The following is a 72,089-nucleotide window of genomic DNA, read 5'->3' on the forward strand; positions in this document are numbered from 1 at the left end:
GATAAACTATTTGCTGTATTTTCTCTTTGGACAATGGTTTTGAAACACTTGAGACTCCGATGTCCTTCAAGAATTTCAATTCAACTAATGCAACTCGTAACATTTTTGAGGTTTATTTGATGAAGGGTTATGTTATTTTCTTCATAAATGTGTACTTAAATGTCAGTACTCCAAATGCCTTGTTTATTTAACCAATGGCCCATTATGGGCATGAACTAAACAATGTAAAACTCAGATGAAGCCCCAGCATCACAGAGTCAGCTGTAAACAGCAAACTGAGGGACAAAATTCGAACCCCGCTCCACATACCACTATGCAGGCTCACTCCCTGAACACGCAGGTTGAGGAGATCTCAGAATAGTTCTTTTATGTATTTTTTTAAAATGAAAATAGAAGCAAGTGCTATTAGCACCTTCAATAGCATGAGCCCTTCTGAGCACCTTGAGTAACACTGGCTGGGACATGGGCCTCCTGGGCACCTTGAGTTACACTGGCTGGGACATGGGCCTCCTGGGCACCTTGAGTTACACTGGCTGGGACATGGGCTTTCCTGAGCACCTTGAGTAACACTGGCTGGGACATGGGCCTCCTGGGCACTTTGAGTGACACTGGCTGGGACATGGGCCTCCTGGGCACCTTGAGTAACACTGGCTGGGACATGGGCCTCCTGGGCACTTTGAGTAACACTGGCTGGGACATGGGCCTCCTGGGCACCTTGAGTAACACTGGCTGGGATATGGGCCTCCTGGGCACCTTGAGTAACACTGGCTGGGACATGGGCTCTCCTAAGCACCTTCACTAACAGAGAGGCGAAGCTCTGTGGCTCTTGGTGTGTCAGTGTAGATTTCAGTCTTGACTGCCCGTTAGAATGATTGGGGCAGCTTTTCAAAAACTGATGCCCAGGCCACCCCAGACCATTCAACCAGATCTTCCTGGAAGCTTTGATTGCCGGGACTGAGCTCCCAAAGGGCTCTAATGTGTGACCTGGGTGTAAAACCACAGCCCCAGCCCAAGGGGATAAATCCCACCCTGCTGCAAGCTCAGTGTGGAAGGTGTTTGGGATGTGTGTCTTCAAGGGGGCCGCAGTGGCACAGATTGGCTTAAGGAAACCATGCACACTCCCAGAAAACTTGCCTGCAGGATTTTGGGAACTTACCTGCAAGTTGCTTGCAAGTGCCGGCTCACAGAACCCCACACCTCACCCTTGAGCATCAAGGTTGCTGCCGCTCAGCCCCCCAGCACAGACGTGCCCCTGTCCTATTTCATATAGGAGAACGCAGGGACCCCAGCCCTGCTCGCCCTATCCTGAGAGCTGGCTCTGTGCTGACCACTGAGAGCAGATGAAGACAAGCCGCTGCCCCTGAGGAGTCTCCTTCCAGTTGGAGACAGAGAAGCAAAGCAGGGATTACAGCCTGATGTGCTAAAAGCCTCGATAGGAAGGCGAAGGGAGCCGGTGGATCAGCGTCCAAATCCTGCAGACCCTCACCCCCGACTCCACGCCAAAGGTTACCAGGGGGAAAAGCTGGCACTGAGCAGTTTCTCCTCCACACAGACAGAGACATAGTCTCCCACATGTGCATGTCTTCTGTTGTCTACAGAACAGATAAATAACCACAAAATATTGGATTTAAAACTTCTTTCCACTACAGGTGATGAGCTTGTTTCAAACCATCCCTAAGTGTGTCATCCCTGGAGCAGGGCTGGTGTGAGCATAGGCTGGGTGGGGGTTGGGCGTTAACGGTGGGCAGCTCTGCGTGCCAGGTGGGCATTGTTTAGGAGCATTATTCTGAATATTATGGAGACCTGGTGGGAGTTTGTAAACGTGTGTGGGGGTGTAGGGGTGTGTGTTAGGTGTGTGGTGTGAATGGTGTGGGTGTGCTGTGTGTGTGTTGGTGTGTATGTTTACATGCACATGCACATGTGTGTTCAGGTGTCCTGATGGGTGCCTGGCAGTGGTGTGTAGGAGGTGTTACCGGGACAGTTTTAGTGTGGGGGGGCACTGTAGGGCAGGGAGAGCAGGCTGCAGGCTGTGGACTCTGACAGTACCCACGGACACAGAAAGAGAGGGGCTGGGAGGCAGAGCACGAAAAAGGGCTGGCATCACATTTGGCGCCAACTCAGTGCGGGGACCTGGGAGAGGATGATGGTGGCTGTGAGCTCTGCTCCCACTGTGGCGGCCCCTGTGATAGAGGTGGGAGCACGGGAGGAGGGGGGCCTGGGGAGAGGCCGGTCCGTGGCTCAGCTGAGTGTGAGGTGCTGAACATTTTTGTTTACAGAAACTTGAAACTCAAGACGCTAGTTAAAATATTGTCTAAGAAAGAGGAGTGAAAGGAGGAGATGTTTGGATGGGGCAGGAGGTGGTGTTAGGAGAGCTGACGGTCCTTGGGGTATGTGTGGTGTCCTTACACACGCCCACAACACACATGTGCATGTGCAGACACACATACACACCCAGAGCGGTGTGTCCCCGAGCTCCAGGGCCTGTCACCCTGGCCAGCTCTGCTTCCCAGCCAGGCACACTGTCCTTTGAATGTGGAGAGAGGCTGTGATGAGGGGAGGCTGTGAGGCAGCCCAGGAACTCTAAAGAGAAACGAAGTTGCCAACATGCCCGGAAGACAGCACTGAGATGCGTGTCCGACAGGGGTCCCTGCTGGAGGGTTTTCTCCGGGGTTGGTGCCAGCCACCAGGGAACCTGAGCCTTTGTGTCAAGGTCTCTTCTTGGAGCGAGAAGGCTCTAGGCCTGTCTTCTCAGTGGCATCTGCTTCCCTCCATGCGATGTTTTTGTTTGCTTGTTTGTTTGTATGATTACTCTCACCCCAGGACACTTTTCCCATTGATTTCTTTCTTAGAGTAGAAGCGAGGGGGAGGGAGAGAGAAACATCGATGTGAGAGAAACATCAGCTGGTTGCCTCCACAGGCGCCCTGACTGGGGCAGGGATCAAACCTGCCACCCAGGTACGTGCCCTGGACTGGAATTGAACCTGGGGCTCTTCGGTGCGCGGGTGACTGACCGCCCACTGAGCCCACCGGCCAGGGCTCCATGCTCTGTTTCATTCAACAGCACTGAGCAGGGCGGAGCCTTTTCCGTCAGCTGGTCCCTCCTCTGAACGAGCCGCTGGGCCACTGGCCTCGGCCCCACGGCCTCTCCACCGGGAAGCTGCCCAGGCAGCTGCCCTCGGTTTCTCATCCCCACGAACGTGCAATTTTCATGCAGCAGCTTGAAGCTCCTTCCAAGAAAACAAAACTCGATGAAATCAGCAAGGACGTGTCGCCGCAGCTCTGCCCGCGGGTGCTGACAGGCGGCCTGTGCTGACACGCGCCCCTCCCAAGGCCCCCCTGGGAGGGCAGAAGGGGGCGTGTAAGTGAGCCCAGGGCAGCCTACCGCGAGCTGACGTCAACTTTCATTCTCTTAGAGCTGAAATCCACACCTACTTTTGAAGCCGTGTTTGCACTGATTTATTATTTTTATGCAACATCAAGGCACGAGCCTCCCATAGTCTGTGTCCGTGTGCATGGCGCTCAGGCGTCTAATTCCTCATTCATCCCAGGATACTTTCTCTCTTAGATTTTCCACAGCTATGGTTCCAGGGTCCTGCCCTGTGGAATGAGCTGAGATCTGGGTGATCAACATCCAACCCTGGGTGTGAAGTCATTCCCCTCACCCAGCCGTGGTTCCCAGCCCCCAGTCACCTCTGTAAAAATTAGCATGGAAAGCAACATCACAATATCTGACAAACTGCGCTGATTTGTGTCCTAATTAATCCTGTACCCTACCTTCTCCTTTCTCTGCTTCAAGCCTTGCATGTCCAGACCAGCCTGAAGTTGCTCAGGGTGTCTGCATTGGAGCATGATCTTGGCCGTGATCTCCTTCTCAGAATGCTAACTATGCATCGTTTCTGTGCTGCTGGGAGAAACACTGCCACTTTGCCGTTACGTGCACACACGATGCAGGTGATATACCTGTCTCTCTGCCGGGTCAACTCAGACAGGACTGAGGTCTGCCCCGGGGCCAGGCTGGAGAGCTCCTTTCAGGGCTTGGTGGCTCTGATTCCAGTCAGCAGTCGCTCCTCAGCTGTCCTGGTGGACGCCAGACAGCAAGCTTTCCACAGCTGTGCGTCATTCCCTATCGCCGGGAGCACTTTTGTGCTCGGGAAACTGCCGCCCACTCTTTGCTTCTTGCCGGGCTGTCTCACCCTTTCTCACAGGAACACTTGGGCACCTGAAACTCACCTGCCAGGGGCTCAGGGCTTAGGTGGCAAAAAGGCTCCAGGAGGCTCCAGCCAGCCCAGTCTGAGCCTGAGGATCTCCTGGCAGAAACTATTTTCTCTTCTTCTGCTTGTTCTTCCCTGAAACTAACAATACAAATGGAACTTTTACCACAAAATTTGAGGCATGGGGATCAAAGGGTGGGACTGTTTGATGGGTTCTGTGCCACTGTGCCAGGGGAAAGATGTTGGCTCAGGGATGGATCTGGGGTGATGGCAGAGGGCCAGGTAGGCCAGGGCATAGAGGGGCAGTGGGGCAGGCCCATGGCAGGCTGCCCGCTGTCTGAAAGCATTGCTGTGTGATCTTACGGCCTTACCGGAGAAGAATTTCAGCCCTCCCATTCCCTTGCTCCCTAATCCACAGCCGTTCAAAAGAAGTTTACTGAGCTAGTGGAGCAATCTAGGAGCTCCTCACAGGGGTAGAAGCACAGACAAATAAATGTGTCCTTCCCTGCATGCATAACTAAGCAAGTGTGAGCGCTGACCTCAGGCCAAGGGCAGCAGGTCATGGCCACACCCTGGCAGTGAGGGCAGTGCTGTGGGAAAGGAGACTGACAGGTCCCGGCAGCTGAGCCCGGGTGGGTGACAGGATCAGAGCTTTCTTCGAGTGAGTGTGGGTGAGACCAGCGGGAGAGCAACGAAAAGCAGAGCCTTCCTGAGTGGGTGCATTACCCAGAGCAGGGAGAGCAAACGGCGCCTCACAGAAGGGCTTGTAAACCCATACACTTGGCGCATGAAGTGGGTGGGGAAGAGTGGGAATGAGACTGAGTCGTTGGGTTGGGGGCAACTCTGGGAGGGTTTGCATACCATATTAGGAACTACATTTCCAATTTTTTATTGTGATAAAATACACATAAAATTTTAAGTGTACAGTTCAGTAGTATTAAATATTCATATTGTGCAAACCACCATATCCATCTCCAGAGCTCTGTTCACCCTGCAGAACTGAAATTCCATTCCACTAAACACCGACTTCCCATTCCGCCTCCCCCAGCCCCTGGCAACCCCCATCTACTCTCTGTGTCTATGAATCTGGCACAAAGGTGCCTCATATCAGTGGAAATATACATTTTTGGCCCTTTTGTGGCTGGTCCATCTCACTGAGAACAACTTCCCCGAGGCTCATCCATGTTGTAGCAGGTACCAGAACTTCCTCTCTCGGCTGAACCACAGCTCGCTCACTCATTCATCAATGGGCACGTGGCTGCTTCCTTGTTCTGTTATGAATCGTTCTGCTATGAACGTGGGCCACACATTCTGCTTGAGACTTCGCTTTCACCTTTCGGATATATACCCAGAACTGGAGTTGCGATGGCAATATGGTAATTCTATGATGCTTAGTTTGTTGAGGAACCACTCAACAGTTTTTCACAGCAGCAACACCATTTTATTCCCACTAGCACTGCACAGGGTTCCGATTTCTCCAAATCCTAGCCAACAGTAATGGTTTTCTGTCATTGTGATAGTGGTCATCCTAATGGGTGTGAGGTGGCATCTCATTGTGGCTTTGATTTGCATTTCCCTAATGAATAGTGTAGAGACTTTTTAACTCTATTCCATTTTATTAACTCACAAATAGAGGAGTTAAAGAGCATCATGAAGAACACCTAGATCAACACCGTTGGTATGTTGAGTGTAAGTCACAGCCCCTGAAGACTTCAGTGTGCACCGCCTGAGGGAATGTGGAGCCTGGCTGGTCCGTAAGGAGGACGCGTCAGGCGTCTTCGCTGCTGGGACAGAGGTACAAGGACTACAGTGGAGAAGCATCTGCAGTTAGAGAGCAGCTGAGAGGCTGCCAAGACAGACAGACCAGCAGTTCTGAGGACTGCCTGAGGTCGGACACCCCGAAGCAGACCCTGAGACAGAATTCATAAGCAAGTGGTCTGTTAAGGGAGAGATCTCAGGGGGACCTGCAAGGGAGTGGGGGAGGGAGGCAGGGCCCCCAAGGCCAAGATCTCTGGCAAAAGTTCCAGAGAAGGGAACGCTGGCCGCATCCTGCAGGAGGAATTGGGGTGTAGGTGCTACTCAGTCTTAACTTCAAACAAGGGAGCTGGGCTTTCACACTCTGGCACCAACAGTGAGTGTCGAAGACCCTCAGGTGGGGCCCAAAGCACAGACATCACCTGCTACTGGGGCCTTAGATGGGCAAGGGCTGTGGGTGGAGGCGGAGCAGGGGGCTGCAAGGTGAGACCCAGGAGACTGGGCAATGGTGAGGCAAGGGCAAGGGGAGAGGCGAAGCAGCTTTCAGGCTTCCCGCCAGGGCAGTACCACGTCTGACAGAGAAGGAGATTGGGAACAGAAAATGATTATTTCAGTTTGGCATATGCTGATGTTGAGGTATCTGAGGACATGCAAGGAAGTCTGGATGCAGGGAGCTGGATGCTTGTCTAACTCAGAAGAGACTGGAAGCCCTGGGACACAGAGGCCCCTCCAACAGGGTTCCCATGGGTTCTCGGTCCTCCTGGCCTGTGGGGCTGGGTCCTGGGAGAACAGACTGCAGCCCCAGGAAGGCACGAGGCAGGTCACAGGCACTTGGAGGGATTTATCGTGAGGAGGTAGCCAAATGGTACATAATACTAGCTGACAGTTATCAGGTCCCTGCAGTGTGCCGACAGAGCCCTGTGTGCATCATCTTATTTTCTCTTAAAGAGATGCATATACTATTATTATTCCAACTTTACAAATGAGAAAATTGAAGCTTAGCGAGGTCTGGCATTGTAATCAAGGACATAGAGCAGATAAGTCCTTGTTTTCATTTATGATCCCGGAAAAAATATCTTTGCGGAAGCATTCCCACAGTGGGGCCACCTTGTGCACGTTTCTCCGGTTGTTCTGCTGTGCCTCCTGCTCTTTACCCTGGGAAACACGCCTGCTGGCCAATACTTCTATCTCCAGCTGTTCTGAGGCTCAGCTACCTCGTTTCCCTACAGCAGAGCACACAGTCTAGGAAAGATTATTTGTGAAGGGCATTTACTTAGCAGTTTTCATGATGTGGAGCAATCTGGGCCACGGTATTTTGTAAACACTAACAAAAGGCATTTTTGCACATCTTAGTGGCTTCCCAGGGCACCCACGTCAGGACGAGTCCATCCCGGCAGGCCGGCAGGTCCATGGGAGCCCTGCCTCACCCTCAGGAGAGGGCGGCTTCACCGCAGTGAGCTCTGATGAACCAGCTGTGCAGAAGGAAGGGGAGCGACTTTTGTCTGGCACCACAGATGTGTCAGAATCGGACTGCAGTGGCCTGTGAGAGAAATGCACACGCTCTGAAGGCCTCTGGGTGCTGCAGCACTGGGTCCTGACCCAGCACAGGCTGCTGCAGTCTCAGCACCCTGCCAGGCACTGGGGGGGAGGCAGGAAGCACCCGCCTGTGTTGCCCCCAGCCCCCGGTCAGCCTGCTGTCCCAGCTTGGTCCAGGCAGCCTACTTTTTCTCTCTTTCAGCTCTGACTTGGTTTCCCATGCTAACTGATTTCAGAGGAGGGACAGACTCCTGCCCAAAGCCTCCGAGCCATCCTTGGGAAAGAATGGGCAGGTCAGTCTCCCAAGAGAAGAGCACCCACAGTCACCGGCTGATGGTGCGGCTGTGGCCACACATCCTACGTACAGTTGGCCCTTGAACAACACAGGGGTTAGGGATGCAGACCCCCCCTCACGCAGTCAAAAGTCTGGGTATAACTTTTGACCCCCAAAACGGAACTACCAGCTACCTACTGTTGAGCAGAACCCTGCGGGAGCGCAGGCCGTTGGCTAGCGCACAGTGCGTATGTCGTCCGCATCCTGTGCTGTTTTCTTAAAGTGAGCTAGAAGAAAGGTTTTTAAGAAAGCCATACAGAATTTAAAGAAGTAATCCGCGGGTACACAGACCCGCCCGCTCGAACCCGCGTGGTCGGAGGGGCGGAGGGGCGGCTCCCGCGGCGCGCGTGGGTCTGTCCGCGGGGGGCTGCGCGGGCGCAGAGGCTTCGCGCCCAACCTGCCCCCCCCCCGAGGCGCGCTGGGGGGCTCTGGGCAGGTCCACCCGCGGCGCCGGCGGGCGGGTCTGCGGCTCCCCGGCTCCGCCCGAGATGCGCCCACGCGGGGCCCCCCGCCCCCGAGGGGAGCGCGCCCCGCCCCGCCCCGCGGGTCGCAGGTTCCGTCTGTGCCCTTTCGTGGTCTTTTTTGGGGCGTGGGGTGCAGACGCCCGACTCCACCCCCGCGGGGCCCAGGAGCTCGCGCGGGCTGCGGGGAGCGCGAAGGTCCCGCCGGCCCACGACTCGCACCTGTTTTCTAGCCGAGGTCGGTGGTGGGCCCCGCGGACCCGGGCGCGGCCGCGGGAGCTGCGAGGCCTCCGCACGCCCCCGAAATACCGCGGGCTCGGTCCCCGCGTCCCCGCGCGTGTTGTTTGACAAATAGCGTTGGGCCCTGCCGCCGGGGTGCCGCCCGCGCTCTGGACGCGCGACAGCAGTTTCCTGGGGCTCCAGGCCGGCGTCCTCGCAGCCGGGCGGGGGGAGCCCCCTGGCGTCGCCCCAGAGCCGGGGGAGGGGGGTGGGTGGAAACCCGCGTGGCCGCCGCGCAGAGCTCCCGGCCCCCGAGCCCTGAGGGCGAGTTCGCTCCAACAACCACGGCTGGAGGCGCGCTCCGGGGGCACCCGAGAGTCACCGGGAGCCTCCGAGCACCCCCGCCCGGCCCCGCCTGGGGGCCTCCGAGCACCCCCGCCCGCCCCGCCTGGGGGCCTCCGAGCACCCCCGCCCGCCCCGCCTGGGGGCCTCCGAGCACCCCCCGCCCCGCCCCGCCTGGGGGCCTCCGAGCACCCCCGCCCGGCCCCGCCTGGGGGCCTCCGAGCACCCCCGCCCGGCCCCGCCTGGGGGCCTCCGAGCACCCCCGCCCGCCCCGCCTGGGGGCCTCCGAGCACCCCCGCCCGCCCCGCCTGGGGGCCTCCGAGCACCCCCCGCCCGCCCCGCCTGGGGGCCTCCGAGCACCCCCCGCCCGCCCCGCCTGGGGGCCTCCGAGCACCCCCCGCCCGCCCCGCCTGGGGGCCTCCGAGCACCCCCCGCCCGCCCCGCCTGGGGGCCTCCGAGCACCCCCCGCCCCGCCCCGCCTGGGGGCCTCCGAGCACCCCCTGCCCGCCCCGCCTGGGGGCCTCCGAGCACCCCCCGCCCGCCCCGCCTGGGGGCCTCCGAGCACCCCCTGCCCGCCCCGCCTGGGGGCCTCCGAGCACCCCCGCCCGCCCCGCCTGGGAGCTTCTAATCCGCCCCCCCCACCCCCGTGCCCGGCTCCGCCCCGCGTGAATGCCGCGAGCCCCTGGGATCAGCACCTTTAAACAAACACCTGCCCAGGTGCCTCCAGTGAGCAGCACGCTGGAGAATCGGCCGCTTCTCTCCCTGAGCTGCTCAGACGCCGCGGGACCACGTGAGGGGAGCCGCCCGGCACCTTGCTGAGCACCGATTCCCCATCGCAGGTCTGGGGAGGGCCCGGGACTCTGCATCTCTGAGATGCCGTCACTGGAAAGCGCGCTGCTGGGCCAAGGAACCGCCTGGAGTGAGGAGGGCCCCCAACAGGGCTGGCCAGCCCTGGACCTCAGGCCAGATGCCTATTTTTGTAAACAGAGTTTGATTGGGGCTCAGCCACGTCCAGCTGGGTGGTTCTAACAGACTGTAGGACCCAGGAGCCTAAAATATTTACTATCTGGCTCTATGGAGAGAGAGGGAGCCTGCGGGTTTATGACGTCCTGAGGCTGGCACACCTTTGGGAACTCGAGGCCCAGGTCACAGGCCACGCTCACAGTGAGACAACTGGGATCTGAGGCCGCACAGGATTTTGAAGTCGCAGAAATTATTAGCTCTTCTGAGCTCCTTTTGAAGCTGTCAGATCAGGTTTGTAATATAGGCAGTGAAAACTGTTTCGTTTGTGTTGTGTGATCAGAATGTACTGAGGAAAGAGATAAGCAAGGTATACACTCCTCAGAGTCCTTTGCCTAATGTCAGGCTGTGCAAAAAAAAAAGAATGACTGTCATTTAAAAGTTTTATTTTCATTTAAAAATTATGCAACTAATATATCCTTGTAGAGAAAACATAGGTACATACAGTATTTATAATCTGAACATTCAGAAGTAATCACGGCCACCTCGCAGTGTGTAACTTCTCAGGCCGTTTCTGTGCCTACACATCCACATGCCACAGGGTGAACTGTGTCTCTAGCTCTGGTTTTCTTACCCTAAGGTGGGGACAAGAATAACAATACCCGTGTGAGAAAAGAGAAGATACAGACTGGTCTGTGCCTCTTGCTCCCGACACAGGGCTCCTGACACCCATAAGTTCCTGGGTGAGAGCAGTGTCTTTTGTTCTAATGAGGAAACTCCAGGTGGGCTCCAGGATGAGGGATGCTCACCAGACAAGTCATGGTTAGCAGCTCAGAGTTCTCAGCCTCAATCCCATTCTCTTGAGAAGGGACGAAGGCTGAGAATGGAGTTTATAATGGATCGTGCCTATGGGATGAAGCCTCCGTAATAGCTGCAAGCACAGGGTTCGAAGAGCTTCCAGGTGAGTGAGCACGTGGAGGTGTTTGTTGGGAGAGTGGTGCACCTGGACAAGTCGTTGGAGCCCCGCGCCCCTCCCCACATTCCTTGACTTACCCATCTCTTCTCCTGATTTCTGAAAGGTCTCATTAGCCCCCTTAGCACAGTAACGGCTGTTTTCGTAAAAGCAAAGATTCTCCTTTGGTTTCTGTTGGTCAGGGAAAACAGGTACTAATGTAGGCCTTTCATAAAAGTGAAATGGGCTGACATAAACTTCCAGAGAGCAGGGGAAACTCTTTGCTTCACAGTATTTGGGCTCAGGAAAGATTGCATTGGGGTGCTCCACTTTCAGAGAGCGGGACAACCTGTATGTGTTACGACTTGGATACAGGGTTCAACTGCTTTAATAGCCCTGAAGGTTTAGGGGTGAGGTACAAAATCAGGGCATTCCACCTCCATCTGTCTCTGTTGGAGGGAACCCGTGAGACCACACCTACCTCCAGGGGAGGCTGGGAGGGCAGTGTGACTGCACAGGCCTGCCCTGCATGAAGCCAGGACTGCAGCGGGGTAGGGTGGGTGTTGTTGGAAAGTTAATCTCCACCGCAGCATATTTCACCCATTTTTCTATGTTCATCTTTTGCTTTTTCGTATGTGTGAGTCCTTCGTAGATTAATGATAGTGACTTTGTGACTCATGCAGATTTTTCTTTGACCTCCTGATTCATGGTTAACTTTGTTGATAGGGTTTTCCATCTTAAAACATAACTTTTAGCCCATCTGGCCAGCATGGCTCAGCGGTTGAGCGTCGACCTAGGATCCAGGAGATTGAACTTAGATTCCCGGTCAGGGCACATGCCTGGGTTGTAGGCTCGATCCTCAGTCGGTGCGCTGCATGCAGGATGCAGCTGATCAAAGTGTTTCTCATCACTGGTGTTTCTATTTCTCTCTCCCTCTCCCTTCTTCTCTCTGAAATCAGTAAAGATATATATTTAAAAAAACAACAACCCATAACTTTTAGTAATATATGCATATATACAGATTGCAGAAAATTTTGAAAATAACTGAAAGGGTGAATTGGAAAATAAAAATTGCTCAGAATTCCACAACTATAGCTAACAACCCTGCTAACACCTTAATGTAACTGGTGTGTGTGTTCTTCCTCAGAGACCACTAAGTGTCTACTCTATATTCTGTATATAATTTTATATCCTTTTTAATTTAAAATTATATTGTGAGAATTTTCCCATGCCACTGGAGTTTATTTAAAAACATAATTTTTAACGACTGCTTAATATTCCATTGCATTGATGTTCAATATTTTAATCATTTTTCCAATTTTAGGCATTTAGATTGTTTCTAATATTTTCACTATTGCAAATAATGTCAATAAGCATCTTTCTTTACAAATCCTTGGCTGTTCCTTCACACTGAGCGCTGCCTCCGTACTGGCCGCAGGGCCAGGGTTAGGGACACACCAGTGAAAAAGCAGATGTAACCACTCCCATCATCCTGAGCTCACAAGTCTCACCCACTTGGTTTTTTAGCACGAGCTCCTAGAAGTGGAATTACTTGTGTCGAAGACTCAGCGGGAGAAGCTGAGAGAAGGGAGTAGCTGAGCGTTGGGGTGGGAGGAGCCCTGGAGAGGGATCTGCCAACTCCTGCTTCTGTGGCCTAGGTAACTGTGTCCCTGAGGTGGCGCTGACTGGGACAGGCTTTTGCCATGAGCCACACCCTGGTGTCTCGTGGCCAGCTTGTGCTGTATGCTGCTGTTCCTTTAAGGTTTGGTTCAAACGTCACTTAAAGCAAACATGTTGGTAATGAAGACATATACATGTGCTTCTTGGAAACAGTGGGCTTGTGTACAACATGCTGGAATCTGCAATCTTTGGCAGAGTGGATGTGCGATGGAAACGTAAAGGACCGTAGTTGTCAGTCTGCTCGCAACACTGTGGGGCTCAGGCAAAAGAACAAATGGAGGCCCAGGTACCATAGGTCTCAATACTTCAAAGTTCTCATCAAACTGTTAAACAGAGCGTGTTCTGATCCTCTTGCTTTTACAAATACACCTTTCTAATGACCTGAAGACCAGGTGCAAATGTAAGGTTTCTGAGCACACTGAGGTAATAGCATGCATATGCCCTGTGCTGACGAGCCTGCTTGGGGCCCTCATCCACCCCCTGTCCCTTTCCCCAAAGCTCCAGAGGCCTCCAAGCTCCAGCTTCACCCCACCAGCTGCCCTTCTTTGCCCCTAGGACCGGGGGTATGACCCACTCTAATAGGACAGACCCTGGGGAATAGATCCATGTGGCCCTGAAGGTAGGAACAGGCAGTTTGGGCAGGAAATTCGGGCTCCCAGTGTCCTAGAACATGGTCTAGAAGAAACATGGGCTCCAGGTCGGCACATCCTTACCCCAATGGGAGGGGTTCCTCTGGGGCTCTGTAAGCCTGGGGCCGGGACAGGGACCCCTCCTGCCTGGGTGTAAGGTTGTAGCCAACAGCTACTGTTTAGTGAGCTGTACCACGAGCCAGGTCCTGTTCTTCATGCTTCCCATGCCTGTTATTTCCATGTCCCAGGTGTTCAGGTGCTTGCTCCACCCACAGGTAGATTCCCCTTGGCAGTCTGACTCCAACCTCCACACTCTCAGTGGCAGGGCTTTACTGCTTCCTGAAAAAAGACAGACGCTCTGGGTTAGCTTATCCACAGACCCGCTTCCTACGGGTGATGTGATTCAGCTGTGAGCTGGGCGGCTCCCCCTCTGCCAACCCTGTGATGAGCAGGGTCAGACGTCACTAAGGTGCTAAGTCGATTTCATACCAGCTCACTCGCCTCAGACACTCCCCAGAGAGAAGTTTCATGACTGAATATTCCGAGTCCAGCCTCCGCTGATCGTCTATAAGCACGGGTCATAGCTTCTTCGTCCGAGTTTCTTCAGCTGTCTCCTGAGCGAGTGGGGATGTTGAAATAGTTCTTCCCAGATGGACTTCTCTCTCATCCTCACGGAAGTTATGTGGTTCTCTCCTGCTCCCAGCGAATCACAGTGTGGAGTAAACACATCCCCTTGGAAATGCTCCTAATTCTAGGTTTTTCCAAAATATAAGTATTTTATCAAAACAACAGACTACAGAAGCCTTTTTTCTGTTTCAGCATCTTGGCTGTGTGAAGAATGCTTTGGCCTAGTGTTTGATCCCATTCCTGCATCTCCAGGGATAGGAGCTGTAACTGGATAATTGGATAGTCCTTCACTCCCTCTCTGTGCAGGCCAGCGTGGGAAAGGTGACTCCCCTGTCTCCCACTGTCCCTCAGCAGTCATCTTGGGGGCCCCTCACTGTGCCTTTGGGCTGCAAAGGCACATGGAATGAATATTTTCCCTAAATTAAATCTATAAAATATTTCATATCTCCCTTATTGCCCTCCTTGGACAAAGGCTTAAGAGGAATTGATGCAGAATTCTGGTCAGTCAGATAACCCACTGGCACCATTTTAAAAAGTGCAACAGCAATTTGTATAATTGCACCAGTAGGAGTGATTTCAGTATGTGTGTATTTTTCCCAGGGGCCGTGGCAGGACAGTTCTGTGTTTTACTGTCCTCACTCAACCAGTGATGAGTTTGTTTCATTCTTTTTTGTATGTTAACATCTTCAGCCCTTGCAACTACCCTCTGAATCTAGTCAGAGTTTTGTAGGGGGAGGGGTTGTGTGTTCCTCCTACATGAATATTTTGAGTTTGTGTTCATGGAGTTACAGATCCATTTGGTCATTTTCTAAGTCTCAGTCTCAAGTTTTTTTTGCTCTAGAATACCATTCAGTGGCAATTTAGAGCCCCCACGTGCCTTTAGGAGAATGATCCCGAGTCCCAAGTTCTAATCCCAGCTGTGCTGCTTCCTCACATAGAGATCCAGCTCTGTGTGTGTTTCATTGAGAGTCAGGTACACGTAAAGGAAAGTACCTGCCTCGCCCACCTGGAGAGCTGGGCAGTCATGCATCTGAGGATTATCTCAACAGGTATGAGAGCGTTAACAAAGGAGGCAGGAAGGTGAGTGAGACATGGTCCCTGCTCTCAATGAAAAATCTGCAGGTAAATCGCTGACTATGGCTTGCACGGTATGTGAGTGAGAAAGAGTTGAAACTTTAGAAGTACTTTGTGTGTAGTGTTATTATTGTTAAACATTTGCAGAGTGGCTGTAGCTTGGGAGGTAGCACCAGTCTGGGACTCTCAGTGGCTGAGTTAGTTTGGGTTGTCAGTCCCAGTGGAAAACACTGGCTGTAGGTACCAAGAACAAGCTCCTGGTTCATCTAACGGCAGCTTTTGGAATTGCAGATGAGGGGCCTGGGCAGAAATGGCTTCTAAGGACTGACCTTGCAAAAAACAAGTCTTTCTGTCAGTTTCCCCAACTGTGTTCCATACTCTTTCTGGAGATGTAAATAGTGCAGTAAAAAAAGAAAAAAGAAGAAGAGATAGAAGAAAAGTGCAAAGAGGTGGGGGTATGTTATATACCATGTGCCCCTTGAAAATTCATATGTGTCAGCAGATTTAAAAGACTCCAAAAAACGTAAAAGTCTTGTGTTAAATAAATCTGTTTAATTTTGTTTAATTCTGTTTAATTTGAATTTGTGTGTGGAAGACATTTTAGGGCCCCATCTTGTAATACCTGGTTGACAAGGACTCTTCAAGGTCCCCATTCGGGAAACACTGGATGGTGAAGATGATGGCAGACATCCTGGGGATTACTAGAGAAGCAGATGAAACATCATAGATATCTTGGTACAAATTTATTTCTAGCAGTGCAGAGAAAAAACAGCCCCAAACACATGATCTACAGGCTGCACATCAGTAAATGAAACACAAATGTGCTCATCATGTTACTGTCAATGGTTTATACGAGGGATGTGTAGGTGCTGATCCATTCAGCATTTCATCTTATCTTTCTACTGAACTCATTTGAATGTTTCTTATCTAAACCTAATATTTTATTTTAAATCTATGTTTGAATCTCATCTCTGTTACTTTTACAAATTGACATGAGTTATGTGATATCCCTAAGTCTTAATGCTGTGAGGGTAAAGAAAATGACTGCAAAAGTGCTTCGCACACAGTGGGTCCTTTGTGGTCCTTTGTAAATGGTTGCTTTCATCTGCACTACAAGCGGTTATTAAACATGCCTGTCGCAGCTTTATGTGAAGCCTGTGGGATTCTGAAGTGAAGTTATTACTAACTGCTCAGGGCTCCTGGAGCCTGGAGGGCGACTTGCTTCACGGTTATTCCTCTTTACAGAGAGAAAAGAAAAAGGGTTTTTGACTTCTGGTGCCACTTCCTTCTCAACCCCAGGACAGGAGGCTGTGGCTATTCAGATGAAGTGTCTTGTCACCGTGGCTGTGGCTGGCCCTACAGCCCTCGTGTCGTCCCTCCTTGCCGTGGGTGGCCAGGACTGATGTCATCCAAGGAGCTCACTTCCTTTATCCAGGTTTCCTCTTTATGTGTGTGCAGAATCACTTGAGGGGGAAAATTTCTGCCAAAAACCCAGAGGGAGCAGCACCTATTTTTGCAAAAGTGGTGTCTTAAGACCTGGGAATTGTCTCCCCACATGATCTTTACTTCGAGGAGGTTGAGAGCATCTACCCATCTGTCTGCAACATCCAACGTCAACATTTACTGGACACCTGCTGTGTACCAGGCTGTGAAGAAGGACCCTTAGTGTCCAGGTGGAAATGAATTTAGCATCTAACTCACTGGGTGGAGGGGCTACACACAGCGATTTGCAGGTGACTATCAGGGATGCATTCGGAAGTCACCAGCAGTTTGGCATAAGGCATGACTAGATTGTAGCTGTCATTTGAGAGTTTCAGGGCCCACTTTAGAGAGTGAATGAATAAATATTGACTTCCTGTTAACCACAGGTGGACCCTTACCCTTGTCTTTCCCACCATGCAAAGTTCTGAGTCTGAGACCCTCTGATGCTTAAGAAGCCACCCTGCTTCCAAACACAGAGGAAATTATTGGCTCAGACTTGATACTTACTGTCTGACAAGAAGACTTGGGCATCTAATAGACTTTGTCTTTGCTTTACAAGGCCAGAGCTGTTATGGATGTATTTGGTACACAACAGTGGAAGGCCAAGGCTTCTGGTCAGTGCCTGTGGAGAGCCCATGACTAGGGCATACCTTCTTCCTCAAGTTTCCAGTTACCATGTGGAAGTACAGCCCTGGAAACAGCAAAACAAGGACAGGCCTGTGGAGATGATGAATTGGCATATTTAGATGTCAGGCATTCTGTAGGTAGTTCCTGGGATTATCTCATGTAATCTTCCCTACAATTCTATAAATTAGTTTTTATTTCCCAAATAGAGAGCCCGAGGCTCAGAGAGGTGAGCTGACCGAGATTCTAATCAAGGTAGATCCTGTTGCCTTTCAGCTGTGTCTGGTGGAATCCTGGTTGGGTAGCATCTGATGAGTTAGACAACACACAATTGTACGCTCTCCTGACCTGTAATTTTCCAAAAGCTCTATCTTTTGGTAGCAGCAATCATCTGTCTTCGGTCCTCAGGGTGATGGGTGAAGAAGCCTTGGGTGGGTCTACCGCCTACCAGCTGGGTGACCTTGGATGGACCACTCCCAATCATCATTCAACATTAGTTTCCTCAGCTCCCCAGTGGGAATATCAGCGATGGGAAAATAGAAATAGCAACAATAAAGAGCGCTAGGAAAGGAGGAGCAAACGCTTAGACCCACAGGCGTTTGAATTCAGGGCCCACTACTCGCAAGTGGTGGGACCTTGGGGAAGTCAGTTAAGTTCTGCAGACTTCCATTTCCTGGTCTGACAAATCAGGAAAACACTGAGTATTGCGGTGAGGATGAGATTAATGAACGCCTACACGCAGGTAAACATTTTGCACAGTGATTAGCAGGCTGTAAGAACTTAATAAAAGTTAGCTACTGTTATTACCCACACTGACTAGGTCACAAGACTGTTGTCACTCCTGAAACTTAAAGCAATAACAGGCATGGGAGGTGTTTTGTAAACTGTGAAGTTTACTCTGTTGTGTTGCTTATCATTAGTGATGGTACCAGTTGTGGTTGGAGTTGTGTTTACTGCTAATGCTTTTCTTTGCGGTTATATGCTAAGAAAGGCCAAATGGATCAGCTACCTCTTACCCTGGAAAACAGAGATTTGAGTTAAATATCCCTGGTTATCAGGGATATTTAGACCAAATTCACTCAAAGTGGCCACCACAGGTGAAATAAACATTTAAAGAAGAAAACATTAGATGGTACCCACAACACAGCTGATCTCCCCCAGTCGGTCCCAGTACCACCCAACACTTATTTCCAGGACGAGGATTCATTTTAATCATTTCAGTTATAAATATGTGGCAAAGAAACAGCCCAGATGTCAGGAGAGAGCAACCAGAGTGGAGGGATGTGTGTGTGAGTGTGTGTGTGAGTGTGTGTGTCTGTGTGTGCGCGCACACGATCACAGAAGCTCACTGCTGTCCCCACGGGAACGATGTTGGTGTGTCCAGCTCTTCAAATGCAGGTTGAAGTGCTTTGCAAAGAAATGAAGAGAGCTGATAGAACAGGCTGGTCCCTCTCCAGACGAGGTGTGGCAGGTTGTGGCCCACGTGCGGACACTTCCTTCTCCTGTTCCTGCAGCAACATCACTAATTGCTGGTACCCTTCTTTCCTGCTGAGCCAGACAGAACTGCAGAATCCTTCCCAACAAAGCATACCAGGCAAGTGTTGCTGGAAGAGTGGAGTTTTCACGCAGGGTGAAAGCTGACGATAATCCCCCTTTATAGGATCAGCCTACTCGTCAGCCAACATTTCCAAGGACAGTGGCAACAGCAGAATTTGTTGGTCATCTACCCAGCGGCTGCTCCCCTATTCTTCCTCTTTCTTGGTAGAATCTACATTGCGTTATGGTGGCTAGAAATGCCAGGAACTCCACTTCCCTGTCTCCTCTGTGGCAAAGATGTGGGTCTATGTCCCTGTCACCGCCAATGGGAAACAAGGGGGTGCTTCCAGTATAACGTCTCATGAGGGTTTCTCTCCCTGTGAAAAGGGATGTGCAGAGAGAAACACCGCTCGCTCTCCTTGGGACTTGCTTGTGTGACAATGTGATGTCAAGGATTGCAGCCACAATCTTATAACCAAAAAAGGCCAAGCCTGACCGTGAAAACCAGCGCTCTGTGGATGGAGCAGTGGAAAGGTGCACCATCCTGGGCTTCAATAGCGTTCTTGTGGCTGCATTTACCAAATTTGGAACTACTTAGTTCCAGACTTCTCATGATATGAGAAAATAAATGCTTCTAGTTTAAACCACCTCTAGGTGGATATACTATTACTGTCACCAAAGTATCCCTACTGGTCCGAAACTTTTCCTTCAGTTTCTGTCCCCAACCTTAAATGGCCAAGCTCACCTCTCAGTACAAACGCTGATTATGTCAATTGCTCACTTTCCTGGCTTCCTGCACAGTTTGGAATGGGCCTATCACCTGGGCTCCACCGATCACACGCACCCACGGCGAACCTTGAGTCAGAAGCCGGTGGTGTGAAGAAATAGAGACAGTGCAGAATCCACACTCATGCAGGAGGCAGCAGCGTCTGGGGCTCTGGGATGCCGATTTGGATTGGGTGGGGGAGGGCTTTCCTGGCTGCATGGCTTCCAAGCCTGGGTCTCCAACTTTCCAAGAGAGTTTTTGAGCTTGTCAATAACTTTTAAATCAATTCCCGTTTTGCTTAAAATGGGAAAATTGGTTTCTGTTGCTTACAGAAATACTGACTGCTACATCCAGTGGTACTTCTTTCAGTACCACCAGGGGTGGTACTGTCTGAAAGAAGTTCGTTGTTAGCAACCTGCTTGTTCGCCACCTATTTTGTATAAACAGATACATCTCTGAATACTACTGTGTAAAAAATCAAAACATTTTTTTCTTTATATATTTGAATCTCCATGGTGAGGAAGGTATAAAATTCAATTAAATCATTAAGCCCCCAAAACCACACATGAAGTAATGTTTTTTATTTCCTGGAAGGAAATGGGAGCTCAGCTCTTACTGCCTTTCTGGTTGCTCAGAACATCCAGAATGGCCTGTTTACCATAGGGAACGCCTCCTTTCCCAAGCACGGCGAGGCGCAGCAGCGGCTCAAGCCCCTCCAGCAGGCTTGCGGCTCTTTCCTGCTCCCTCAGGCGCCTGTTGTATTGTTGGCTCCATCGTTGCTGCCTCTCCCCTTTACACTAACCTTATGCCATGGAGCTTCCTGAGGCTCGTGGCGGGGCTCACTGAGTAGATTTCGGTAACAGCTGTTTCTCTCCTGACACTATTTTGAGTCAGTCCTGTGACAGATGAGGCTCTGAGTGAAGCCTGAAGCCAGGGGCAGAAGTGATGGGAGAGCCAAGAGCTGAACCAAGCCTCTCTTGTTCAGGCTCTTATGCTACTTGAGCCTGATAGTCGACCAGATGTCCGACACTGACCCTTTAACTGGTCAGTGGCCTCTAGATTGAAACTTCTGCCACAGGCTTACTGGCCTCAAATCTTAATTCCTTGCTTCTCTCCTCATGTCCAACCTTTTTTTCTTCAACTAATCAACAACAATAATGCAATAACTGCCAGTGCTTATTAAGCACACACACATCACCCTTGCTACACGCTGGATGTTTTATATAAATTATTGAATTTAATCCTTTTATCTCCTCCACTTTTCCAGATGAGAAAACTGAGATGCAGGGAGGTTAAGACACAACCCAGGTCACTCTGATTAGTGATCTTTCCAATGCCCACGCATTATCCCCTGGACAGTCTCCGTGAAGGCAGGAACCAGGGAATACTGAGCTTTCTGGACCCGCAGTGTTAGAAATAATGCAAGGGTGGGTCAGTTGCTCTGTCTTGTAATACATCCAGGTGTAGGAGGGGGAGAGAGGCTGACATTACAAGGAGCTAGTGCTGCACTGGGGAGGGTTAAGCCATAGGCCTTCCCAGGGACAAAGGCTGATTTGTACTGCTCACCTGTATCCTCTGTGGGGACACTCCCACTGCCCTGATTTTGAGCTGCACTGTGAAGGTGCGGCACAGGGGGGTTACGGTCGTCTCTCCTGAGCCGGTGAAAGCCCCAGCACCTCGCTGGCTCCCGGGAGCGCACAGATTTCTAGCCCCAAACCTTCTGTGGCTGTTGGGGCAGTATTTGGGCTCTGTGATCCTCTCATGGTTTCTCAAAAGCACAATGCTTTGGAAGAGTTTGAGAATGGGGCAGGGTGATAATCTGCCTAAATCTTACTCTGACACAGAAGTTCATAGTGGTCTTGGCTGTACCCACTCAGTGTAGGACACACGAGCTTCATGTCAGCCCCCAGGGCAAGCTCCCTCAGCGTGGAGTTGTGTGCAGGCAGAGAAGCGAGGGGACCATGCCAACCCTTCTTCATGCAGGCAAACAGCAGGAGCAGCGCTGTTTCGCTGTGACTTAGAGTAACAGGTGAGGAATTTCTTCCAGGAACGATTAATCGTGAAGATGCGCAAAACACATTTGACCAGCACGACGTTTAATGATAAGACGCTCTTTCTGCCAGCTGGCAGGTCCTTTCATCATTCATCTACGTCAGGAAACAAAACACCTCTTCTTTCAGCCCCGAAGTTTGATCACACGAGCAATGCTACGGTGAGTGCTGCCGAGTCTCTGTTTCTGAAGCAAGTGTACACAGAACAGTAAGTGAACATGCAGGTTGTGTTGTGAGAAGGGAAATGGATTTATAGATTTTAGTAAATCTAGAAAGAGCTCCAGATCTTTTACCTTAGCTTAATGAAATTGAAAATAACATCCGGCAGCTCAGTAATAGCATGACATCATAGGCATGCATGCGTGGACTGAGGAACTCATTCATTCTTTCAACAAACTTTTATGGAGTGTTTCTTAGGTCAAACACTCTGTAAGGACGGGATATAAAGGAAAAGCCACACAGGCCACTGGCCTCTGGATGAAGTGGGTAAAGGATGCTCCAGCCCGCCTAGCCCACAGCCTGGGCGTTTGCTGGACACAGCCCCCAGGACGCGCAGGCCCGCTGTTGCGGCTGCTGTTACCAGGCAGTGCTGCGGCAGAGGCTGCATCTTCACAGGGCCTGAAATGCTCAACGTGGCCCTTTACAGAAAACGTTTGCCAAACCCCTGTCTAGGAAGAGACAATGCAGGCCTAGACTAAGGTGCTGACGATGGGAGCAAAGAAGGGACAGAACCTGAAGGGATTCAGTAGGTGGGATCTTGGGGCAGGATATGGGCAGAGCAGGGAGTGAGGCCAAGGACACCAGCCCAGCTATCCCTGGGGCCTGGGGGGCTCTGCTTCCAAGCTGCTCTCCCCCACACTCCACAGGCCCAGGCCCGAGGGCCAGCATGTCCAGCATTCCCTGGTGCCCAACAGGGCAGACTATTTACATGCTTTTCAAAAACACCCCTGTATTAACATGAATAACTTCTTGTTCTGGAGAGATTGGGAAAATGTCTAAAATAAACACTTCTTTTTTGAGTTAAAAGTTTATTGGACACGGAAGCATGGAACAGACTGACAGATCTCAGAGGGAAGGTGGGAAGGGGGTGGGAGGAGATTAACAAAGAGCTGACAAGCAGGTAGGGGCAGCGCAGCGCAGACCCGAGGCGGCTGGGGGGGCAGGGGAGGCGGGGCTCAGGGGGAGGGGAGGCGGGGCTCAGGGGGAGGGGAGGCGGGGCTCAGGGGAGGCGGGGCGGGGCTCAGGGGGAGGGGAGGCGGGGCTCAGGGGGAGGGGAGGCGGGGCTCAGGGGAGGCGGGGCGGGGCTCAGGGGAGGCGGGGCGGGGCTCAGGGGGAGGGGAGGCGGGGCTCAGGGGAGGCGGGGCGGGGCTCAGGGGGAGGGGAGGCGGGGCGGGGCTCAGGGGGGAGGGGAGGCGGGGCGGGGCTCAGGGGGAGGGGAGACGGGGCGGGGCTCAGGGGGAGGGGAGACGGGGCTCAGGGGGGACGGGAGGCGGGGCTCAGGGGGGAGGGGAGGCGGGGCGGGGCTCAGGGGGAGGGGAGACGGGGCTCAGGGGGAGGGGAGGCGGGGCGGGGCTCAGGGGGTGGGGAGACGGGGCGGGGCTCAGGGGGAGGCGGGGCGGGGCTCAGGGGGTGGGGAGACGGGGCGGGGCTCAGGGGGAGGCGGGGCGGGGCTCAGGGGGAGGGGAGACGGGGCTCAGGGGGTGGGGAGACGGGGCGGGGCTCAGGGGGAGGCGGGGCGGGGCTCAGGGGGAGGGGAGACGGGGCTCAGGGGGGAGGGGAGACGGGGCAGGCCTCAGGGGGAGGGGAGACGGGGCTCAGGGGGGACGGGAGGCGGGGCTCAGGGGGGAGGGGAGGCGGGGCGAGGCTCAGGGGGAGGGGAGGCGGGGCTCAGGGGGAGGGGAGACGGGGCGGGGCGGGGCTCAGGGGGAGGGGAGACGGGGGGGCTCAGGGGGAGGGGAGACGGGGCGGGGCTCAGGGGGGAGGGGAGACGGGGCTCAGGGGGAGGGGAGACGGGGCGGGGCTCAGGGGGAGGGGAGACGGGGCGGGGCTCAGGGGGAGGGGAGACGGGGCTCAGGGGGAGGGGAGACGGGGCGGGGCTCAGGGGGAGGGGAGACGGGGCGGGGCTCAGGGGGAGGGGAGACGGGGCTCAGGGGGAGGGGAGACGGGGCGGGCTCAGGGGGGAGGGGAGACGGGGCGGGGCTCAGGGGGAGGGGAGACGGGGCGGGGCTCAGGGGGAGGGGAGACGGGGCGGGGCTCAGGGGGAGGGGAGACGGGGCGGGGCTCAGGGGGAGGGGAGACGGGGCGGGGCTCAGGGGGAGGGGAGACGGGGCGGGGCTCAGGGGGAGGGGAGACGGGGCTCAGGGGGAGGGGAGACGGGGCGGGCTCAGGGGGGAGGGGGGACATCTGCAATGCTCCCAACAATTAAAAATAACCTAACAGTATTGTTACAGGACCGTAAAAAAAAGGTCATGGTACTGTTACCTACTTTCTCTAACGGCGGCCGCAGGCGTCCCGCGGAGGCCGGCCCCTTACCTAGACCAGCGACACAGTTAAAACCTGAAAGGGCCTTTCGAAGCCCGCCCGGTGACTGCGGGCCTCACGGCCGCCCCGGGGCGCGCACTGGAGGCGGTCACCGCGTCCCCGGCCCGACCCCGAGCCCCGCGGCCCGAGACGAGGGGCAGAGACCCGAGGTCTTACCAACTTCGTGACTCAGGCCGCGTGGACTCCGCCGGCGCAAAGCAGCCTCGGGAGCGAGCACGGGCTCGGCGGGCCCCGGGCGGGCGGGCAGCTCGCCCTCAGCCGCCCCTCCCGGCGGGGCGCGGAGCGGAGGCCCGCGGGCCCTGTTCCCGGAGCGGCCCCGCCCCGCCCCCGCCGCGCGGCTTCCCCGTCACGGCCCGCGGCCCGCAGGACGCCCCTCCCGCCGCCCCCGCGCGGGCCCGGCAGGGCCCAGGGGCGCCCCCGCGGGTGGAGCTCGGGGCGCTGCCGCCGGCGGCGCGGGAGGAGCCGCGCGCTCCGCGGCCTCAGGTCTCCGGCACCCGGCGCCCCGTCCGCGGCCGCGCCTGGAATCAGCCTCGCGGGGTCTCCGGCCCTCGCGGGAATTTTTCCCGTTAAATGGGTGACGGGGGGCGCCGAGGAGAGGGAAGGTGCGTCCCCCTGGGGCACCAGGGGCTTCCGCCGAGGCCTGAGGAAGAGGAGGGTCCCCAGGGCGGGGCCCCCAGACCGGCGGGCGCGCGCGCAGGCTCCCGGCCGGAGCCCGTCCGCTGTGGTCGCGCCGGCCCGGGAGGCGGGAGCCAGACAGGCCGGCAGCCCGGGCCCGGGCGCCTGGGGTCCTGTGGCGGGCTCGGAGCGCCGTCCTCCCGGCCTGTCCTTAGAAATCACCCTCGGCCTGTGGCCGCCCGTGGGCAGCGCCAGGGGGCGCGCGCCGCTCGGCGGTTCCCTCCCCACGGCCTCCCGGGACCCTCGGTGACGGGCTGCGCCTGCGCACAGGGAGCGCGCGCCGCTCGGCGGTTCCCTCCCCACGGCCTCCCGGGACCCTCGGTGACGGGCTGCGCCTGCGCACAGGGGCAATGACCGCGCCTTGGGAGGAATGAGCCGCTGAACCCGCGCTCTGTTCTGAAACAGTATTTCCGTTGCGTTTTAATTTGCCCGTGGCTGCTGCTAATGATTAAAAACATACGCGCCTGGGCCTCGCCCTTGGAATGCGGGCGCTGCGCTCAGAGGAGAAGCTGTGGGCGCTGCGCCCCGCGCGGGCCGCTTGCAGGGGCCGCTCACCTTGGCCGAGCAGGTGCTAGTGAAAATACTAGTAGGGCCTCGTTCTGAGAACAGCTCCTGAAAGTGTCAGAGGCCTACCTATTGCTGCGATAAAAAATAAATTGGGCCCTGGCTGGTTTGGCTGCGTGGTTAGAGCGTCGCTGCGGATTGAAGGGTCCTGGGTTCGATTCTGCAAGGGCATGTGCATCAGTTGCAGGCTCAATCCCTGGCCCAGGCTCAATCCCTGGCCCCGGTGGACGTGTCTCCCGCTCTCTCCCCCCCTTCCACTCTCTCTCAAAAGCAATGGGAAAAAGACCCTCGGTCAGGATGAAAAATAATAAACAAACAGGAGAGAAACAGGACTTCTCTACTATTTTTGCAACTTTCTGAGGGCCTGTAATCATTTCAAACGTTTTTAAGATGGGGCTGGGGCTGTGGTTAAACACATTTGGGAGATCCTCAACACTGTTATCCCTGTGCAGCAGACTGACAAAGCACATAAACTTCCAAAGATTCTGAGAAGTCCTGTAGCAAAATAACAAGATTCTTTAGGGGGGTGGGGTGGTTAAGGACTTACTTTCATATGTAATAGCTACACCCGTTGTAAACAGCTGCACAGCTGGTAGGATAGGTCAGCCTATGTAATAGACATAGGCTGAATTGTCTGTTTTCTTAAGGGGTCCAGACCACAAACAAAGTTTGGAGAGGCCATGGGTAAAGATTAGAATTCATCTGGGGCTCTTGGCCACCTCTTCCGAGAACTATGTTTTGAGCCAGCCTGTCCTGCCAGGCAAAGAACATCCACAGACTCACACACCTGGCATTCTTACCCATTAAAGATATGCTGCCTGTGAGGCCTGGGAAGCACTGTGGCCTGTTATCCCCTGGTAGGACACTGGGCAGGAGTTAGCCTGACATGGTTTAGGTGAGTGAGGAGGCCAATGGCTATCATTCAACATAGACGGTGAAATAAAGAGCTTCCCTGACAAAAAAGGGCTAAAGGAGTTTATCACCAGCATTGCAGGAAATGTTAAAGGTACTGTTGTAATCATGAGAAGAAATACAGAAACATAGGCGTAAATAATTAAAATGGCAATAAAAAAGGACCTATCAGTAATAACCTTAAGGACTTTAAGGGAGAGGTCAACAGCAGTACAGTCATAGTTGGGGACTTTAACACCCCACTGACTTCACTGGATAGATCTTCCAGACAAAAAGTCAACACAGAATCAGTGACTAAATGGCACACTAGATCAGATGGATTTAATTGATATTTACAGGACATTTCACCCCAAAGCTGCAAAATATACATTCCTCTCAAGTGCACATGGGTCATTCTCAAAGATAAACCCCATGTTAGGACACAAAACAAGTCTTTACAAGTTCAAGAAGATTGAAATCATATCAAGCATCTTCTCGGACCACAGTGACATGAAATTAGAAATCAACTACAGTAAAAACACTCAAAAACATTCAAATGCATGGAGGCTAAATAGCATGTTATTAAACAATGAGTGGGTTACCAATAAGATCAAGAAAGAAACCAAAAACTTCCTGGAAACAAGTGAAAATGAACACACAACAACCCAAAATCTATGGGACACAGCGAAAGCAGTCCTGAGACGGAAGGTCATAGCACTGCAGGCCTCCCTCAAAAAGCAATTTTTAGTAAACTATCTAACCCTACAATGTGAAGAATTAGAAAGCTCCCCTGTGAAGCCGTCTGGACCAGGGCTTTTGCTTGCTGAGAGGTTTTTTTTTTATTGCTGCTTCAATTTCATCAGTTGTTACTGGCCTATTCAGATTTTCTGATTCTTTCTGATTCAGTTTTACATGATCTCACATGTGGAATCTAATAAACAAAATAGACTGAGGAACAAAATAGATCCAGAGACACAGAAGCATGGAACAGACAAGGGATCTCAGAGGGAAGGTGGGGCTGGGGGAGTGGGTGGGGAGAGATTAATCAAAGAGCTTATATGTCTTTGTGCATAACCCATGGACACAGACAATAGTGTGGTGAAGGCCTGGTTGTGGGGGGATGCAGGGTGGAGGGGATCAGTGGGGAAAAAAGAGGAGACATCTATAATACTTTCAACAATAAAGATAAAAAAGAAAGAAAGACCAAATCACTCATAGTATTGAGGCATATTCTTTCAGTATTTGTTTAATAGAATTAGGATTGCACTTTCAATGTTTTATAATCTTTTTCTAAAACTTAAATTTTAATGCCTTAGGACTATTTCATCATATGGATGGATGTACCAAAAGTTACTGAACAGTTTCCATTTAGGGGACGTTCCAGCTTTCACTCTTTTCTACTGCATCAGTGACTTGATCGACCTGCAATATTCCCTAAGTAGGGTGTTTGCTGAAAGGACACGGATGTTCTTAGCACTCTTGATGCACTTAGTGGCATATTCCTTTGATTCTCCTCATGGATGACAAATCATCACTCTTGGAAAGTTGATTTTATTTTTAAGTCATTAAAACTCCTGTAGAGCCATGTCCCAGGAATAAGACAAGCAAGCTATACAATGCCATGTGAGTAACATGACCATACTTCTGGAAAATTCCATACACTGCTTCTGAAGGCAACTGCTGTGAGGCTGTGCACTGGTCTGTTGATTGTCCAGAGTGGCTCTGGACCCCCCTCCTTCTGAAGTTGCCTTCACAAGACAACGTGTTTGAAGGACAGCTCTCATGTGGGTAGGAACATCCCACACATTTGTTCCTCTGCCGAGGTCAGCACTATACGGTCATCCTCCTATCTGGGTACATGTGTACACATATATTTGTATAAGGCTGATTTCCTTATACATATATGGGTTACTTACCTGTTTACATAACTACTCCATACCTTGGCATGGTGGGAAAGGGGCTGCAGAATTTTCTGGACTCACTGCCACACTCTCATTACTGCTCATGGAACCACACCTATAAGAAGTGCTCATCTTGGCTGTGAGTCATGTGGCCTCCAGGCTTGTCTGTCACCACCTGGGATGAGTAACCTGGGTGTGTCACACTTCTGAAGGCAGCCCTCAGGTGGGCTGTTCCAGTGCAGGCCTGAGTTTTCCCAGGGTCATGCCTTCCTTTGTAAGGATATCAGTGGTTGGATTAGAGGGTCCGCCCTCCTGCAGTATGACCTCATCTTAACTACGTCTACAAAGACCTTATTTCCAAATAAGTTCAGTCACAGGTACCTGGATTAGGACTTCAACCTATCTTTTGAGGGGACACAATTCAACTCTTTATGACTTTGCTTTCTTATTCCAGGTTAAACCAACTTTTTATAATTTCTGTTCATAACCAAAAACTTCATTATAAACTCACATCAAGTAGGAACCTCCTGATTGAGTATGTAAATCATTGCTTCTCCACTGGGGGCAGTTTTTACCCTCAGGGGCAGCTAGCAATAGCTAGAGATGTAGGGTTGTCACGACTGAGGAGTGGTGCTATTGGCATACGGTGGGTGCTGCCAGGGATGCTGCTAAACATCCCATAATGCACTGCGCAGCCCCCAGAGCAAAGATGGGTGTGGTCTAAACGTCATTATTGCCAAGGCTGAAAACTCTGATCTAAGTCAAACAACCCATATTGGTTAGGACTTCAACATACCTGTTAGGGGAGCACAATTCAACCTGTAACAGATCTCCCACGTAATTTCATTGGGCTTTATGCCAAGTCAGATATCTCACACTTTATCGAGATGATGAATGTTGCTCAGAAGCAAGTCGGTTTGACTCTGGGAAACAGCTGAGAACTGGACGTAACAGAAAATGAGAAACATTTACTTTACATTGTGATTCTTCATTACTGATCTCGATTAATGCCTGAAGCAAACAAAACCTAGCAGTGCTGGGAGCAGAGGCCAAGGAAAGGTAAAATACCAGACTCTATACTTTTGGAAATGTCCCTTCATTTGAAATAATGCCTAGTTCCATGAAATTGGGGATGGCTTCTGCCTCTTTGCCACAGTATTGCCAGTACTCAGCATAGTGACTAGTACATAGTAGGTGTATAATAAATACTTATTGGATGAAATAAATAGTATCACAGAGAGGAGTTTTCAGAAAAATCCTTACCTCAGAGGCCTCACCATTTATTATTCAAAACACTTTGAAACGACTCCAACTGCACTTCTGAAATGTGGAAATAGTTTTTTGAGATGATAGAGTAGACCTGTGTGTGAGCGTGTGAGAAAAGTGTGAAGTATTAGAGCACATATGAAAATGTGGAAATAATTATATAATGCTCACTTCGTAAACCATCTGAGATAAGAGTGAGGAGGATGTTGGCTGAAAATGCGAAGACTAAGCTGATGGCTAAGGTGGTGCCAGAGGAACATCCTCTGTGAAACAGAGAGAACATTCTGGACACAGGACACACGGTACAGACGGGTGGTCCAGGAGGCCCCACAAACGCATGAGCTGGATCCCGCTGGACAGGCCGCAGACCCATGGCCATGCTCCCTAAGGTCACTTTGCCTGTGTGTCCCCACCCAAGTTTCGGTTCTGGTTCTGGTTCTGGTTCTGGTTCTGGGGGGTGAGTCCCTCTGCTGGCAGAGCTGCCACTCCCCAAGCTACCCTCACAGAGCACTTGGCCTGCACCAAGGACGCCAGCTCACGCCTTCTCCTTTCTCCTGTCTTTTTGTTTAAAATATTACAGATGTCCTTTTTTCTCCCCACTGACCCATTCCACCCCGTCCCTATCTGTCTTCCTTATGCTCTTCCACTCAAAAGGCACTGAGCCCTGGCTGGTGTGGCTCAGTAGAGCATCAGCCCACAGACTGAAGGGTCACGGGTTCGATTCCAGCCGAGGGCAGGTTCAATCCCCAGCCTGGTTAGGGTGCGTGCGGGAGGCAACCAATCAATGTGTCTCTCGTACATCGATGTTCCTCTCTCCCCTGCCCCCACCTCCCTTCCACTCTCTCTAAAAAATCCATGGAAAGAATACCCTCTGTGAGGATTAATAACCAGAAAAGGCAGTGGGAGGAGAGGCAAGGGCAGGGAGACTCAGAGGAGCCGAGGGCTCTGCTAGTCGGCCTTGGGTGAGCCTGTCTGCCATAAAGTCCAGCCCCACAGAGATAAAGGCTCTCCCACTGCTGTGCTGGATGAGACTTTAACCTTGGGGCTGTAAAGCAGGGTAGGACCACCCTGGGCAAAGTGCACAGGAGACAGTCCCTGCCTTTCGAGTCCCCTGTCAGGGGCCCTTCTTGCTCCCAGATGTCCCCCTGTGCTCACACCCAGCAAGCGCCGGCCCTTGCGCTGCCCAGCCCCCTTCTGTCTCAGAGCTTTGTGTCCCAACAGGTCCACCCAAAGGCAAACCTCCCCGGGGGGTCCAGGTGGGCTTGTCCGGGGCATGGCTGACAGCTGGCCCTGGCAGGGCAGCCACTTTAATCTCCTGTCCCCTCCGCTGCAGCCTCCTCCCCAGGTGCAGCCCTGGGACCCCAGACCAGGAGGTCCAGCCCTCAGCCCTCACTCCCCTGGGAACCCCCACCATCCAGGGGCTTCTGAGCACCTCCTGAGACTCAGTGGGCTCTAAGGACAGAGGGGCTGAAGCATATTATAGTTTTACTACAAATAATAATAACAAGAAATGTAATGCTAATTCTGTGCCAGTCACTGTTCTAAGCCCTTTACATGTATAAATCCATGTAAACCTCCCAATGACGCTATGAGACCAGGTATATTCTCACTTTACAGATGAGGAAGCTGAGGCAGACATCAACTAATACCCTATGTGAAACAGCTAGTAAGGTACAGGTAGATTAAATACATATCTATGGACTTAATAATAATACTGTTTCTACAGAGAAATTCTTTTTAAGTTCCAAACAATTACTTCTTAACAAACTTTTAAGTGTAATCAACCTCGGGACTGCATGTTGCTGTTTTAAGAGTGGGGTTCAGGCCCTGTGGGCCCTTTGAGGAGAAGAGCCTTCCTCCTGCCCCCACTGTACCTCACAGGCACCAGTCCTTCTCCCGCCTCCTCTCTTTCCCACCAGCAACGGGACACACTTTCATAAGAAAACCAACACTGGAACTTCTTTCTTACTCACATACATTTTGGGGAGAGCAGATCTTTCTCAATGGAAGAAATTACCATAAAGAATATCCCTAAAGTTTGCCAAAATTTTGACGAAATTAGAATTACCTTAAAATTTTTTTTTTTTTTTTTAAATAAGAAAGTCTAGAAACAGCAGCACCTTGTAGCAAGTTATTAGTAAAAGAAAGCCTTTGCTTTGGAACAGGTGGGCGAAGGAAGAGAACTGATCCAGATGTATCCGGTTCAAGAGGGGCTTGGAGCAGGGAGTCCTGAGTCCAAGAATTCCCCAAATGCTCAGTTAATTTAGAAGGAATGAACAAGGTATCACATTCCAGTTGGCTCAGCCAGTTTTTGCTAAGGCTGTCTTTCCGTGTTAGAAAGTATTGGCCCTGGCCGGTGGTTCAGTGGTTAGAGCATCAACCTGGGCACTGGAGGGTTGAAGGGTCCAAGGTTTGGTTCCTGGTCAAGGGTGCGGGTCAGGGTGCATGCCGGAGGCAACCGATCCATGTGTCTCTCCCTCCCTCCCTCCCTCCCTCCCTCTTCTTCTCTCTGAAAAGTAATGAAAAAATTATCCCTGGGTGAAGATTAGCAAAACAAAACAAAACAACAAAAACAAAAAGGAAGGTGTGATCGTTATTTTCAAAAGAATGAATAAAACGTGCCAGTCACTTCACAACCTGGAGGGACCCATTTTTCTTTATGATAAAAGGGGTCAGGCCACCCTGGGGCCTGTTCAGCCCTAGATTCCATGTCAGTGAGCAGAAATGTCAGGACTGACCACATGTCTGACGCATTTAACTTAGAATTCTGAGAAGGTATTACTTACTTGCCTATTATGGCTGCAAAGTCAAAACACAATACCCAAGGCCAACACATTTAGTGCAGTGGAGAGAAAGGAAGGGGCCCTCTGTGGCATCAGCAGTCCTGGGGGAGGCCTGTCCAGGCAGCTCTGGCAGGAAGGGCCAGATGGTGTCACCTGTGCCGGCCAGAAGTGATCCGTGAGTGTCTGGGTATGTGCACGTATGTGCATGTGTGAGCCCATAGTGACTCACTGCAGCACTATCTGTGCTGTGGACTGCTCACCTGAGGAGCCAGGGCGTTGTGGATGACTTCCATGTGGGTCCTGGGGGCTCCAGATGTGCCACACTGGAGTGTGACCCCTGGTGACTAAGCAGGGAAGATGGTGGGAGCTGGGGTGACTCTGGGCAGACAGGGACAGCAGGGATCAGATTCTCTGCCTGCAGAGCCAGCTGGCACTCAGTCTCTTCACTAGAAACTTGGATATGGGGAGAGCTCCTCCTGGCTTCTGAGGGGACATACCTCTGTGTCACTATCACCTGGACCACCCAAACAGTCTCTGTACATTGCTGTGCACCTAGTCCCAAAAGGGACTTGGGCACACTGCACCAGCCATGTGGATGAGGCCTGCCATCCTCCCCGGAGGCAGAGCGGCCATAAGGAAGGGGGAAGGGTAAAGCAGGGCCCCTTTTCCTAACTGTACCCCACTTTCCCCTGGCTCTCAACCAGCACCCCACACCACAACTGCCCTTGACATCCCCTGACATCAGGCTGGGAGATTTCAGGAATTCAGGATCCCATTCAGAACCTGGGCCCCAGATCTTGCCTGGGAACAAACTCCGCGCTGGTCCTGCTGGTCTGCCCCACCCTCCTGTGGCCCCAGCCAGGGCTGTCCACACCTGAGCCCCTGCAGCAGGTGGTGCTGTCATTTCTGTGTGTGCTGGTCCTTCAGCTGGCCCCCTCCCAGGTCCCCATAGGCAGGTGGGGACCTGAGGATGCCCTCTGCTGACGCGGGAGCTGAAGGGGACAGGCAGGGTCATTTACCACTAGTCTTTCTGCCAAATCTGGCTGTCTGGCCTGCTCACTTGGTGTGGGTACTCGGCAGGGAGGCCAGTCCAGCTGAGCCCCACTGCCCAACCTTGCCCTCAGTTGTTCATTCGTCACATCCACCACACTCACGAGATTTGCCCTCTCCCCTGCTCTGCCCTCCTCTCTCACAGGCACAGGCTGGGCTCTCCCTCCAGTAACAATGTTCACCTCTAACTAGGAACACGGGCTCTGCAGCCAGACTCCCTCGTCTGCAACTTGCAGGCAGCCTGAATCAGCCCCTTTGCTTACTACTCTGTCCCTCAGGTGCTGCTTTTTTGGTTTCTTTATCTTTTTTAAAAAATGTATCTTTATTGATTTCAGAGAGAGGAAGGGAGAGGAAGAGAGAGATAGAAACATCAGCGATGAGAGAGTCATTGATGGGCTGCCTCCTGCAAGCCCCTGACTGGGGATCGAGCCCGCAACCTGAGCATGTGCCCTGACCGGGAACCGAACCGCGATCACCTGGATCCTAGGTCGACGCTCAACTGCGGAGCCACGCCCAGCTGGGGCTGGTTTCTTTATCTTTAAAATAAGGATAAAAGTGATACCTTTGTAATTAACTAGTTATTAATAACAGAAGAGGGGCAAAGGGAACGCCAAATATTACAGGTATGTCATTGGGCAGCTTCACCAGGAAGCTAAAGCTTTACACTCCCCAGGGGTCCAGTGGAGGGGAGATAGATGCATGCCCAGTAACGTCTGGGTGACTCAGGGAAGGCACTTGCTGGCCAGGCACACCTGGGAACAGAGGTCATTGGCCAGGGAAGATTTGAGATTCTTGATTCCCTAAACAAAGGAGTTTGCCCTCTTGGTGCTCTTGGTTTCTCTTGGGCTCTTCTGCACTTGACTCCTGGCTTGGGGGGCTCTCACCCTCCAGTTCCCCTGCACTCACCCACGTGGCCCAGGGCCATGTGGACCCCACACACAATGGACTGATGGACTACAACTAGCTTGATGCTAAACCGGACCCAGCTCCACCCTGGAACGGAAACTCTGGACACTGGCTTTGCTTCCAGCTCTGCTGGGTCCCCAGCTGCACCTCTTCCAGGACTGGACTAAGGGAAATGGGACTTGGGGAACCCAGAGGTGTAATTTCATGTAATAAAAATCACTGATTCTCAGAAAATCAATGATTCTCAGAAAATTATTTTTCTTGAAATATTGTAAGGACCCCACCCCCAGCACTCGGTAGGGAAAGGGATCCCCCCATATTCACCAATAACAAGAGCAGTACTTCATCCATAGAGTTAAAATGAAGATTAAATGCACTAATATTTTTAATTACTTTGAGTAATAGGTCACCAACATGATTAAATCCCACCACATCCCCTTAAAAAATGTTTTCCATGCCCACTTTATGGAAACACTTTGTCTCAGCAAAGCTCAGCTTTCAGCACTTTATCTTGCTGGTCACAGCCTCTTAATTTGGCCAGTAGAACACGAAGAATAAGATGCTCTTTCACTTCCTTCCCCTGCCTCCCCAGCCAAACTCCACCCACCAGGCCCCATACTTTAAGTGCCTGAGCCCGCCGGCAAAGTTGAACGGTCCTGAGGAAGGGGTGAGGATTAAGAAAAGACAGACACAAAAAAGATGGGATCGGGAGGACTGCAGCTCGTGACTGCAGCCCCGAGTTTATTTTCCCAGCTCAGTTTATACAGACACTGTTGATTTTGCTGAATAGTACCCTGCCCTGCATTCCTTCAAGGCCGCATGAATGCTCTTTCAGAGTAAACACCCTGCCACCTGCATGAGCTCAGACCTTGGTAACTATCTTTATCTCAGCTTCTAATGGGAACTTTTGGGGAGGATTGAGTCCTTGGCTTGGGATGTGGCTTAACTGCCCCTTGACCCTACAGGCCTGGGCCAACTTCCTGATAAGCCTTTCTGGAATTTCTGGCTGCAAGCTAAGTTAGTACTGCCTTGGTGCCTCAAGGTCTGGGTCAGGGAGCAGGAGAGCAGATCTGCAGCTCACCCAGGCAGCTCCTCCGTGCGAGGAGCAGATCCTGGGGCCACAGAAGCTCCCCACATTTAAGTGAGAGTATCCACAGAAGAGCTGCTGGGGCAGGTGTTAGGTGGGATCAGACCAGACCTGGGTTCAGCAATCTCGGTACTTGAGTTCTGGCTAAGAAAGAATTCAGAGCCAAGACTCAAACTCTAAGAGAAAGCTTATTTGGAAAATCACAGAGGTAGAAGTCATTAGTAGAAGAAATGGGCTCCTGGATTAGTTATAGAGGCAAAGGAAGCTTAGGAGTGAGGAAGGTCAGTCAAGGTGAGGAGCTGGGGGGATGGGGAGGGAGAGGGGGAAGGGAAAGGCCCAGCATACTCTGGGGAGGGAGAGGGCACATAGTCCTCCTCCTAAGGGCTTTCCAGGTAGAGATTTTAGGGAAGGTCCCAGGGGAAGATCTCAATAAAATATTCAGTAACTTTTCAGGTGTGTCCTTTCAGGGTCCTGGTCTCCACTGATTGATTGGTCGGCACCAGGGCAGGGGGTCGTTATTCAATGCAGCTGGGCCTGAGGTCAGCCGAGAGGTTGCTTGTTTGCTTTTGCTGTTTTTCTGGGCCTGGAGCTGAAATACAAGTAGATATTATCGCTAGGGAGGAAAGCTCAGGGATGCAAACCATGTGATCAGCAATGTGCTAGGGGAGGAAAGGTCACCCCCCACCCTACAGTTGTCCTTTGCTAGACACCTGGGGCTTTCTGCCCTGGTGACCTTCTGTACCTGGCCCACCATCTTCGCTCTGCTCACGTCTGTCTAACTGCTTCCACAGAGCTAGGTTGTTACTGACTGAGAGGCCGTGGTTCACTTTGAAGGGCATTGCTAGCTTTGGTTCTCAGGCTCTTGATGAAACTCCTTGTTGGTATTTCCAGGTTGCTTTTCTTCTTCCTCCTCCAGTGAACACCTCCCTTTAACTACATCTGATGAGTGATTATTAACATCACATGATCTCACTTATATGTGGAATCTAAAGAACATAATAAACTGATGAACAAAATATATTCAGAGACATAGAAGCATGGAACAGACTGACAAATCTCCAAGAGAAGGTGTGGGGGGTGGTTGGACGGGGGAGAGATTAACATAAGAATCTATATGCATATATATATATATATATATATATATATATATATATATATATATATATATATAACCCATGGACACAGACAATAGTGTGGTGAAGGCCTGGGGTGGGGAGTGGGTGGGGGCCAGAAGGGGTCAATGGGGGAAAAAGGGAACATCTGTAATACTTTCAATAATAAATTAAAAATGAAAAACAAAAGAACAGAAGAAAACAACAAAAAACAAGAGGTTTGTTCCTGTTTTCATATATTGGACTCTAGAGTTCCTCTCTCCCTTAATCAGGAAGGCTTAGGTCAAAACCAAGAAATGATTCCAGAGAAGGAATTTCAAAAGTCTTGGAGGAGGGATGAGGCACACAGAAGGACCAGGAGGCGTGCTTACCCCAGGGTTCAGATTCGTGACTTAAACAAAAGTATCAGAGTGGAGTTCAGGGCAGGCAAGGATTTCCTCACCCTCACTTCTTAATCTGTGTCCTTACTTTCGTCTTAGGTTTTGATGTGGCCTCATGGAGGAATGGTCCAGAACTCAAAGTGGCCACAAAACAGCTGCCCTACGATGACCACGGCTGAAGAGCACGTGGATTAGCAGACAGACCCAGGTGAGGAACCAGGCTCCGATCCAGCTGTCTGAGGTTAGTCAAGTTATTGAGCCTCCCGGGATCCCCTTCCCCATCTGTCAATTGGAGAAAATGATGTTATATTAGTCTACTCGGATGGCTATAACACAATACCATGGACTGGGTGGCTTAACAGCAGAAATTTAATTTCTCACTATTCTGGAGCAGTGAAGTGTGAGAACAGGGTGCCAGCATGGTTAGGTTCTGGTGAAAGTTCTTTCCTTGGCTTGTAGTTGGCCACCTCTCACTGTGTCACTATGTCCTCACAAGGCCTTTTCTTGGTGTGCAAGTGTGGAGAGAGGGAGAGAAAACACTGGATCTTCTTACAAAGGCACTAATTCCATCATGAGGGCCCCACCCTGATGACCTAATCTAACCACCATTACCTCCCAAAGGCTTCATCTCTAAATACCATCATGCTGGATGTTGGGGCTTGAACATATGAATTTTGAAGGGACACACACATTTAGTCCATGATAGATGTCTACCTTACAGGGCTGCTGTGAGGGTTAACAAGATAGTCTCTCTCCTGTAGTGGGCACTTAGATATTTGCTCCCTTCCCCGATCCATCAGTAAGTGAACATAGCACCTTAAAACTTAGTTTCACTGGATGAACATGAGTATTCATCAATAGGGGGCTAGTTAAATAAACCAGTTAAACTAATGAGACAAATGCAATGGGTATTGTGTGACTGTAAAAAGGAATGAAGAATCCCATTGTGGGCTGATGTGGAGTGGTCTTCAGCATTTATCGTCCAGGAACAAGCAGAGTGTAGAACGGTGCACATGGTGTGCGACTTCTGTGTAAGAAAGGGGGAGGGGCGGTAAAGCCATGCATTTGTATTTGATGTACTTAGATGAAAGGATCAGTCAATTCTCTCTCATATCATTTGGCAACTTCCAGAAACCAGATGTAGGGGAATCCGGAGAGAGACACAAATGCCTTCCTGCTGAGATCACAGGGTTCTGTGCAGGAGCCTCCACCTTCGTGCCTTTGTGTGGAGGAGGTGAGGCAGTGCTTTCTGCCCTGCTCCCCCCACCACAAGTCACCTGCCCTCCCTGGTCTGCAGGATCCTAGGGAGACTGTGCTCCCACACTGACTCCTTGCCTCTGGGGATGCAGCAGAAGAGAGAGCTCCGGAGAGAGCAGCCCTGGGAGTGGAGAAGCAGGGGCCTGGCTGGAAGGCAGCTCTTGTTGGTGTCTAACACACAGCACTCCCAAAATGTGTTTCAGCTTCCGGCCAGTGGGCACTCTAACCACCTGGGCTTTAGAATGAGAGAATATTTCCATTGGAAAATGACTCAGAAATTGATAAGATCAGGGAAAGCCATGGTTTCCACAGAAACCATGGAGCTTCAGTCTGGTGGGAAAACACACAGGCTCAAAACAGCATGGGACCAGGGGCCATCTATACTTAAGACTGCCAGGGCTGCCACGTCCAGGTGGTGGCCATGGGACCACAAGGTGGGGTGAGAGTCTTCCCCCTTTTACTTATAACCAAGTCCAAGCCAGCCTGGTATGCTCTTTAGGACTGTGTCTCACTCCCAGATGCTGAGAAGGCTGTGGCTAGGATCATGGGAGAGGAAGGCAGCCTCAGGCCAGGACCAGTGATTGCAGTGACTGACCCTGAGTCTTCCTGTGCTTACTGGAAATTGGGGTTCTAACAGTGGCTTGTGAAGGTACAGAGTGTGGAGCTTGCACAGGTACATTCAGTATTGCACTTCGAGGGTAGGGCACTTCGAGGGTGGGGTGGAGACGCCTCCGGTCCTGGCAGAGTCCTTGGGGTATCCAGGGTGGGACAGGCACGTGTCCTGGGCACCCGCACTGCTGGCCCATAAGTGCTCTTCCCTGAGGCTCCCACACTTGAGTGTGTTGAGGACCTTGACCTGGCCCTACCCACCAGGGCTGGGGCGTCATATTTATGCCTTGATGGAAAACTTCCCATAATAGGGCTGAAAACTGAGAAGAATCTCTGGTTTTCTACTCTTGTTTCACTTTCCTCTTTCATGATTTATGACTCATTTATTTATTCATTTGTTTTCTAATCCTCACGCCAGGATATTTTTTTCATTGCTTTTCAGAAAGAGTGGAAGGGAGGGAGGGAGAGAGAGAGAAACATCGATGTGAGAGAGGTGATTGGTTAGAGAGAGAGAGAGAGACATCGATGTGAGAGAGATGATTGGTTAGAGAGAGAGAGAAACATTGATGTGAGAGATGATTGGTTAGAGAGAGAGAAACATCGATGTGAGAGAGATGATTGGTTAGAGAGAGAGAGAGAGATCGGTGTGAGAGAGACACATGGATTGGTTGATTTTCCCGTTTACCTGACAAGGGTGCCTGCAACTGAGCATGTGCCCTTGGCCAGAATTCAACCCAGGACCCTTCAGTCCACAGGCCCATGCTCTAACCACTGAGCCAAACCGGCCAGGGCAATGACTCATTTACATTTTGCCATTATTTTATTGTACATTTTTGTGGTAAATTATCTCAGGCAGGGAAGGGAAAGGAGGAGGGAGTTTAGATGGATAGATGATAGATTGACAGACAGATGATAGAGAGATGAGAGAATAGACAGGCAGATATTGATTGATAAATGGACAGATGGGTGATAGGTGCAAACTGCTGTGCTGCAAAAAAGATGTAGGAGGTGCAAAAAAAAAAGCAAAAGAGAGAGAGACTTAACCGGACAATTTTATGACCTTGTGTTCACCCCAGCTCTGCCCTCAGGAACTTTCCTAAGCTCAGAAGGCAGCTGACGCTTCCCACGGCTGCGTGCTAGGGCCCATCCTTTGCATGTCCAATGTGCGGGCAGCCGGAAGCTGAGCTCCAATGACAGCAAACAAGGAATTAACCAAGGCTCCCAAGTGCCCACTAGGCCCCGCAGGTCCTCCGTGAGCTAGTCAGTTACTTTCCAATCCTGGCTTCAGGGCAGGCTCACCACAGCCCCACAGGTGGAAACTGAGCTGGTTGATGTGTCACTAAAGCTGAAAACCCAAAACTAAAAGCCAATTTTCAAGAATCACAGAATATCAGAGCTGGATGTTGGTGCTGAGTCCCAGGGAGGTGGCATGACTTCTCCTGGGTCACAAAACACAATGCGTAGGACTATTTTATATCTCACTGTTTTATATCTTACTATTTTATATCACATGTGTACACAAACATCCAGATGGTTTCATAATGACGTCCTGAACTATCAAGTGCATTGGACGTGAAAGCCCTGGTTTTGAGTCTTGAACTAATGTTTTATTCTTTGAATAAATACCTGCTTTTTGAATGAGTGCTTCAGTAAAACAATAATATACAGGGTGGGGCAAAAGTAGGTTTACGCTTGTGACTATGTGAAACACAGAATTTATTCTTGTATTCTTATTGATTAATTATTGTATTATTTTTCATACAAACAACTCTAAACCTACTTTTGCCCCACTTTGTACACACTCTGCATCCAAAAATCTGAAGCAAATTAGACTTTGGATTTTACGAGGTCACAGTAGAGTTAGTTTTAATACTTCAAAATCTTGGTTTTAATTTTTCAAAACTTTCTGTGCTGGTGCTCTGTCCCCTCTCCCACTCCACCCCTTCCTCTTGTGATGAGTCTTGTGCTCCCTCTCCCTAAGTCCTTACAGCTCTTAACATTTATTACCAAGCACCTGCTTAACATTGTTTATTTTCACAGTCCCCATGATTTGAAGGTGTGCCAAACCTTCAAATAATTTCTTTTATATTTATTAAAAAATAATTTCTTTTCCAAGATGTGGAAGAGTAAAACCACATTCCGTGAATAGCTGACTACTGGACCAGTAAAATGGGGGGGGGGGGGGGCTGGCAATGACCTTGTGCAATTTCCAGACAAGATCAAAAAAGGCCCTGTAGCTCCTACTAGTGCTCTCCTGGAATGTTCCTGTTGCCACAAGGCGCCCAGGCTGCCTGCTGGAGAACCAGTGAACAGCCCCAGCTAACTAGCAGAAGTGGGAGGGAGCAGCCTGAGACCAGGCCCAGAAAACCCTCAGATGGCTGCAGCCACATGGGTGACCCCTGACATGACTAGCAGAAGAACCACCCAGCTGAGCCAAAACCAAATGGCAGAGTCTTGAGCAAATAAATGATTATTGCTTTAAGTTACTAAATCAACATTGCCTGGAGTGATATGAAACAATAGTAGATAACAGAGAAATTGTTACCAGGAGTGAGGTGTGGTGCAGTAAAAATGGCAAGATTGTGGCATTGTCTTTGGGACCAGGCAGCCTGAGTCTGGAAAAGCAGTGAGGAGGCCGTGAGTACAGCTTTGAGTGGCAGACAGACTGTCGGCAGAGGCTGGAGAACCGGTGAGGAGGAGGCTGTTATTTGAGGCTGGAAAAAGTCAAGGTGTGTTGTGTTGTGGTGGGACATGGGGGAAATGTTGCCTGTGGCAACTTAGAAAACAAAGTGTTAGTGAACTTGTAGCTCTGGGTAAGAACATCTCTATGTACAATGTTGAGGGTCAGTTGAATGTTTTTAGCTAAATATGATAAGATACTGCAAAAGAGATGAGTTAAGAAAAAACTGTTGGGTTTGCAAGCAGAATTTAGAGGAAATAATAGATGACACAAAATTTTTTAGTTTGTAAAGTGAAATTCAGCTAAACAAAAGGGCATTGTCCAGAAGCAATCTGACAAGTGCACCTGCCTTGATGGAGCCCCCATTCTGGAGGCAGCTGTTATTGTCATTGTTATTTCATGGCCATCAATCACTATGATGCTATGAATTTATTTCATCTGCGTGATGGAAGCAAGTGACCAGGCCAAGCTGAATTAATAGGAGAGATATCTGGGCAGTTTCTCTGGGCACCAGGTGTAGACATGCTCAAGCCTTTTGGAATCAATCACCAATGAGGGATTTATTCATTCAAGTTGCCCTGCATGATTCTTCAGATAAATGGCTAAACACAAATTGCCCCTGTACCCACCAAAGCGGTCAATCCCTTCAGGAGGAAAGTAGGAAGCACTCCCCGAATACGCTCATCTTTCTCACTGGCGTGAATAGTGAAGGTGCGACCATGGTCTCCGAGGTTCCGAAATCCAGTAGTGAGCTGCACAGGGATGTTTCCTGGGACCGAGCAGCTTGTTTTATTATATAAACTTTAGACTGTGTACTCTGTATCCAACAAGTGTGTTCAGAAAAGTACAAAAGAAAATCCAAGAGATAATAAAGACTCCAGAAAAATAAAAACTTTTTGGGGTAATGAAAGCCAGGAAAAATAATTTTAATATCTATTTTGAATAAGACTCCGTGTTATTTCAGTCCTTTGTGTCTGTGAATGACTCATTGTAATCCAGTCAGAATGACGGAAAAACTGAAACAAAAGACAAGTCTAAGTACACTAAGTTTAGATGCTGTGTTGCAGTCAGTTTATCTAATAACCCCCCCACCTGGAAATAAATATACATACATCTTTACCAAAAGAAAAATTTGGCCCGACCAGTGTGGCTCAGTGATAGAGCATCGACCTATGAACCTGGAGATCATGGTTCGAATCCCTGTCAGGGCACATTTCTGGGTTGTGGGCTTGATCCCTGGAGGGGGCCTGCAGGAGGCAGCCAATCAATGACTTTCATCATTGACGTTTCTATCTCTCTCTCCCTCTCCCTTCCTCCCTCTGAAATCGATTAAAAAAAATTTTTTTAAAAAGACCAAGAGTTAATCCATGTTTCCCTTCAAACTTCCATGTAAAAAAGAAAGAAAGAAGAAAAAGAAAAATCTGTTTTTCTCACTAAATAAATGTGGATTAAGTATGACGAGGACATTGGCTTGAAATAGGACTGAATTCACAGAAACCCTCGTGTCTGGATCTGTCCTTTGGAACTGAGGTTCTGGGTGCTCCGCCTGGGATGAGGGTCCCCACAGCTGGGGTTAACCACTCGCTCATTTATTAATTTAAAAGCCTTAGCCTGGCTGGTGCGGCTCAGTGGCTGGAGCACCAGCCAGCACACTGAAGGCCCAAGGGCTCGATTTCCAGCCAGGGGCACTATCTGGGCCCAGGTGGGGCACCCTCAGGAAGCAGCCAATGTGTGCGTCTCGCCTGACATTTCTCTCTGTCGCTTCCTTCCTCCCTCCCTCCCTTCCCCTCTAAAAATCAATGGAAAAAATATCCTTGGGTGAGGATTAATAAAAATAAAATAAAATATAAAATAAAAATCCATTGTGCACTTATTTACTAATTAAAATAAAAGTTATTGAGCACCTCTTATGTTTATTACGAATGCAAAGACTAGCTTGCCTCAGCCCTGTCAGGGGCTCCCAGACGAAGGGAGAGAGCCCAGAGCAGTAGTCGGGCTGCAGGGAGGCGGACAGAGCCAGCCCCGCCCATGCCTCCTTCCCCTGCCTTCGGTGTGTGCCAGAGGGCGGAGCTGGCAGGGTGCCACACCTGGAGAGTGGCGGCTCTCGCTGCCCACTTCTGGGCAGGGAGCTCTGAGATGAGAGGGGACTTCCCCCTCTGGGCAGCTCTCTGGCTTTAGACCAGGACTCAGTAAACATTTTGTAAAGAGCCAGATAGTAAATATATGTACCTTTGTGGGTCATGCAGTCCCTGTTGCAACTGTTCAAGTCTGCCTATAGCAGCGTCAGACACAGTTCACCGGATGGTGTTCCCGAGGCCCGCAGACCGGCAGCTACAAAGCAGGCCGCCTGCGGAGGGGCCGCAGGCCTCTGCTGTAGACGCTGCTGAGTTACCAAGTAGCTCACTGTCCGCTCTGCCAGGCCTGCTGACTTGCTGATGCAGAAGCTGTTGGGCAGCATGAGCTTGTGAAGAAAGAGAGGCTGGGTTTCTTCCACCTCCCAGATCTCCATGCACAGCCCCTATCTCAGAGCCCCTAGTGTCTGGGCTTCAACTCTGACGTCAGCTTTTACTGGCTGTCTCACTCCTGGCCAGGCATGAGACCTCCTCTGACAGGAGATAGACATGCCCCCTCCTCTTTGTCAGAGGGCAAAGCCTCCCCTTGGCCCTGGCACCCACACACCTGCCTCCCTCCTCACAAGAAACAGTGAGTGATGGGCTCCCAGCCCTGAGGTCACAGTCCCAATTTCCCCTGAGTAGCCTTTTATTCGGGATGAACTTTATAAACAGCAAGAGACTATTTTCCCAAAGCCTGTTGAAAAACCCCCCGGCACAATAAAAGCACATTGTGCTTCTCAGTACTGGTTTTTAAGATGTGTTTTCCCACTGGTGTCTTAACTGAAGGGTTCTGTTCCTTCTTTTATTTCTCCCAGCAGTTCTTGGCGACAGTCCACATACTGGTCTTTCACCTTTTACTCACTTTCATGGATAAAATGTTCAAGTTCAGGTTTACTGCACTGAGGGGTTGCTCAAGCAACCAAATAGCTTCTGTCTCCTGTGTCTCAAAATCCATGAGGCGATGCAGGCTGCATTTTTCCAGGACTGGGACAGGATGCCTGCATGATGATGTCAGGGCCCCAGCAGCCAGCCCTTCGCTTCCCGTTCTTTCCTCCAGACAGACTCATGAATCATATCAGCTCTATCATTTGACTCCAAGCTCATTTCCCTGTTCCACAAATATTTGGACTTATAGGAGGTGGGAGCCAAGTACAATCAAAACACAAAGTCCCAAGTTGATTTTTCCTTGCAAAGCTGGAACATGTGTTCTCCCACCATCTGGCTTAATGTGGAGTTTTCTGGCCACATGCCCTGGGCCATACAGTGGTGGTGTCATCTGAGAAGCTGGGTTCTAGCTGTGCCAGAGGCAGGGGAGGCCCCAGCCCAGGTGCAGCAGGGCCCTGGGCATGTCCACCGCTGGCACTCACGGACAATGTGCACCATAGAGAGGGCATTTGTAAAGTAGTCCAGCTGAGGGTTTCAGATGGTTATGGACATGTGCGCTCTATGACCATGTTTGTAATCCTCCCCAGTGACATTTCTCCCCTGTGCACCTCTCTCTGCACCTCAACTTCCCCGACCTTGAGTAAAAGTGTTGATTGGAAAGGGAAAGTCTAACCAAGAATTTAGATACATGAGTTTGAAACTAAAACATCGACGACTTGTAAGTGTGAGGCGGGTCAGAGGAGAGAGTTATCTGGATACTCAGCTACTTGGAGGGTAGGCTTACTTGCTCACCAACACAGGGTGTGAGATGTATTGAGCACTTACTGGACAACAGTCCTGGCTCTCAGGGCTCACATGCACAGTTCATGTCATCTTCACAACCCTCTGAGGTAAATATAATTGTTGTTGCCATTCTACAGATGAAAAAACCAAGGCACTAGAAGGTGCCTTGCTAAGGTCACATGGCTAGTAAATGTCAAAGCCTGGGTTAATGGTGAGGATTCTGAACACTGTGTATGTGTGCCATGTGATATGAGTATAGTATTATAAATAGTATTAGTTTTTAAAAATTTTTTATTTACTGGTTTGAGAGAGAGAGAAGAGAGAGAGAGAAAAACATCAGTTTTTGTTGTTCCATTTATTCATTTATTGGTTGATTCTTGTATGTGCCTGACAAGGAATCAAACCCACAACCTTGGCACATCAGGACAATGCTCTAACCAACTGAGCTACCTGGTCAGGGCTAAGAATATTAGCTTTTAAAATGCACATACATATTTCAGAAATTCCATGCATATTTTAGTACAATTATATTTGGCATTATGAGATTTGACATTTATGTTCACCAGAGCCACAGTGATGTGGTATGGAAATGTACAACTTAGCCCATATGCAGTGTAAATATGCATGTGTGCAAATAGTGTTCCTCTTTAACACTGCAGGAGCCCCTGCACTCCAGGGGGCTCTGTGGCTCTGGCTGGCTCTGTGATGAACCCCTGCCGTTGCAGGTGCTGGGTGAGAAGAGCAGATGAGACCTTTCATCCCTGGCTACGATCCCACAGGCTGGTCCTCTGGGCTATGAAGACACTGACCAGGTAATGCCAACTACTTTCCAAAAATGTTGGTCAGGCCAGGCTTGTCCATATGTAATTGACTTCCTCACATCTTCTTTGGATAATAGTTATTCTGAAAGCGGTTGTGACAATTGAATTCTGATTCTCTCGCATGTGTCTAAGCAGGGGAGGTGTTTACTGGCCAGGAGGCTTAGGGTTGAGGAGGCCCCTCGTCTGGCCTGTCAGCCACATGAACCCCGTGTTCCTCCTCTCATCTCCTCACCTCTGATGGCTGTTCCACATCCTCTGGGGCAAAGAAGCTGAATTTAATGTTGACATTAAGTGAGAAGCTGTAGATCACAAGTATATCTTTTGTGTTTACCTTTTAATTGCATGTAAATACACATAGCATTCAATTTACCATCTTAACTGTTTTCAGACACAGTTCTGTGGCATTGAGCACATCACCACCGTCTGTTTCCAGAGCTGCTTGCTCTTCCCGAACCGAAACTCCGTCCCCATTAAACACCAGCCCCCACCCCCGGCAGCCGCCGCTCTCCTTTCTGTCTCTGTGAATTCGACTGCTCTGGGTACCTCGCCGTGTGTAAGTGGGATCATCCAGTGTTCGTGCTTTGTGATGGGCTTAGTTCACTTGCAATAACATGCTCCAGTTCACCATGTTTGGGCGTGTCAGGGTTTCCTTCATTTTTAAGGCTGAATATTGTTCCATTTGGTTTTATGCAGGTGTCTGTGGATGGACACGTGGGTGGTTTCCACATTTTGGCTGCTGTGCGCATGGTGTACAACCGTCTCTTTTAAGAGTCTGTTTTCAGTTCTTTTGGGAATACAGCCGGAAGTGGAATTGCTAGATCACATGGTGGTTCTCTGCTTAAGGTTTTGAGGAACCAACATGCTGTTGTGTTTATTTTTTCCTTATCCTCCCCTGAGGGTATGTTTCCATTGATGTTTAGAGAGAGGAAGGGAGAGAGGGAGAGAAACACCCGTGGCTCCCTCCTGTGTGCACCCTCCTGGGGACCCAGCCGACGTCCTGGGCATGTGCCCCGAGCGGGAGTCAAGCCCACACCTTTTGGTGCATGGACAGCTCTCCGTGGGGTGGGCCACACAGGGCTGCTGTGTATATTTTTTAAAGGTCTGCATAAGATGAGCAGGTGACTTTTCAAATTCCTATGTTTAAATTTTTTAAAAGATCGTTTAATAAACTTGGGCTTCATGACAAATTGTGGTAACTCACTGATGGGGCTGCAGTTCCGCCTTTGCTTTCTCATTTGCCCGCTTCTTTGAGAAGTTCTACAAGCTTCCTTCTCTTTACAGGTCCAACGAAATTAGTCTGTTATTAGTAGACAAAGTCAGTATTATGATATAAAATAACTAATAGAAATAGAAAGCTCCACTAGATTTGCTCTGTAGAGAAGCTGCTGGGCAGCTAAGATTATTGCCTCGCTCTCTGTCCTCCTGGCATTTTTCCCATCACTTATTCAACAAATGCGAGGCCCTTTGCCATCTGCGTGGGCACCGTCCGTCGGCACTAGCTGTCTTGCCCTGCAGGGTCTGTGTGTGTGTCTCATGTGTGGCGCCCCCAGGGCCCCCAGGAAGTGGACGGGTCTGAGGGCTATGAGGCCATGGGGACTCGGAGAGCCTGTGTCCTATCTAAGGAGCAGCCGCTTGTTGCCCTGTGGGAACGCAGGCCCAGTTTTCCAAATCTTTGTAATTTCTAGGAAAAGCAATAAATCTAGATTTAAATTTGAAATATCCCAGCTTTTAAATGCTAGCCACTTATTCTGAAAAAAATTGTAAACACTGCAAAGGCCAAATAAAAACACATTTGCAGGTCAAACGCAGCCCGTGAGCCATGAACTTTGACCTCTGCGGCCTCTGCTCCAGCTGAAACTCCTTCCTGGATCACAGAGGCCATATCTCATGAACGTCTCGTTGTACCCAGCGTGTCTCTCAGGAGGGGGTGACTTGGATGTGGGGGGAAAGGGAAAGAGAAAAACAAAGGTGACTCCTACTTTTTTGGCTTGAGCAACTGGTACAGAAAAACATAATATTAAACAGTCTTTGTGAGAAAGCTGTGCATGTGTGTTTCTATTTAAAAATATGTAAAGTGTACTTCTACATGTGTGTATTCTTTTTTTAAAAAAATACATCTTTATTGATTTCAGAGAGAGGAAAGGAGAGGGAGAGAGAGAGATAGAAGCATCAATGATGAGAGGGTCATTGATCGGCTGCCTCCTGCACGCCCCCGACTGGGGATGGAGCCCTGACCGGGAATCAAACCCCGATAGCCTGGATCCTAGGTCAACGCTCAACCTCTGAGCCACACCCGGCCGGGCTACATGTGTGTATTCTATGTATGTGTGTACATATGTTCAGTTTTATTATACATAAGTGTATAATATATAATCCTATAATGAGAGAGAGGGAGGGCGAGGGAGAGAGAGAGGCGGAGAGAGAAAGAAAGAGAGGCACATTGTTAAAAGCGGTTTTCCCAGAGGAGTGGGAGAGTAGGGCAAGGTAAAGAAAAAAAGCGAATTTACTTTTTTGACCTATTTACTTCTGCTTAATTATGATTTTTCAATGTCAATGTATTAATTTTAACCAGAAAGATATGCACAAAGCTGTAACCAATGATGATCTCTGGATAGTGAGAATGTAAATTTTTTTGTATTTGTATGATCTAGTTGTATTAGTTATTGCCTCATACAGCAATATCACCACAAACCTAGTAGGTTAAACTGCACATATTCATGTAAACAGCAATTGAAAAAAAATAAAAAGAAACAGATAACACATCAAAGAGAGAAAAGAGGGGAGGAGTGAACCAGAAATGGAAATAGAGGTGAATTTCCACAAAGCTGACAGTGGCTATAGCTCCTTGGCCCTTCCTGTGGAGCCCCTCCCTGGGGCCACCTACAGCTGCAGTGTTGTCAAAGTCAGACACCTCAGCCACACTGACCGGGACTGCTGCCTCTTTGAATTCTGACTTCCCTTTAGTCACACTTCCCCTCACCTCAGGTGGCACTGAACTGGCCAAGAATATTCTTGGGAAACTGTAAAAGGAAAGCTGAGTTGAAGATACATTTAGTTTGAGTTGAGAGGATTTATGTTTGGGGTTAGCACACAGTAGGGCTGCCCCCTGACCAGTGACTGGCACAGGGCTAGAAATCTGCAGGACCAAGTTGTTGGACCCACCCCAGGGCACAAGCAATTTCCAGCCCAAGACCTGGGGCCTTGGGCCTCTCATCTGAATCTACCTTCTTGTGGATGACAAACTCCACTGCTGGGTGTGTACCCCTAGGCCCGAGAATGGCCGGCGGCTGTTTTCACAGAGTATGGCTCAAACCTGGGCATGAACCGTGTGAGGCCCTCAGGGTGCTGGATGGTGCCTGGGGAGGGCAAAGAAGGGGAAGGTCTCCCCACCACTGGGAATTCTAAATCCAATCCCAGTCATTATGAAGGCATATTTTTCAAGGAAGGAAGGGAGAACATATTTCTTTAATAGTTTATTAGCATGACTTATAATAGTTAACTTATAATCTTTAAATATTTAGAAATGTGGTACATAGGCCTCCACGTGTGTTCAAGCCTGGGACCCCACAATATTAGGAGTGACTTTTGCCCATAGTTGTTTTGCTCACTACTGCTCTGTAACTGTTGCTCTAAAACTTAGTGGCATAAAACAACCATGTTATTATGCTCATGGCTTCCGTGGAGCAGAAATTTGGACAGAGCACAGCTTGTCTCTGCTCCACAGTGTCAGTGATGCTATAGCGGGGGCGGCAATTACGTCTGGTGGCTGGTGCTGCCTGTCAGCTGGGCCATGGACCATAACACTTAAATGTGGCCTAGGCTTTCTGAAAGGGTGGCAGCCACAGAGGATTTGAAATTCTTATAAGGTTTGTCAGGGCTCAAAGGCAAGAATCCCAGAGAACAAAGCAGTAGCTACATTGTTTTTTTCTGATCTAGTTTTCTGTTGGCCACAACCTAGCCACAAGTCCTCCCAGATTCAAGGGAAGGAGACACAGACCTCCATCTCTCAACTGGGGGAGTGTCAAAGAATTGGGGGGCCATGTTTTGAAAGCACCACACAGGTTAAAATATTGTTGGCCCACCTGGTGTTGGAACAGCTTCCAGGGATACATCTAAAGGCAATTCAGAGAACATTCCAAGGAACCTTGAAATCTCCTGAAATTGTATAGCTAGTACATGGAAACATGAAATTTTTACCACAGAAAGAGGAAATAAAGAATGTGCTGCCGAAAAGTGCAGGCAATTTAGACTCATATCGTCTTATGAATATCTTTAAGAATATTCAGGACACAGAGCAGTAATTAACCCTAAAGAAGTAAAAAAACGGCGTGAGAAAGAGCAGCCCAGGGAAACGTGGAGGGTGAAGGAGAGGTGGGGGCCTGAGGGCAGGCCCAGCGTCTGTTCAGCCGGCCTCAGTCTCCGCAGCCGCCGAGCCCTCAGTCCTGCCTGACGCGGCTCCGCTGATGGGCCGGCGCCAGCCTTAGTGGCTGGTAAATATGTTGCATATTCCGGTCAGAGGGAATAATGTTAGCGAAGAAACAGAGAAGGAATATTCTTAGGTCATTTATCAAAAAGCAAGGGAATTAGCCCTGGCTGGTTAGGCTCAATGGTTAGAGCGTTGGCCCTCGGACTAAAGGGTCCCGGGTTCGATTCTGGCCCAGGGCACGGACCTCGGTGGCAGGCTCCAATCCTCCCTGGTTGGGGGTTGTGCAGGAGGCAACCAATCAATGTGTCTCTTTCCCATCCATGTCTTTCTCTCTCCCTCTCTTCTACTCTCTCTGAAAAGCAATGGAAAAAATATCCTCAGGTGAGGATTAAAAAAAAAATTAAAAAAAATAAGGTAAGGGAATTGGACGGGCTTGAGTCCAGCTGGGGCAGTTGTGGGGGGCACAGCTGTTCAGTGGCAGTGGAACCAGCTGTAAGAGCGGTGGCTGTGAAGCCAAGGGATTCGTCCCTAACCCTGCAAGCAGTGAAGTAATGGCCCTTTCTGTAAAACAATGATCAGATGGCGATTTTTATTGTGTTTTAGTAAGATTACTGAAGTGGCTGAATGAGGTGAAAAGACACGGACTTTGCTCAAGGCGCGGGTGTCATAGCCCAGGCGTGGGCTTATCCGACGTCCACCGGGGAAATGGGAATTTAGGCTTGTTTGTGTATCACTTTCTTAACTCAAGTTTTGTATTATTAGGTTTTAATGAGTTAGGTGTTGCGGACTTGTAGCGCCCCATTTAGAGTCCTGTTCCCATCTCCTCCAGACCACTGCTGCGGGGCAGCTGTTCCACCAGCTGCATGCTGGGGCGCCTCCCAGAGCCCCTTCTCATGCCCCAGCTTCTCTGACGCAGGAGATGGCTGGCATGTCCAACCAGGCCACTGGGCACTCGCCGAGGAACGGGGCAACCGTGGCCACTGAGGACGCGCGCTCTAGGGTAAATGCTTCCCCTTTTCTCCCTACCCCACGGGGACACATTTCATAAAGCTTCCAAAAGTAACTGTGGGGTCAAACAGTCACCTATAAAGATGTGCTGACTTTCCTCCTCAGCCTCCCTCCTCACCCGACATGCCCTCCTGCTCCTCGTGACCACGTTCCCAAAGAAGGTACCCACACACAGGCTTCGGTACCATGCCCTTCTTTGGGAAAACCCAGGCCAAGCTAGAGCAAGGCCTTCACTTCTAGTTCTTTTAAAGCAACCATGATGGAACCGCATGTAATGTTCTGCCCCCATTAGGAGAATCAATATGGTCAATAGCTAATATCCTCTTTTGATCCTTTAATTTTTAAAAACAAGTGTGTGGAACTGATGCAGTTCTGCATACCAAACAGTGGGTTTAAGCCAATGGAGAGGTAATTTACAGTGCTGGGAGGAGTAGAACATTTAGAGTCCTAAGAGCTAGATTTGAGCTTTGCCACTTACCAGGTCAAGGCAAATCACATAACTCTCTAACCTTTAGTGTCTCCATCTATAACATAAGGACGTGAGTGACTCCCAGCTTCACAGGGTTCCTGTCCGCATCAGCAGGGCAATGTGTGTGTGGTGGGCATTTGCTAATCTGAGGGCTTGGCTTTTGTCTCCCTCTTAGTCACACAGTCCCAGTTTTTGTTTGGATGGATATTCGCCTTTCCCCAGCCATCCCAGCTTCACGATGCCCCCACGCCCTGGGCTCTGACTGAGTGACTCTAAAGAGCCCATATATCATTTCCTGGACACTGTGATTGGAAAAGGCAAGGGAACGTTTGTTATGAGGCCTGGGAAGAAGCTCCCTCACTCTTCTGAGAGCAGTCAGGGGAACACGCTCCCTCTGCCCTGGACAGGAATGGGGCCGCTGTGGCTTCTGGAAATTGCTAGGCTCCTCTTTTGACCCTAACGAATGTCAGCTTAAAACAGAAAGGAAAGATGGTAAGATGACTGGGCTTCTGAATCAGGCCATCTCCTACGCCCACATGACCTCTGGTCTTTCCAGATAAGTGAGTGATTAAATCCTCTATTTAAGTCATTTTGAGTCAGCCCTCCCCCCGCCCCCACTCCCGCTCTCTCTCTGGGTTACCTGCACTTGCCCTGTGTGTTTGCGAATTCTCACTCTATAGCCACATGGCCTTAGCAGCAGCTGCATGGACTCCACACTCCAGGCGGGAACCTGGGTACAGCAGCAAAGCAACAGATTTCAGCCAGGAGCACAAGCTAAGCTAGCAGAATGCTGGACTGAACTAAGCTTTAATATGGCACAGAATCTCTGGACATTGACTCTATTTCTGGCCCTGATTTTCCATGATGGGATGGACAGAGATGTGAAATTGGAGGGGAACTCCTTTGATTTTGCTTCCCAAATAAATATTGCTACCAGATCTCATCCTCCCTTGCAGGTCCCTGGAAATGCTTTTCTTCCAGACACCTCAAGAACCCCACTTCCACTGGCAACAATAGAAAATTGGTCAAATATGTTATGATACATTCCTATATTGAAATATGTTGGGGCCATTAAAAAGGATCTGAAAGGCCTTTAAGTGTTAGCATGGAAAGAATGTGGAATATTGTTTGAGGTTATCAGTGTGCAGAATGATCCCATTTATATTAAAATACATAGGTACATATGCATTTAAAGTCTGGAAATAAATGCCAACTATTAATAATGGTTATCTCTTAGGTGTAGGATTGGATAGAGATTATTTCATGTAAAGTTTTTACAAAATTCATGCAGTATAAAAATATTTTTATTTAAAAATAAATAATTAAATTAGTACAAATCAGAGAGAACTTCAGGTTGAATAATCTGTGGAAACTTTGATGGTGAAATGCATCCCTCTTGGCCTTGGCTGCTGAATGCTGATGAAGCATCTGGCAGAAGCTAGTGCCTGTCATGTGTGGGAAGGGTGAAAGGAAGGAGGTTGCTGTGAGATCTAGACACTCCACCGTCTCAAAGCAGGTCATGGAATAGGGTTGGAGGGCTGGCGTGAGTAGAGGGAAGGGCTTCCCAGAGAACTGTGAGTGAAGAAAAACAGAACTTCCCCAGCCAGTAAATCAAGAATGGAAAAAATTCCACAAGCGTTAGGTAAATGTAAGAGACAAGTTTCTTATGCTCACTGTCCTAGAGCAGCGCCTACTTAAGGTGTTCAGAATTGCTTGAAAAGTATGAGAAGTAGCTGTCGGCCACGTTCTGGCTTTGAAGGGTAGAGTTACCCCAACTCCTCTGCCACCAAACAGGAGTTTCTAGTACCTATTCCAATCCCTCCCCAGCCATTTGAATTTGCTTTTGGACTAACTTGATAACACATAAGCCCTGCTATGACCAGTCAACATCTGATAAGATCCTATGAGCTAATACCTTTGGGTGAGGTTACGTCTTCTCCAACCCTACTGCCAGGAACTGGAGTTTGGAGCTCCAGATAACAAGCAGCAAGGAGGAATTATGCAAACAAAGAAGCCTAGACTCCCGTGATCCTGTCTTGGATCAACTTAGATGAATTATGAGAAAGTTCTCTTGATTGAATCCTAGACCTGTAGAATTCAAAAGCATCAGACAATTCAGTTTGTAATTTTTAAATGAGAAAACTGAAGCTTAGAGAAGTTATATGAGTGCCCTGAAGCCACACAGATTGAGAGGCCGTGGTGAGAACCAGGCCTCGGGGACCACGGTTTCCACGCTGGCATTCTGTATCTTTAGCTGCCACACTTCCAGCTGCAGGGTTTCAGAGCTTGAGGGGTTTGTAGAGAGTGACCTTTTACATCTTCACTCTAAACAGAGAATTGAAAATGAACATGTAGAACTTGAACACTTTCACTGGAACACCTTGTGTTGCTAATATCAGTAGTGTCTCAGAGTCATACTATCAAACAATGTGATATCTGTTCTGTAGTGAGCAGCTAGACAGACATGAGCAGAGCAAGTATGATGGGCCACCAGGTACAGAAGGTCACCAGGGTGGAAAGCCCTAGGTGCCTAGCAAAGGAAAACTGTAGGGTGGGACCTCACTCCAGGGTGACCTTTCCTCCCCTAGCACATAGCTCATCATGTGATTTGGACCCCTGAGTTTTCCTCCCTAGAGATAACATCTAAGCTTCAGTTGTATGTCAGCTCCAGGCACAGAAAAGCAGCCAAACCAGACAAGCAACACCATGGCTGACCTCAGGACCAGTTGCATTAGATAATGACCCCCTGCCCTGGCTCCCACCAATCAATCAGTGGAGACCCAGACCCTGAAAGGACACACCTGGAAAGCTGCTGAATACTCCACTGAGATCTTCCCCTGGGACCTCCCTTAAAAATCTCCACCCCTAAAACCTTAGAAGGGAGGACCCAGTGTGCTCTCCCTCCTAGGAGCACACCCTTCCCTTTCCCTTTCCCTTTCCCTTTCCCTTTCCCTTTCCCTTTCCCTTTCCCTTTCCCTTTCCCTTTCCCTTTCCCTTTCCCTTTCCCTTTCCCTTTCCCTCCCCCTCCCCCTCCCCCTTCCCCTTCCCCTTCCCCTTCCCCTCCCCCCAGGCTCCTCACCTTTACCTCCCTCACTCCCAAGCTCCAAGGGCCCTTCCTGTTGTAGACTGCAGGACCAGGACCAGGTGTTAGACAGGGGGGTCAGACCAAACCTCAAACCTGGGTTCAGCAACCTCCGTACTTGAGTTCTGGCTAGGAAAGAATTCAGTGCCAAGACCCAAACTGTAAAAGAACATTTATTTATAAAATCACAGAAGTGGAAGAAGTAATTCCCAAAAGGTCTTAGGAAACAAGTTAAAGAGGCAAAGGAAGGGCCCTTGGTGCTTGGGACTGAGAAAGCTAAAGGTAACGTGCCTGGGGGATGGGAATGGGATGGGGAAGGCAGAGGGCCCGGGGTCTTCCATCTTAATGGCTTTAAGGGTGGAGATTTTAGGGGAGGTTCCAGGGGAAGATCTCAATAGAATATTCAGCAACTTTCCAGGTGTGTCCTTCCAGGGTTGTAGTCTCCACTGATTGATTGGTTAGTGCTAGGGCAAGGGGTCATTACTCAATGCAGCTGGTCCTGAGGTCAGCTATGGCTGGTTTTGCTGCTTTTCTGGGCTTAGAGCTGAAGGCCTAGATGTTATCTCTAGGGAGGAAAGCTCAAGGGGTCCAAACCACATGACCAGTGATGTGCTAGGGGAGGAAAGGTCACCCTGGGGCTGAGGTCCCACCCTACAGTTGTCCTTTGCTAGGCACCTAGGGCTTTACACCCTGGTGACCTTTTTTAAAAAAATATATCTTTATTGATTTCAGAGAGAGGAAAGGAGAGGGAGAGAGAGAGAGAAACACCAATGATGAGAAAGTCATTGATCGAGCCCGCAACCTGGGCATGTGCCCTGACTGGAAATCAAACCCTGATCGCCTGGATCCTAGGTCGATGCTCAACCACTGAGCCACGCCCGGCTGGGCCTGGTGACCTTCTGTACCTAGCTCACCATCCTTGCTCTGCTCATGTCTGTCTAACTGCCTACCACATTCCTTTGCCTCTATAACTTGTTTCCTGAGCCCATTTCTTCTACAAATTACTTCATCTACCTCTGTGATTTTCCAAATAGACTTTCTCTTAGAGTCTGAGTCTTGGCTCTGAATTCTTTCCTAGCCAGAACTCAAGTATAAAGGTTGCTGAACACAGGTCTGGTCTGACCTCATGGGTCTAACACCTGGTGCCGTTCCTGCCGCCTTCAACAGTATATTCATTCATTTATCAAACATTTATTGAGCATATACAATATGCAAGGCTCTTGAGCAGGAGAAATGAAAAAACACATATAACTTAGTCATACTTTTAAGCCATACACCCCTATCCAGTCAATTTATCCTGCCACTTGGTCTTGGCAACCCTTGTACAGAAAATTAGTACATTACTGCAAAACACAGTTTTCTGAAGACCCTCTGGAAACATTCACTTGCTATTAGTTCTCGGATGCAGCCCCTGTGGATAGGAGTCTGATAGGAATCTTGGAAAGGGAGAAAGTAGAGCAGATTTCACCTCTTCTGTTTCAGCCACCACTGGGATCTTAACATTCTTCATGGCATTCATGGTAAGTCCTGCCAGGTAGGACGAGCTGTGTCATCAATTAGACACAAGACCCAGTCCTAACCTTTGGCACAGTTATTCCATGGACTTGGCAAAGACCCCAGCTAGTTAACTTGGGCTACAAAGAAAGCATGGCTATATGTTAGTAGACTCACAAATTACACGTTATGAACAGTGAGAACGATCTTTCCTGTGTCAGAATGGCAATGTGTGCATGTCTTGAGGAGATGCATGGGGAAGCCCCAAGCCAGGCTATTGCTGGTATGCTGACCATTGACATCACTGACTGCCAGCTGTGTTGCAGGTGTCCAGTATGTGCCAAAGAGGCTGTGTCCACTGAGACTGCATTGAAGCCAGCGACAGAGGGAAGCTCTGTGTGGTGCTCTCTCATTTGCTTTCTGCGGTCCTTGAAATAACCTTCAACACACTGAAGAGTAAACATCCTATCTCCATCACAGATTGACATTGTAAAGAGAAGGTAGACTGACTTGGTTTGAAATGTAGGTGACAAATTGGTCACTTCAAACCAAGAATGATGTTCTTTAGATGGAAGAGAAATGATACTAGAGAGAAACTTGTAACTTTAGGAATGAAGGTAGAGAAATGGAAATGGTAAATATCTAGGTAAATATAATCAATTGACTCTTTTTCATGAGTTCTGTAAACTGTGTGTCATGCTTGAAAGCAAAAATTATAACATTGTCCAATGCGGTTTTCAATACATGTAGCTGTAACACATACAGTAATTACAATATGTAAGGAAGAGTAAAGGGACTTATATGGTAGGTAGGTTTTTACATTATTCTTAAAGTAGTAAAACATTAAGTCAACTGAAAAATTAAGAATATATGTTGTAATCCCCAGAGCAACCACTAAAAATCCACAAAAAAACAGCAAAAACCTATTTATCTAATAAATCAGTAGATAAATTAAATACTAAAAAAAAATCAAATAATTCAAAAGAAGGCAGTAAAGGTGAAACAAAAACATAAAAATAGGAGGAAAAACAGAAATATATATAATAAAAAGGTAGATCTAAATCCTAACATGTAAACAATAAATGTAAATGGTTCTGAACACACTGATAAAAATACAAGGATTGTCATATTAAAAAAAAAACAAGACCCAATTATGTACTGTCCACAAGAAACCCACTTTAAGTACATTGGTATAAGAAGGTTAAAGTAAACAGATGAGAACCATATGCCATGTAAACACTAATCAAAAGGAAAATGATTGGAGATAAAAGGGAGATATGATAAAAGGTCAATCCACCAAGAAGTTGTGACAACCCTAAATGCATATGTACTTAACACCAGAGCTTCAAAATACATGAAGCAGAAATGGATAGAACAGAAGGGTAAAATGGAAAAACTGACAATTATAACTGGGAGCTCCAATACTTATTTTAGTAATTGATAACACAAGTATACAGAAAATCAGCAAGATATAGAACTGAACCAACTGCTCTACTGACATTTGTAGAGCAGCCCAATCCACAAAAGAACACACATTTTTTTCAAGTTCACGTGGAACATGCACTAATATTGACCATATTCTGGGTCATAGGATTATAGGACAATCCTTACAAATTTAAAAGAATAAAAATCATACAAAGCATGTTCTCTAATCACAGTGAAATTAAACTAGAGATCAATAACAAAAATGACTGGAATATCTTAAAATACTCAACAATCTAAAAAACCACTTCTAAATAAATAACCAATGAATCAAAGAAGAACACTCAAGGGAAATTAGAAAACATTTTGAATTGAATGAAAATGAAATCACAACATATCAAAATTTGAGAGATCCGGTTAACATAGTGTAGAGAGAAATTTGTAGGTTTAAATTCTAGTCTTCCCTGCATCTACCCCATCCCCAGGCCGTCCCCATACCAATGTCTGTGTCCAGAGGTTATGCATATAAGCATAAAGTTTCTTTAATTAATCTCTCCCCACCATCCCCTACGCCCCCTTCTCTCTGAGATCCCTCAGCCTATTTCATGCTTCTATGAGGGATCAATGGGGGAAAAAGGGGACACCTGTAATACTTTCAACAATATAGATAAAAAACAAAACAAAAAAATGTGGTGGCAGGTATGGGCTCAGCCTGTACATGGGAAAGGGTGGGAGAATAAATAGATAAATCTATTAGTCATCTTAGAAGAATGACTTTAGCCCATAATGTAAGCTTTTCCTGTAAGAAGCTAGAAAAAGGGCAAAATAACCCAAAGCAAATAGAAAAAAGGAAAAAATAAAGAGCAGAAACCAGTGAAATGAAAAACAGAAAAACAGTTCAGAAAATAAATAAAACCAAAAGGTAGTTCCTCAAATAGATCAATCAAATCTGGTGAACTGCTAGACAGACATAAATAAAAAAGAGAGAAGACACAATATAAGAATGAAAGAGAGGAAATCGCTATAAACTCTATAGACAGTAAAAGCGTAATGAGAGAATACAAAACTATATATGAAAATTTGACCACTTAGAAATGACCAAGGCCTTGAGGGCCCCATGTTATCAATACTCACCCAAGAACAGGCACTCCTGAATAGTTCTATCTATATCTATTAAATAGATTGTAGTTTTTTGTTTCTTTGTTTGTTTTTGCCTGGGGCAGGGGGCAGGTGTGGGGTAAATTGTAGTTTAAAACCTGCCAAAAAAGCCCCCCAAACACAGCACTCCAGGACCAGAAGACTGTACTGACAACTAATGCCCAGTGCTTAAAACAGAAATAACACCAGTTCTACACAAGCAACATCACAATGGAAGTTCTAGTTGAAGCTATAAGGCAAGAAAAAGGAGGAAAAGACATATCGATTGAAAAGGAAGAAATGAAACAGTCCCAATAGTGGTCTTGGGAAACATGATGTCTCCATAGAAACCCCAAGGAATCTACCCCAAAGTTTGTACAACTAATACATGAGTGTGGAAAATGGAAAGATACAGGACCAACAGACAAAAATAAATTATATTTCTATATGTTGGCAATGAACAATTAGAAACCAATTTTTTAAACACCATTGACAATAAATAGCTCCAAAATAAGTAAACAAACAAATAAATAAATAAATAATAAATACTTGGGTATAAAGCTAACATGTGCAGGATCTGTATGCTAAAAACTACAAATTGTGAGGAAAGAAATCAAAGGAGACCTGTGAAAATGGAGAGGCTCACAATGTTCATGGCTTGGAAAGCTCAGTAGCCAAGTCTCTCCAAATTGATCTATAAATTTAATGCAACTCTAATAAAAATCCAAGAAGGATTTCTTTACACAGATAAAATTTATAAGGCAAGCCAGAAGGACTAGTATATCTAACCAGTTCTCAAAAAAGAAGACTGGAGGATTCTTATTGACGAGTTTTAAGACTTGCTATATAACTGCGGTACTATAAGATGCTGTGAGATAAGCAAAGGCACAGATACACAGTTCAATGGAATAGAACAGAACACAGAATTTAATTTCCTGAATTTACTGGACAATCTTTCTCCACCCATCTGAATTGCCAAGAAGTTGGTATTTCTGGGTAATCTTCCCTCTACTGATCTCATTATCCATGAATCCTACATGAACCATCTTAAAAGTAACCCCAGGAATAGGTTTTCTTCTCTAAATCCATTTGGCCCCCAGCATGCTGGTCCCTGGGGCTCGTGCTGGCTGTGACAGTGTCAGTTGTGCTGTCATCGAGCCCCAGACAAAGGCTCAGCAAACCGCAGATCTGGTTGTGGCTAATCACTCCCAGTTGGGAGAAAATAAAGATCTTGAGGTAATCAGTCCCCCTATTGTCCCTCTGCCACAATCTGAGCCATCCATTTTTAGCAAATCAAGAAGATCAGGGCAATGTTTAGAAACCACTAATCTTCGTTGACAACAGTATCAAAAGCAAGAGGAGGCACTGACCGAGCACCGGAGTTTACTTGAATGTCCACATGAATAATGACTGAAACAGGCTTCACTCTTACTTGGACCAGTCTTCTAAGATGCAGTGTAGAAAGCCACATTCACTGTGCTTGCAAAAAACGTATCTATCTCTATCTCTACATCTCTCTCTCTATCTCTGTAGAGCTGGGCATAGCTACAAATAGATGATACAGACATAGATAAATACAGATACATGTCTCCTTGAGAAAGCTGCAGTGTGGGGCTGCAACGCTCCCTACGTGCTTCTACACAGCACTCTTCCCCTGCTGCCCTCAGTGTCCTGCGGAAGGAGCGACAATCCAGATTTGTTTAGAATATTTTCATTTCTGGGCAGACCTCTGATTTTTCTTTTTCTCTGACTTTTCAATGGCACTTTTTCTCTATGGACATCTTTTGAAAGAGAAAGAAGGTCAAAGCTTCCCCTCCTATCTGCCCTTCATCTACCAAGTGCCCATGGGATCCTGTTTACGTCCACGCAGCTTGGAGGCCACTAGGTACAGGCTAAAATTACCCATAATTCCATTTTAGAAAAAACTAAAGGACATAAAAGTGTACTATTACATATGACATTTGCTATAGGTTTTGCAAAAATACCTTTTATCAACTGAAGGAAGTTCCCTTCTAGGTCTAGTTTGTTAATTTTTTTGAGTTTCATGTGTGGACATTGAGATGTTGTTAATGTGGTAAATTACACAGGCAGAGATTCTAGTGCTGAACTATCTGAATGAAGCCTACTTCATCAGTTCATATGTATATATTTGTAAACTGCTGGATTCAATTTGCTAATATTTTATTTGGGACTTTTGCCACTATATTTATAATTAAGATTGGTGTATAATTTAATTTCTTGCATTTTTCTTATCTGACTTAAATACTAGCAACCTCCATAATAACCTCTTTTTCATGAGTTAGCCACACATTTTATTCAATTGTAGGGAAAGATGAAACCTTCATCTACCAGGAGAAGCCAATAGATAAAGTAAAATTGATTAATCACAATAGCAATATAAAAGCTACTGGAAAAATAAGGTAACTATGAGAAGAAATATCTGAAAGGATTGAAAGTTGCCTCTAGAAAAAAACAGCAATAAAATTGGCAACTGCTTACTTTTGTTTGATTTGGTTAAAATAATCCTTTTAGCATTATTTCTTTTTTAAGCCATGCATTAGTATCACTTGGATAAAAACTAAAGAAAAAATTTAGATCCCACAAAACTCAGAGATATTTATGGTGCAGAATGTATTTGAAATCTGTGACATCTCCCGTGAGGTGCTTCTTTCTAGAGAACACGTAGAAGTCATGGGCTGCTTTTTTCCATGTAGTATATTTTGCATTTCCCTCTCTCCAAACATGTGAGGGTTCTTCCCCTTATTCTGAAGGATGCCAAAATATTGGCTTTCTCCCAAGCAAATTTTGGAAGACATTTCTACCCCCTTCCCCCATTAGAACACATGCAATAAAAGCATCTTTATATTTATTTTATTTTTTAAAATTTATCTTTGTTGTTGAAAGTATTACAGATGTCCCCCCTCTACTTTCCCCCAGTGACCACCCTCCACCTGCTCCCACCCCCCAGGCCTTCACCGCACTATTGCCTGTGTCCATGGGTTATGCATATATGCATATGAGTTCTTTGGTTAATCTCTGCTCCCTCCCACCACCCCATGAAGGACTTCTGGTCTGGTTACAGAACTCTGTACAAGGCATGCACTGGCTAGTTGGGTGTTTTTTGTTTGTTTTTATTTTTGGCATCTGGTTGAGTGAGTAGTCCTATGGCTTTGCTTGGACAGTGATGGCTGCTGGGGGGATCCTTGGGCCATGATCCTATTGGGAGGCACATCCTATACCCAGTCTGGGCTGATTGGGAAGTGCCGGCCCTCACAGACACTGTTCATGTCAAGGCTGAGCTGGAGACGGGAGTGTATCCATCATTGGCAGGATTATCATTTTAAAGTGGATGGAAGGTAAGTTGAAAACCAATCATGACAAAAGGTGTTCCCTTTTGCTTTGTTGTTGTTTGCCATGAAAACAGAATTGTTTTTTGTTAGAATAGTTAAAGCAGTAGCTTTTTAGTTTTGTGGGATTTTAAAAAATTGCTGCACATTTATTTTACCTTGTAACTAAGCCTAGAGGGGGCTACGTTTTCTCTACATTAAAATTTAACACTTAATCAACATCTAAGATTCACTGGAGTAGACTTCTGCTCCCTCCCCTTTTTGTCATTGTTACTATGAATAAAATTAGAAGAGTTTAAAGCAGTAGCTTTTAGCTTTGTAGTGTACTTTTCATTGAGAATTGAGGCCACAAGTGGTGATCATCCTGAACTTGTGGAGAAACTTCTTAAAATCAAGATTTCATACTCTCAGGATAAATCTGCTTCCTTCTGTTATTTGTTCTCCTTGTCAGCCTTTTTGAAGTTTCAGACTAACCTTTTTAATTCTGAAGGCTGGTTGGCTATGGTATTTAAAGGGATGAATGCTAGATAACAGGAAAAGGTATGCTGTGATTTGGGTACTATATTGACATTCAGGTTCTGATTAGATTGCAGGAAGGGCAATTAGAGTATAGACGTGGATGGACTATAGTTGATTGGATTAAAGTGTAGGTGGTTGGATTACCTAATTAAAGAGCAATCTGATTTATGTTATGTCTAATAAAGGTAATTATATGAGGAGCGCAGAGGGAAGAGGGTATTGGTAACTGTATTTGTGGGTGTGGTGGGTGCTGAAGTCCTCCGCAGGACACTTGAGCGGACCTGGAGCTGGCACCATGGAGAGCAGGGCCTTCTAGGAGGAGTGTGCATGAAGCTAATAGTTATGAAAGGGTACCTTCTGTTCAGGACCAGTGAGAAGTTCAGGGTGGCCCTGAAGGTGGTTAGAGCATCGTCCTGCACACCAAAGTGTCCCTGGTTCGATTCTCGGTTCAGGGCACATACCTGGGCTTCAGGTTCCATCCCTGATGTCCTCCTGCCCACACCAGGGCAGGGAGAGCCAGCATCGGGAACCTGCGATGCTTCACTGCCAGCTGAATTTGATGACCTCAGTCTCTTCTCCGAATCTAAAAAAAACAGAGGGTTTGCATTATTCAAATTTGGTCATTGTATTGCTGACATTATTTTGTTTTGTTTTGTTTTTGTAGTATTTTTTAAAATTTATTTTTATTGTTGAAAGTATTACAGATATCCCCTTTGTTGCCCATTGACCCCTTCTACCTGGCACCCACCTCTAGCCCCAGGCCTTCTCCACACTGTTGTCTGTGTCCATGGGTTATGCATATATGCATATAAATTCTTTGGTTAATCTCTCACCCACCCACCCATAACCGCCTTCCTCTGGGATTCGTCAGTCTGGCCCATACTTCTGTGTCTCTGGATCTATTTTGTTCATCAGCTTATTTTGTTCATTATAGTCGACATATAAGTGAGATAATGTGATACTTGTCTTTCTCTGACTGTCTTATTTCACTTAGCACAATACTCTCCAGATCCCTCCACACTGTCCCAAAGGGTGAGAAATCCTTCTCTTTAACAGCTGCATAGTATCCATGGTGTGAATGTCCCACAGCTTTTTTATCCACTCATCTACTGAGGGGCACTTGGCTGTTTCCAGATCTTAGCTATTGTAAACTGTGCTGCTATGAACATAGGGGTGCATATAATTCTATCTGATTGGTGTTTCTGGATTCTTAGTATATATTCCTAGAAGTGGGACCACTGGGTCAAAAGGCAGTTTCATTTTTAATTTTTTGAAGAACCTCCATACTGTTTTCCACAGTGGCTGCAACAGTCTGCATTCCCACCAGCAGTGCACTAAGTTCCCCTTTCTCCACACCCTCGCCAGCATGTGTCATTTGTTGATTTGTTGATGGAGCCATTCTGGCAGGTGTGAGGTGACACCTCATTGTGGTTTTAATTTTCATCTCTCTGATGATTAAAGACATTGAGCATTTTTTCATATGTCTCCTGGCCATCTGTATGTTTTCTTTGGAGAAGTGTCTATTCAGGTCCTTTGCCCATTTTTTAAAAAATGTCTTCTAGACAGTTCCACTTTATTTTCATTTTTAAATTTTTTGAAAAATATGTCTTTATTGATTTCAGAGAGAGGAAGAGAGAGGGAGAGAGAAAGAGATAGAAACATCAATGATGAGAGAGTCATTGATTGACTGCCTCCTGCATGTCCCCTACTGGGGGTCGAGCCCGCAACCCGGGCATGTGCCCTGACCGGGAATCGAATCTCAAACTCCTCGATGCTCAACTGCTGAGCCATACCGGCTGGGACCTCTGCCCATTTTTAAATTGGATTTTTTGTCTTCCTCTTGTTGAGTAGTATGAATTCTTTGTACACTTTGGAAATTAGCCCCTTATCAGATATATCCTTGGCAAATATGTTCTCCTATACCGTGGGGTTCCTTTGTATTTTGAGGATGATTTATTTTGCTGTGCAGAAGCTAAAATCTTGATGTAGTCCTATGTGTTTATTTTTTCCTTTGTTTCTCCTGCCCTAGGAGATGTATCAGTGAAAATTCCACTATGTGAGATGTCTGTGACTTTACTGCCTATGTTTTCTTCCAGGATTTTTATGTACATTTCAGTCTTTAGCCATTTTGAATTTATTTTTGTGTATGGAGTAAGTTGGTGATCTAGTTTCATTTTTTTGCAGGTACCTGTCCAATTTTCCAAACACCATTTATTGAAGAGACTGTCTTTACTCCATTGTATGCTCTTGCCTCCTTTGTCAAATATTAATTGACCCTAATGGCTTTAGTCGATTTCTGGGTTCTCTCTTCTGTTCCATTGATGTATATGTCTGTTGTTGTACCAATACCAGGATGTTTTGATTACAGTGGTTTTGTAGTATAACTTGATATCTGGTAAAGTGAATCCTCCAACTCTGTTCTTCTTTCTCAAGGTTTCTGTGGCTATTAGGGGTCTTTTTTGATTCCATATAAATTTTTGGAATATTTGTTCTAGATCTGTGAAATATGCTATTGGTATCTTAATAGGGATTGCAATGACTCTATAGATTGCTTTTGGGAGTATGGACATTTTAATGATGTTAATCCTTCCAGTCCATGAGCATGGTATATTCTTCCACTTATTTATATCTTCCTCTATTTCTTTTTTCAGTGTCCTGTAGTTTTCTGAGTACAGGTCTTTTACATTCTTGGTTAAGTTTATACCTAGGTATCTTATTTATTTGCAATGGTAAATGGTATTTTTTTTTCTCCTTAGTTTCTCTTTCTGAGAGTTCATTGTTAGTGTATAAAAATGCCATCTATTTCTGGATGTTAATTTTGTATCCTGCTACCTTGCCAAATTCATTTTTTTTAAAAAAAATTTGTTTAAAATATTACAGATGTCCCCTTTTCTCCCCAATGACCCATTCCACCCCATCCCATCTCCCTCCCCAGCCCCTCTCCATTTTGATGGAGTCTTTAGAGTTTTCTATGTACAATATCATGTCATCTGCAAATAATGACAGTTTTACTTTCTCCTTTCCAATTTGGATGCCTTTTATGTTTTCTTCCTGTCTGATCACTGTGGCTAGGACTTCCAGTACTATGTTGAATAAGAGTGGTGAAAGTGGACATCTCTGTCTTGTTCTTGTTCTTAGGGGAAATGGTTTTAGTTTCTGCCCATTGAGTATGATGTTGGCTGTGGGTTTGTCATATGTGGCCTTTAGTATGTTGAGGTATGATCCCTCTATTCCCACTTTGCTGAGAGTTTTTGTCAAAAATGGGTGCTGGATTTTGTTGAATGCTCTTTCTGTATCTATTGATATGATCATGTGATTTTTGTCTTTCATTTTGTTTACATGATGTATCACATTTATTGATTTTCAGATATTATACCTGCCTTGCATCCACAGAATTAATCCCACTTCGTCGTGGTGTATGATCTTTGTAATGTTTTCCTGGATCCAATTTGCTAATATTTTGTTGAGAATTTAAGCATCTATTGTTCATCAGGGATATTGGCCTGTAATTCTCTTTCTTTGTAGTGTCTTTATCTGCTTTTGGGATTAGAATGATGCTGGCGTCATAAAAAGAGCTCAGTAGTCTCCCCTTCTCTTGAATATTCTGGAATAGTTTGAGGAGAATAGGTGTTAATTCTTCTTTGAATGTTTGGTAAAACTTGCCTGTAAAACCATCTGGTCCAGGACTTTTGTTTGCTGGGAGTTTTTTGATTACTGCTTCAATTTCGCTAGTTGTTATTGGCCTATTCAGGTTTTCTGCCTCTTCCTGATTCAGCTTTGGAAGGTTGTATGTTTCTATGAATTTGTCCTTTGGCCCAGGTTGTCCAGTTTGTTGGCCTATATTTGCTCATAGTATTTTCTTACAATCCTCTGTATTTCTGTTGGGTCTGTTGTTATAGCGCCTCTTTCATTTCCGATTTTATTTGATTCCTCCCTCTTTGTTTCTTAGTAAGTCTGGCTAAAGGTGCATCAATCTTATTTATCTTTTCAAAGAATCATCTCCTGGTTTCATTGATTTTTTGTATTGATTTTTTAGTCTCTATGTCATTAATTTCTGCTCTGATCTTTATTATTTCTTTCCTTCTACTTCCTCGGGGCTTTTCTTGCTGTCCTCCTTGTAATTCTTTTAGTTTTAGTGTTAGATAGTTTTTAGAGCTTTTTCTTGTTTCTTGAGATAGGCCTCGACTGCTATGAATTTTCCTCTCAGGACTGCTTTCACTGTGTCCCAAAGATTTTGTGTTGTTGTCTGTTCATTTTCATTTGTTTCCAGGAAAGTACTGATTTCTTCCTTGATCTCACTGGTAACCCATTCACTGTTTAATAACATGCTACTTAGCCTCTGTGTGTTTGAATATTTCTGAGTTTTTGTTATAGTATTTGATTTCTAATTTTATGCTACTGTGGTCTGAGAAGATGCTTGATGTGATTTCTTTTCTTCTTCTTTTTAAATCCTCACCCAAGGATTTTTTCCATTGCTTTTCAGAGAGAGTGGAAGGGAGTGAGAGAGACATTGATTGGTTTTCTGTCACAAGCACCCCAACTTGGGCTGGAGATTGAGCCTACAACCAAGGTATGTGCTCTTAGCCAAAATGAAATAGTCCGCAGGCTGACACTCTGGCCACAGAACCAGACTGGCTAGGGCTTGGTATGATTTCAATCTTCTGAACTTATAGAGATTTATTTTGTGCCTTAACATGTGATCTGTTTTTAAGAATGTTCCATGTGCACTTTAAAAGAAGGTATATTCTGGTGCTTTGGGATGAAATGTTCTGTAAATGTCAGTTAAATCCATTAGATATAGTGTGTCTTTTAAGATCTCTGTTTCCTTGTTGATTTTTTGTCTGTATGATCTATCCATTGATGACAATGGGGTGTTAAAGTCCCCCACTATGACTGTATTGCTGTCGATCTCCCCTTTATAGTCCACCAAGAATTTTTTTATATATCAAGATGGTCCTATATTGGGTGCATATATGATTATACAGGTTATGTCCTCCTGTTGGATCACTCCCTTTAGTATTATGTAATGACCATCTTTGTCTCTTGTTATGGTCTTTATTTTGAAGTCTATTTTGTCAGAAATAAGTATTGCTACCCCAGCTTTTTTTCATTTCCATTTGCTTGGAATATTTCTTGCCCTGAAGTGTTTCTGTTGAGAAATCTGCTGACAGCCTTATGAGGGCGACCTTGTAGGTCACTGATTTTTTTCTCTTGTGGCCTTTAAGATTCTCTCCTTATCCTTATCATTTACAATTTTAATTATGTCTTGGAGTGGGTCTCTTTGGGTTTCTCTTGTTTGTTACCCTCTGTGCTCCCTGAACTTGTGTGGCTTTCTCCTTCAACAGCTGAGTGAAGTTTTCTGTCATTATTTATTCCAACAGGTTCTCTATCACTTGCTCATTTTCATCCCCCTCTTATACCCCTATGATGTGGATATTGTTTTGTTTCATGCCGTCCCAAAGTCCCCTTAAACTGCCTTCATCCTTTGTAAGTATTTTTTCTTTTTGCTGCTCTGATTGTTTTTTCTACCTTATATTCTAAATTACTTATTCAGTCCTCTGCTTCATTGAGTCTGCTTTTAACTCCTTCCAGCATATTCTTGATGTCACACATAGGTTTCTTCATTTGTGCCTGGTTCTTATTCACAATATCTATGTCTTTTTTTATGGTGATGTAGCTTCCACTAAGTTCTTTGTATTTACCACAAAGTTCCTGATTGTTCCCGTTAAGTGTTTTGTGGTTCTCACTAATTTCCCTGAGCATTCTGATAATCATTACTCTGAACACTATTTCTGATAACTTGATTACCTCCATTTCATCAAGGTCTTTTTCTGGTGAATTTTTCTTTTCTTTGGTTTGGGGGCTGTTTTTTTCTCCCCATTTTAGTGTCCCTTTGTGTTTGTATTTGTATATTAGATATATTTGCTTTCTCCCAGTCTTGTGGGCTTTTGTAGTGAATGTTTAGTGGGACCCAGAGGTGTGTTTTTCTTATATTTCTGAGCTGTATGCTTTAGATGTGTCCCTTTTGTGGGTCCTTTGGGCTCTCCTGTTGTGATTGGGCTAGATTGTTGATCTGTTTGTGGGAGGACTCTCCTGTAAGCTAACTGTGAGGCTCAGCCACAACCACGCCATGGTGAGCTGTTGTACAGGTGCAGTCTCTACAGTGCTTCTTCAGTGCTCCTTATTTGAAGTATGTCCATCACCTATGTTTCTCTTGTTTTGCTAAGCTGGCTACGCAGTATTTTAGCTGTAAATACAGTATGTGGCTGGAAGCAAGGGCACTCTGCTTCCTGTTAGAGTGACATCACCCTGCTGAGTCTCCTAAAATTTACTTTAAATTAAATAAATTCAATGGCTTGCCTGTAAAGTACCATTTTCAATAAATAATTGGATAAAAAATCTGTCTGCTAAGTTTGAGTCTTGCTTGATGTTCAGCAGTTCGTAAGAGCTAAAGGTCTGATATTCTAGGGAGATGTTATTTTGTGGATTTAAAAAAATATTCTTGAAAAAAAGTTGCTTGGAGGGGGAGGAAATAAGATGGCAGCATATGTAACAGTTGTACCCCCACTTCCCACAACCACATCAAAATTACAACTAAAATACAAAACAACCATCACTCAGAACCTCCTGAAATCTAGCTGAACAGAAGCCCTACAACCAGGGAACTGAGACCGGTAGGAGGGGTGGAGACATGGCTGGATTGGGGCTGGATCTTGGAGACGTGGCCGCGGGCCCCACCCGGTGCCGCGGTTTAAACCAGGGAGGAACATATCGGTGGTGGAGGTTTCCCGGAGGAGTGAGGGGTCTGAGCCCCACATCAGGCCCCCAGCCCAGAGCTACAGGGCCAGGAAGAGAAATCCCCACAACTTTGGGCTCTGAAAACAAGCAGGGACTGTCTCTGAGGGTCTCGGAGGCTGCAGGAGTCCCAGGTAGCTCTTCTTAAAGGGCTTGCACGTGGACTCAGACATGTGCTCTCTCTGAGCCCTAGTGCTGGGCAGCAGCTTGAAAGGAACCTGGGACACTTGGGGAGGAACTAACCTGCCTGAAAATTGGGGCAAGAGGTGTAGGGACAGCTTTCCTCCAGGCAGAGGAGCTGGTAGAGGCCAAGCTGGAAGATAGGCGCCATATTTGAATCTCTAGCACCTGACTCACATCTTTGACCCTGCCCCGGAGATTCCCAGAGGCCCCGCCCCTCCCCACCTGCAGCTCATACAGACCATTTCCAGTGGCTCTTCTGGGCAAGTGGCCTCTTGAGCCTTATGTTTAGGACTTTCCTAAAATCTCTCAAACAAGCAGCAGAGTTTCCCATATAGCTTGATAAGTGGCCCCAGGCCTGGCACTAGTGGCAGCCTGCATTGGTCGTAGCTTGGCCTCTCCTGGACACCTCCAAGCCCAGCACAAGTAGCTGTGTAGCTCATGCTGGGTGGCCCTGGGCAAGACACTGGCAGAGGCTGACTTTGCACCTCCCAGGACCTCCAGAGACAGTGCACCTGGTGGTCAGACTCAACCACACTGGATTACAATCCTATGACATCCATGAGTTACACACTCAGGGGGCGCACTTGGTGAACACCAAAGCTCCACTGAAGCAAATTCTGCTCCATAGGGGTGTCTCCAGCACAGCAGTTCTTTGGCTGTAGTTGCAGCTGGTCCTCACAGCTGATTGGCCGGGGCATCAATTTCTCCCAGTGAGGCCAACAGCAACCAAGGCTCATCTACAACAGGACAGTGCACACAGACCACTCAGGGGAGCACCTAGAAGGCCCAGCTCAGGTGACTGGGGAGGCTGAGCCACTGGATCCTACAGGACACCTACTATACAAAGCCATTCTGCAAATTCCAGGAGACATAGCAGCTCTACCTAATACATAGAAGCAAACACCTGGAAGCAGCCAAAATGAGAAGGCAAAGAAACATGTCACAAAGGAAAGAACAGAAGAAATCTCTAGAAAAGGAACTAAATGAAATAGATCCAAGCAAGCGAACAGATACAGAGTTTAGAATTTTCTTTATAAGGATGCTCAAGCATATTATTACAAGAACAACTGAGAAAATCGATGACATAATAAAGTACCAATTTGAAATGAAGATTGCACGAACTGAAATGAAGAATAAGTTACAGGGAACCAACAGTAGTGTAGAGGACACTGAGAATCAAATCAGCAATTTGGAACACAAGGAAACAAAAAACACTCAACCAGAAGAGCAAAAAGAAAAAAGAAGCCAGAAATATGAAGATTGTATAAGGAGCCTCTGGGACAACTTCAAGAGGCCCAACATTCATATTATTGGGGTGCCAGAAGGAGAAGAAAGAGAGCAAGAAATTGAAAACCTATTTGAAAAAATAATGACAGAAAACTTCCCCTACCTGGGGAAAGAAATTGACTTACAAGTCCAGAAAGCACAGAGGGTCCCAAACAAGAGGAACCCAAGGAGGTCCACAGCAAGACACATCATAATTAAAATGCCAAAGGTTAAAGACAAAAAGAGAATCTTAAAAGCAGCAAGAGAAAAGCAGTTAGTTACCTACAAGGGGGCACCCATATGACTGTCAGATGATTTTTCAACAGAAACCTTGCAGGCCAGAAGGGAGTGGCAAGAAATATTCAAAGTGATGAAAAACATGGAACTACAACCAGGATTGCTCTACCCAGCAAAGCTATCATTTAGAACTGAGGGTCAGATAAAGAGCTTCACAGACAAGAAAAAGCTAAAGGAGTTCATCACCACCAGACCAGCACTACAGGAAATGTTGAAGGGTCTTCTTTAAGAAGAAGCTAGTGAACAAAAGAAATTGATGAACTAAATAGATCCAGAGACATTGACACATGTAACAGATGATCATATTTCAGAGGAAAGAGGGAACGGGGGTGGAAGGTGGGAAGAGATTAACCAAAGAAGTTATATGCATATATGCATAACCCATGGACACAGTCAATAACAGGGTGAAAGCCTGGGGAGGAGGTGGGAGTGAGGTGGAGGATGTCAATTTGGGGGGGGAAATGGGACACCTGTAATACTTTCAACAATAAATTTTAAAAAATTTTAAAAAATAATCAAAAAATTAAAAAATGTATATTCTCAAATTATAGACAGGAATCTCCATAATAACAAACACAACTGAAATCTGATCTGAGTCCAACAGAGTGGCCTTGGCATCAGAATCTGTGGGCAGAGCAGGCTCAAGCCTCTTAGACCCAGGTGGGAACCTGTCCCAGCCTTGGTGCAAGTCCTGCTCCTAAGTCACTGAGCATCAGACCCACCTTCCCTGCTCCTCACATATTTAAGTTTGAGAGTGAATGCACTAAGGTAACCTTTTCTCTACTTCTTACTAACTCCTCCCTGATGTTCCATGTGAGACCAGAGACCAGGTTAGGGTGCAGGACAGGCTTCTGTACTTCTGGACAGGCTTGGTGTACTTCTCCTTTGGCTCTGATTTACTTCAGTTGGGTGTGAAATGGATGCTTACTATACAGAGTGTGGTCCTTGGACCAGCAGCATCAGCACTTGGCAACATATCCAAAGAGCTGAATGAAGCTCAGGTCCTATCCCAGACCTACTGAGTCAGAGTATATGTTCCAAGAAGATTCCCAGATGATTCATAGGTGCATTAAGATTTACAAAACCTCTAGTTGGTTGGA

The 72,089-nt window shown here is 47.9% G+C and overlaps 1 long non-coding RNA gene across 1 annotated transcript; it reads right to left on the reverse strand.

Moving 5' to 3' along the window:
• Window positions 1-15,289: 15,289 nt before the first annotated feature.
• On the reverse strand, window positions 15,290-23,786 carry LOC308560666. The gene is made up of 3 exons (XR_013999365.1): window positions 23,725-23,786; window positions 16,770-21,424; window positions 15,290-16,287 (listed from the first exon to the last, which is right to left on the reverse strand). It is a non-coding gene; the product is annotated as an uncharacterized lncRNA (long non-coding RNA).
• Window positions 23,787-72,089: the final 48,303 nt, after the last annotated feature.

Source organism: Miniopterus schreibersii (assembly GCF_964146895.1).
Source record: "Miniopterus schreibersii genome assembly, chromosome: 8".
NCBI classification, from domain to species: Eukaryota; Metazoa; Chordata; class Mammalia; order Chiroptera; family Miniopteridae; genus Miniopterus; species Miniopterus schreibersii.